Source organism: Salvelinus alpinus, chromosome 7 (genome assembly GCF_045679555.1).
Source record: "Salvelinus alpinus chromosome 7, SLU_Salpinus.1, whole genome shotgun sequence".
NCBI lineage: Eukaryota > Metazoa > Chordata > Actinopteri > Salmoniformes > Salmonidae > Salvelinus > Salvelinus alpinus.
This window is the reverse complement of record NC_092092.1, coordinates 2,955,431-3,027,519: the sequence shown is the minus strand read 5'-3', so window position 1 is coordinate 3,027,519 and position 72,089 is coordinate 2,955,431. Positions and strand designations below refer to the sequence as shown.

General features: G+C 44.8%; 2 protein-coding genes across 3 annotated transcripts; both read left to right on the top strand.

Moving 5' to 3' along the window:
• Positions 1-12,006: 12,006 nt before the first annotated feature.
• LOC139580329 (leucine-rich repeat transmembrane protein FLRT3-like) lies at positions 12,007-43,430 on the top strand. 2 transcript variants are annotated; one of them, XM_071408883.1, is made up of 3 exons: positions 12,007-12,344; positions 37,296-38,148; positions 39,877-43,430. In XM_071408883.1, exon 3 carries the CDS (start codon positions 39,905-39,907, stop codon positions 41,867-41,869), a length of 1,965 nt encoding a protein of 654 aa, XP_071264984.1. In that variant the 5' UTR covers positions 12,007-12,344; positions 37,296-38,148; positions 39,877-39,904; the 3' UTR covers positions 41,870-43,430. The 2 variants fall into 2 exon arrangements, with proteins under 2 accessions (XP_071264984.1, XP_071264985.1); XM_071408884.1 differs by lacking the exon at positions 37,296-38,148 and having other exon boundaries at positions 12,024-12,344.
• On the top strand, positions 20,306-26,279 carry LOC139580269 (ice nucleation protein-like). The gene is made up of 5 exons (XM_071408819.1): positions 20,306-20,323; positions 20,635-21,523; positions 22,058-22,963; positions 23,045-23,943; positions 25,317-26,279. The coding sequence occupies exons 1-5, from the start codon at positions 20,306-20,308 to the stop codon at positions 26,277-26,279; spliced, it is 3,675 nt and encodes a 1,224-aa protein (XP_071264920.1).
• Positions 43,431-72,089: the final 28,659 nt, after the last annotated feature.

Sequence of the window (72,089 nt, the reverse complement as noted above, 5' to 3'; positions counted from 1 at the left end):
TTGTCTCAAGGCTTAAAAATCCTTCTATATTAACCCTCCCCTTCATCTACACTGATTGAAGTGGATTTAACAAGTGACATCAATAAGGGATCATAGCTTTCACCTGGATTCACCTGGTCAGCCTGTGTCATGGACAGAGCAGGTGTTCTTAATGTTTTGTCCACTCAGTGTATAAATCTGTATTATTAAACATAAATAGAAAAAATACTGAGGTCCAGACCTGTCTGTCTGTCTGTCTGTCTGTCTGTCTGTGTGGGTTCTGTCTGTCTGTCTGTCTGTCTGTCTGTCTGTCTGTCTGTCTGTCTGCCTGTCTGCCTGTCTGCCTATCTGTGTGTGCTTTTTTGTTTTATTATCCGTGTGGGTACCAGAAGTCCTCACAAGGACAGTAAAACAAAGAAAAGTCTGACAAGAGGAAACATTTTGCCGGGTCCACACCAGGAAAAAATGGAGTTAGGTTTAGGGTTACAATTAGGGGTAGATGTAGGGTTAGGGGTTATGGGTAGATGTAGGGTTAGGTTTAGGGGTAGATGTAGGGTTAGGGGTTATGGATAGATGTAGGGTTAGGGGTTATGGGTAGATGTAGGGTTAGGGGTTATGGATAGATGTAGGGTTAGGGGTTATGGGTAGATGTAGGGTTAGGGGTTATGGGTAGATGTAGGGTTAGGGGTTATGGATAAATGTAGGGTTAGGGGTTAGGGTTAGGTATAGTTTTAGGGTTAGGAGTTTGAGGTTAAGGTTAGGCATATTTTTTTTGTTAGGTTAGGCATAGCGTTAGTTTAAGGGTTAAGGTTAGGGTTAGATTTAGGGTCAGGGGTTAGGGTAAATAGGATTTTGGAATGGAATCAATTCTTTGGTCCCCACAAGGATAGCAATACAAAACCGTGTGTGTTTGTGTGTGTGTGTGTGTGTGTGTGTGTGTGTGTGTGTGTGTGTGTGTGTGTGTGTGTGTGTGTGTGTGTGTGTGTGTGTAACGGCAGTCCTCCTCCTCTTCATCTGAAGAGGAGGAGTATTGAGGGAACCAAGGCGCAGCGGGTTGTGAATACATGATGAATTTATTTTTTAAATAAACAAAACGAACAAACACGAAAACGAACTATACTTGACAATGATACAAAATAACAAAACGAAAGTAGACAGACCTGAACAACGAACTTACATACAACGTGAAGAACGAAATGAACAGGAACAGACTACATGAAATGAACAAACCGTAAACAGTCCCGTATGGTGCAAACATCGACACAGACACAGGAGACAACCACCCACCAACAAACACTGTGAACAGCCTACCTAAATATGACTCTCAATTAGAGGAACGCCAAACACCTGCCTCCAATTGAGAGCCATACCAGGCAACCCTAAACCAACATAGAAACAGATAACATAGAATGCCCACCCAAACTCACGTCCTGACCAACTAACACACAAAACTAAACAGAAAACAGGTCAGGAACGTGACAGTGTGTGTGTGTGTGTGTGTGTGTGTGTGTGTGTGTGTGTGTGTGTGTGTGTGTGTGTGTGTGTGTGTGTGTGTGTGTGTGCATGCGCACGTCCGTTTGGTTGTGTAATTGTTCTAGCCTGGGTATTCTGCATACCTACGTTATCGAGGGAAAACTGTCATCGTGTCTGAAGTGGTTGTTTTCTTTGACTGAAGCCTCTTAAGTCCCAAGCATCTGCTGCCAGAACAGAACCCACTTAGACAGACAGAACCCACTCAGACAGACAGACAGAACCCACTCAGACAGACAGAACCCACTCAGACAGACAGACAGAACCCACTCAGACAGACAGACAGAACCCACTCAGACAGACAGAACCCACTCAGACAGACAGACAGAACCCACTCAGACAGACAGACAGACAGAACCCACTCAGACAGACAGACAGAACCCACTCAGACAGACAGAACCCACTCAGACAGACAGACAGAACCCACTCAGACAGACAGACAGAACCCACTCAGACAGACAGACAGAACCCACTCAGACAGACAGACAGACAGAACCCACTCAGACAGACAGACAGAACCCACTCAGACAGACAGACAGACAGACAGAACCCACTCAGACAGACAGACAGACAGACAGACAGACAGAACCCACTCAGACAGACAGACAGACAGAACCCAATCAGACAGACAGACAGACAGACAGACAGACAGACAGACAGACAGACAGACAAAACCCACTCAGACAGACAGACAGAACCCACTCAGACAGACAGACAGAACCCACTCAGACAGACAGAACCCACTCAGACAGACAGACAGAACCCACTCAGACAGACAGACAGACAGAACCCACTCAGACAGACAGACAGACAGAACCCACTCAGAAAGACAGAACCCACTCAGACAGACAGACAGAACCCACTCAGACAGACAGACAGAGCCCACTCAGACAGACAGACAGACAGACAGACAGAACCCACTCAGACAGACAGACAGAACCCACTCAGACAGACAGACAGAACCCACTCAGACAGACAGACAGACAGAACCCACTCAGACAGACAGACAGAACCCACTCAGACAGACAGAACCCACTCAGACAGACAGACAGACAGAACCCACTCAGACAGACAGACAGAACCCACTCAGATAGACAGACAGACAGACAGACAGACAGACAGAACCCACTCAGACAGACAGACAGAAAGAACCCACTCAGACAGACAGACAGACAGACAGACAGAACCCACTCAGACAGACAGACAGAACACACTCAGACAGACAGACAGAACACACTCAGACAGACAGACAGACAAAACCCACTCAGACAGACAGACATAACCCACTCAGACAGACAGAACCCACTCAGACAGACAGACAGACAGAACCCACTCAGACAGACAGATAGAACCCACTCAGACAGACAGACAGACATAACCCACTCAGACAGACAGACAGACAGACAGAACCCACTCAGACAGACAGACAGAACCCACTCAGACAGACAGAACCCACTCAGACAGACAGAACCCACTCAGAGAGACAGACAGAACCCACTCAGACAGACAGACACAACCCACTCAGACAGACAGACAGAACCCACACAGACAGACAGACAGAGCCCACTCAGACAGACAGACAGACAGACAGACAGACAGAACCCACTCAGACAGACAGACAGAACCCACTCAGACAGACAGACAGACAGAACCCACTCAGACAGACAGACAGACAGAACCCACTCAGACAGACAGACAGACAGAACCCACTCAGACAGACAGACAGACAGACAGACAGACAGACAGACAGACAGACAGACAGACAGACAGACAGACAGACAGAACCCACTCAGACAGACAGACAGACACGACAGACAGCACAGACAGCACACGACAGCAACCCACTCAGACAGACAGACAGAACCCACTCAGACAGGCAGACAGAACCCACTCAGACAGACAGAACCCACTCAGACAGACAGACAGAACCCACTCAGACAGACAGACAGAACCCACTCAGACAGACAGACAGACAGAACCCACTCAGACAGACAGAACCCACTCAGACAGACAGACAGAACCCACTCAGACAGACAGACAGAGCCCACTCAGACAGACAGACAGACAGACAGACAGACAGACAGACAGACAGACAGACAGACAGACAGAACCCACTCAGACAGACAGACAGAACCCACTCAGACAGACAGACAGACAGAACCCACTCAGACAGACAGACAGAACCCATTCCGACAGACAGACAGAACCCACTCAGACAGACAGACAAACAGACAGCCAGACAGAACCCACTCAGACAGATAGACAGACAGAACCCACTCAGACAGACAGACAGACAGACAGACAGACAGACAGACAGACAGACAGACAGACAGACAGACAGACAGAACCCACTCAGACAGACAGACAGACAGAACCCACTCAGACAGACAGACAGACAGAACCCACTCAGACAGACAGACAGACAGACAGACAGACAGACAGACAGACAGACAAAACCCACTCAGACAGACAGACAGACAGAACCCACTCAGACAGACAGACAGACAGACAGAACCCACCCAGACAGACAGACAGACAGACAGAACCCACTCAGACAGACAGACAGACAGACAGACAGACAGACAGACAGACAGACAGACAGACAGACAGACAGACAGACAGACAGACAGACAGACAGACAGACAGACAGCAGCACACTTCACGTTTTTGTTCTTCTTTTTGTGTTGTATTTCTCTCTGTCTTTTCTCAAGTCCTTCTACACTCTTTACACCTGACTAGTTTACAGGGGAGAATTTACTTCTGGTGCTGCTTGGAGTTCCACGAAGGAAGAGGATGGTCTGGTTTTGTGTGTAGTTGCTGTTTATGTTTTTAACGGTAATTATATTGGGCCAGGTGTTGCTGCTTACAGCTCCCAGGGGGAATAGGGGGGGGGTTGAATGGTTAGCGTAGGGTTAGCGTAGGGTTAGCGTAGGGTTAGCGTAGGGTTAGCGTAGGGTTAGCGTAGGGTTAGCGTAGGGTTAGCGTAGCGTTTCTCAAGGAAGGTGAGAGGAGGTCAGCCCTGGACATCCTGGTGGAATAGCTCAGTCCTCTCCTTGGGGTCAGAGCAGGGCCCCTGTGTCTGACCTGACCCCAACAACGGGCTCCCAATCCTAAATCTACCACACCCTTGACCCGCCTGCCCTGTGTGTGTGCGTGCGTGTGTGCGTGTGTGCGTGCGTGCGTGCTTGTGTGTGTTCCCATGGGCCTGTCCCATCCGTATGTCAGCGTGTGGTGATTGAGCCACTCTCAGAAGGTCCCAGAGGACCAGTGGTGCTGTTATCTCTACAGCAGGGGGAGGTGTGCTGTCCTCAGTACACACACACAGCTGTCCTGTTCTGCCATCTCTTGTTAAGGTGGAGGGTCCCCTGTCTTGCTCAAGGATGCAATGTACTATCTGTTCATCTGAACCATCTCAGTGTGTTTTAACAACAAACACATCTTTGAAGGACCCTCGTGACCCTCTTCCACCCCAATTTGAGGAGATGGGGACAGCATAGCTAAGTTTATTAAACCACTTGATTCTGTGGTGTGGTCTGGAATGAGGCAGCCCTCTCCTCTCTATATACTTCTCTCTCCAATGGTACCATCTCCTCTCTCTCTCTCTCTCTGTCTCCTCTCTCTCTCTCTCTGTGTGTCTGTCTGTCTCTCTCTCTCTCTCTCTCTCTCTCTCTCTCTCTCTGTTTCTCCTCTCTCTCTCTCTCTGTCTCCTCTCTCTCTCTCTCCGTGTCTGTCTCTCTCTCTCTCTCTCTCTCTGTTTCTCCTCTATCTCTCTCTGTGTCTGTCTCTCGCTCTCTCTGTCTGTCTCTCTGTCTCTTACCAACAAGCCATCAGACTGTAGGGTTGTGTTTCTGTCTGAAGTATAAATAAACCAGCTATCAGAAAATGTATTAGATAACTCCAGCTGTCATGACCAATAGATGTAGTAGCTTAAGGTTAGCATACCATACTGTCCTGCGCACCATGAACAGCCTTTAATTAGTACCATTTTATGTCAGATCTGTGACAATGGCAGTTGGAGTCGGCACAAACAGATTGGTGAGCAGGCTGGGTTAGGATCTCTTATGTCTATCATGTCAGAACTCTGAGAGAGAGAGAGAGAGAGAGAGGTTATTAGAATGCTATTTGGCCCTAAACAGAGAGTATACAGTGGCAGAATACCTAACCACTGTGACTGACCCAAACTTAAGGAAAGCTTTGACTATGTACAGACTCAGTGAGCATAGCCTTGCTATTGAGAAAGGCCGCCGTAGGCAGACATGGCTCTCAAGAGAAGACAGGCTATGTGCTCACTGCCCACAAAATGAGGTGGAAACTGAGCTGCACTTCCTAACCTCCTGCCCAATGTATGACCATATTAGAGAGACATATTTCCCTCAGATTACACAGATCCACAAAGAATTCGAAAACAAATCCAATTTTGATAAACTCCCATATCTACTGGGTGAAATTCCACAGTGTGCCATCACAGCAGCAAGATTTGTGACCTGTTGCCACAAGAAAAGGGCAACCAGTGAAGAACAAACACCACTGTAAATACAACCCATATTTATGTTTATTTATTTTAACTTGTGTGCTTTAACCATTTGTACATTGTTACAACACTGCATATATATAATATGACATTTGTAATGTCTTTATTGTTTTGAAACTTCTGTATGTGTAATGTTTACTGTTCATTTTTATTGTTTATTTGACTTTTGTATATTATCTACCTCACTTGCTTTGGCAATGTTAACACATGTTTCCCATGCCAATAAAGCCCCTTGAATTGAATTGAATTGAATTGAGAGAGAGAGAGAGAGAGAGAGAGAGAGAGAGAGAGAGAGAGAGAGAGAGAGAGAGAGAGAGAGAGAGAGAGAGAGAGAGAGAGAGAGAGAGAGAGAGAGAGAGAGAGAGAGAGCGAGAGAGAGAGAGAGAGAGAGAGAGAGAGAGAGAGAGAGAGAGAGAGAGAGAGAGAGAGAGAGAGAGAGAGATTTGAAATGTTTTTTTTTTACTTTTGTGAGTGTAATGTTTGATGTTATTTTATTGTTTATTTTACTTTTGTTTATTAATTTGGGATAGGGGGGCGCTGTTTTCACTTTGTAAAAAATCGTTACCAAATTAAACCGCCTCGTACTCAATTCTTCCTCGTACAATATGCATATTATTATTACTATTGGATAGAAAACACTCTCACGTTTCTAAAACCGTTTGAATTATATCTGTGAGTAAAACAGAACTCATTTTGCAGCAAACTTCCTGGCAGGAAGTGAAAAATCTGAAATCGAGGCTCTGTTCCAAGGCTTTCCTATTCATTTGCTTGAAATCTATGGATATACATGCACTTCATACGCCTTCCACTAGATGTCAAGAGGCAGTGAGAGGTGGAATGGGGTGTCTAGCTTGATCTGAGGTCGAACAAAAGCTCTTGGAATGACGTGACCACTATTTCCTTTGTTCAGCAAGGCGCGTGAAGGAACCCTGGATTGCCTTCTGAAAAGCTTTCGTTATAGACGGCTAATATCTCCGGCTTTGATTTTATTTGATAAATGTGATAATATCATCGTAAAGTATGTTTTTTCAATATAGTTTTATCAGATTATTGAAAGTTTATCGGGAGTATTGGCGGTTTCCGTTCTCTGCGTTTGGTGAAGATGGACAGCTTCGTGCCACTTGGCAAGTTTTGGTTGCTAATTCGAGAAAAGGACATTCTAAAACCAAACAACGATTGTTCTGGACAAAGGACCCCTTGTACAAGATTCTGATGGAAGCTCAGCAAAAGTAGGAACCATTTATGATGTTATTTCGTATTTCTGTGGAAAATGTTTAGTACTATTTTCCGCCCTCATTGCAGGCGCTGTCTCGCTACAACGTAAGAGCTACCTGTATGTCGTACTAAAGTTATTTTTAGAATTCTAACACGGCGATTGCGTTAAGAACTAGTGTATCTTTCATTTGCTGTACAACATGTATTTTTTAGTAAAGTTTATGATGAGTTCTTTGATTAGATTAGGTGAGTGTCAGAAATATATATCCGGATAATTTTGTGCAGTTTGGCCACGTATTCACATTGTAAAACCACGATTTGTAACGCCAAATATGCACATTTTCGAACAAAACATATCTGTATTGTGTAATATGATGTTATAGGACTGTCATCTGATTAAGTTTGTCAAGGTTAGTGAATAAATGTATATCTTTTGCTGGTTTTTTCGTTATCGCTACCTTTGCGGTGAATGAATGCGGTTGTGTGTTTGGCTATTGTGGTAAGCTAATATAATGCTATATTGTGTTTTCGCTGTACAACACTTAAAAAATCTGAAATATTGTCTGGATTCACAAGATGTTTGTCTTTCATTTGCTGTACACCATGTATTTTTCATAAATGTTTTATAATGAGTATTTGGGTATTTCACGTTGGTCTCTGTAATTGTTCTAGCTGCTTCGGTGCTATTTGTGATTGTAGCTGCAATGTAAAACTATGATTTATACCTGAAATATGCAAATTTTTCGAACAAAACATAGATTTATTGTATAACATGTTATAAGACTGTCATCTGATGAAGTTGTTTCTTGGTTATTTACTAATTCTATCTCTATTTGGGGGTTTTGTGCAAGCTACCTGTGTTGTGAAAGAAATGTCTGTGCTTTTTTGTATTTGGTGGTGAGCTAACATAAATATACGTGGTGTTTTCGCTGTAAAACATTTAAAAAATCGGACATGTTGGCTGGATTCACAAGATGTTTATCTTTCATTTGCTGTATTGGACTTGTTAATGTGTGAAAGTTAAATATTTAAAAAAAATATTTTTTGAATTTCGCGCGCTGCCTTTTCAGTGGAATGTGGGGGGGTTCCGCAAAGGTTAACTACTTCACTTGCTTTGGCAATGTTAACATATCTTTCCCATGTCAATAAAGCCCTTGAATTTGAATTGGGAGGGAGGGAGGGAGGGAGGGAGGGAGGGAGGGAGGGAGGGAGGGAGGGAGGGAGGGAGGGAGGGAGGGAGGGAGGGAGGGAGGTTGTATAAAATGTGACAAGGCCTGAATACTGCTCTGGGGCGTAGGGAGAAACGACAGTGATTTTTTTCTTTGTCCCACGTGTCTCTCTTCACTGCTCTGAATACATTATTGAAAGAATCTGGTATCGTTAGGTTCCCAGTGGATTTCGACCCGTGACAAATGAACAGGAACATGCGTAAAAGCCTGACGCCCAGAGCTGTCTTTGTTTTTAATTTACCTTCCTTTTTATTAATTTGCATGTTCATTCACTACAGTGAATCACATCCTCTCCACTTAGAGCTGGAGAGAGAGAGAGACCTTTATTCACGGACAGCAGTAGGTAGTATATGAGGGGGAGTAGATAGACAGTGTCCAGCAACATCCTTTAGATAGGCAATGTCCTTTAGGTGTGTGTGTGTGTGTGTTACTCTTATTAGGCTGAGAACACACCCAGTGTCCCTTACCCACAAAAGATACACACATTTTCCTCACCATTTCTGACACAGAGAAGAGACCCTCCCTCCTCATATCTCCCTCTCCTTCCCTCCTCATCTCTCTCTCTCCTTCCCTCCCTCCACATCTCTCTCTCTCCTTCCCTCCACATCTCTCTCCTTCCTTCCCTCCAAACATCTCTCTCTCTCCTTCCCTCCCTCCACATCTCTCTCTCCTTCCCTCCAAACATCTCTCTCTCTCCTTCCCTCCCTCCATATCTCTCTCTCTCTTTCCCTCCCTCCACATCTCTCTCTCTCATTCCCTCCAAACATCTCTCTCTCCTTCCCTCCCTCCACATCTCTCTCTCTCCTTCCCTCCACATCTCTCTCTCCTTCCTTCCCTCCCTCCACATCTCTCTCTCTCCTTCCCTCCCTCCACATCTCTCTCTCCTTCCCTACCTCCTCATCTCTCTCTCTTCTTCCCTCCCTCCACATCTCTCTCTCCTTCCCTCCCTCCACATCTCTCTCTCTCCTTCCCTCCCTCCACATCTCTCTCTCCTTCCCTACCTCCTCATCTCTCTCTCTCCTTCCCTCCAAACATATCTCTCTCTCCTTCCCTCCCTCCACATATCTCCCTCTCCTTCCCTCCTCATCTCTCTCTCTCCTTCCCTCCCTCCACATCTCTCCTTCCTTCCCTCCAAACATCTCTCTCTCCTTCCCTCCCTCCACATCTCTCTCTCCTTTCCTCCTCATCTCTCTCTCTCCTTCCCTCCCTCCACATCTCTCTCTCCTTCCCTCCCTCCAAACATCTCACTCTCTCCTTCCCTACCTCCTCATCTCTCTCTCTCCTTTCCTCCTCATCTCTCTCTCCTTCCCTCCCTCCACATCTCTCTCTCCTTCCCTCCATCCAAACAACTCTCTCTCTCCTTCCCTACCTCCTCATCTCTCTCTCTCCTTTCCTCCTCATCTCTCTCTCTCCTTCCCTCCCTCCTCATCTCTCTCTCTCCTTTCCTCCTCATCTCTCTCTCTCCTTTCCTCCCTCCTCATCTCTCTTTCTCCTTCCCTCCCTCCACATCTCTCTCTCTCCTTCCCTCCCTCCACATCTCTCTCTCTCCTTCCCTCCCTCCACATCTCTCTCTCTCCTTCCCTCCCTCCACATCTCTCTCTCCTTCCCTACCTCCTCATCTCTCTCTCCTTCCCTCCACATCGCTCTCTCTCCTTCCCTCCCTCCACATCTATCTCTCTCCTTCCCTCCCTCCACATCTCTCTCTCCTTCCCTACCTCCTCATCTCTCTCTCCTTCCCTCCACATCTCTCTCTCTCCTTCCCTCCCTCCACATCTCTCTCTCCTTCCCTCCCTCCAAACATCTCTCTCTCTCCTTCCCTCCCTTCACATCTCTCTCTCCTTTCCCTCCCTCTGCCAAGGCAATGAACATAGTTCTCCTTTCTCTCCCTCTGCCAAGGCAATGTACATAGTCCTCCTTTCCTTTCCCGAGCAGCATCATACCCAGTGAGCTTTGCAGCTGTTCATTTTCACATATACATTTACATTTTGGTCATTTAAGGGGATGATCTTACTGCATTCAACTAAGGTAGATAAACAAAATATTTCACTGTCATAGCAAGTAAGAAGTTTCTGTAACCGTTACTGGGAATGTTATTGCTGTTTGACTGGCTACTTGCAAATGTATTTTTTGCATTTACTTTTTTTTTTTATACATATATTTTAATTACATACAATAATTTGCAAAAGTATTTTACATTTTATTTTGATACATTGGTCTTCAGGGTATTTTGTAATTTATGCACATCCCTGATGTCATATCCCTTTCTTCCACTCCCCCTAGTGGCCAAACTCAGAGAGAGAGAGAGAGAGAGAGAGAGAGAGAGAGAGAGAGAGAGAGAGAGAGAGAGAGAGAGAGAGAGAGAGAGAGAGAGAGAGAGAGAGAGAGAGAGAGGGAGAGAGAGAGAGAGAGAGAGAGAGAGAGAGAGAGAGAGAGAGAGAGAGAGAGAGAGAGAGAGAGAGAGAGAGAGAGAGAGTTATCATCATCATCTTGACTCACCAACCAAGAATTCACAAAATGGAACAAACACCATATTGAGACTCAGGATTCTACAAAAACATCCACCGTGTACAATGTAAAACACCAAATAATGCATGCAGAGCAGAATTAGGACGATACCTGTTAATATCAAAATCCAAAGAGTCATTACATTCTACAACATGAACACAAACAGACCCCACAGAGCCCCAGGACAGCAACACAATTAGACCCAACCAAATCATGAGAAAACAAAAAGATTATTACTTGACACATTGGAAAGAATTAACAAAATAACAGAGCAAACTAGTGTGCTATTTGGCCCTAAACAGAGAGTACACAGTGGCAGAATACCTGACCACTGTGACTGACCCACAATTAAGGAAAGCTTTGATTATGTACAGACTCAGTGAGCATAGCCTTGCTATTGAGAAAGGCCGCCATAGGCAGACCTGGCTCTCAAGAGAAGACAGGCTATGTGCACACTGCCCACAAAATGAGGTGGGAACTGAGCTGCAATTCCTAACCTCCTGCCAAATGTATGACCATATTAGAGACAAATATTTCCCCCAGATTACACAGGTTATTTATTTTCCCTTTTGTACTTTAACTATTTGCACATAATATGACATTTGAAATGTCTATAATCTTTCGGTACTTTTGTGAGTGTAAAAAGTACTGTTAAGTTGTTTTGCTCATTATACTTTCGTTTTTTATCTACTTCACTTGCTTTGGAAAATGTTAACATATGTTTCCCATGCCAATAAAGCCCTTGAATTGAGAGAGCGAGAGAGAAAGGGGGGACAGGGAGCAAGCAGGAGAGAGCGAGAGAGAAAGGGGGGACAGGGAGCAAGCAGGAGAGAAAGAGAGAGAGAAAGGGGGGACAGGGAGCAAGCAGGAGAGAGAGAGAGAGAAAGGGGGGACAGGGAGCAAGCAGGAGAGAGAAAGAGAGAGAGAAAGGGGGGATAGGGAGCAAGCAGGAGAGAGAGAGAGAGAGAGTGAAAGAGAGCGAGCGAGGCCCCTCCCCAAGAGGAAATCCATCCAGCTCTTTGGATGCAGGGCTAGAGGATGATGTAAATTCACACTTGTAGTGCGCTCTGCCCAAGCGATCTGTCCTGCCTGTAATACCGTTCCTGAGTTCCTTACCACAGCCAGAAGACTGGAGTGTGTATTCACGACCAGTAAACGCACATCAGACCAGTACTGTCGCTACAGCTTCAGTCTACAGAACGGATACCATTCGGTTGGGGTTCAAGACTGGGCTTTTTGGATCTGAAGATATTCTCTATTGGAATATATTCCGACTTCTCAGTCTGCTTTTCTAGCGAGGATATTTATTTGTTTGTTTTTTTCTTTCCTTTTTTGTGTGTGTGTTGATTCAAGAGGTAAGTGTATTTTATTTCATGCAGAGGTTATATTTCCTATCGCTTTGCTATTTTCCCGTATCCTCCCCCCCTCCCCCCCCCCTTTTTCCTAAGGAAGCAAATAGAAAAGTGAGCAGATTTGAAGGAATCTATTTCTGGTTATTTGAAATGAGGGCATCTTTCTACATTTCCATCATCAAGTTATTCTGCAGCTCCGTGTTGATTCCTTCGTCAATAGATTATAGGTTTTCTATCACAATCAAATGTTTATTTAGCTTTTTTTTTCAGTTGAAGGTGGGAGAGTAAGATAGCATTTACACCAAATCACAGCAACAAAAAATGAAATAATAATATATTTATAAATAATATAATTCAACCACACAGAGTTCATAACAGCAACATGAAGTTGGTTCTGAAAAGAGTTGAGAATTGTTCGTAATATTTTATTTTACAGCGATAGATTACAACAACAAAAATATGACTATTCCTCACTATTCTTCATTTTAATCATACACAACCTGACCCCGACTCACTTTCCAATAGCCTACACAAAGGCTACTTTTCTAGACGTGTGAATACGTGTAGCTTCGCCGACGGGGAGACGACACGTTCGGAGAGAAAGTACCAGTTCCATTTTACCTCTGGTGGGCAATGCAGCATTGTTCTCCGCCTGTCTCTCTCTCCGCATTGCAAGTACCAAACACGGAGACGGACTACCCCAATGACGCTCCGCTAGCTCGTTCATACGGCTCACCGACTAGAAACCCTCTAACTCCTCAGCGGAGGCGAGCAACAGGGATCTTACCCTCCCTTATTCACTACGATATATTTAACATTCCTCATCTCATGGATAGCCTACTGAGGGATACCGAGGGCGCAGAGAGAATATAATTAATCGTGGAGATAGAACTACGTAAAAGACAAATCGCGGTCTAAGCAACTAAGCCTCTTGGTCGGCAGGCACCTTCGGAGGAGCTGGAAGACACCCCAGTGAGTGTCGGACATTCCTACGCTGATCCGGGAGAGAGGGAGAGTGGAGGTTTGACACCGAGGGCAGATTAAACCGGTGGGAAAACTCGGAGGAAATTGCATCTCTCCCTGCCGGTGGGTGTTTGTCTCCCCTCTGCTCTCCTCCTACAGCCACAACAAGCTCAGCTCCCTTGTTCACTTCAGACCTTTATGAGAGGTGGTGTGGGGGGGGGGGGGGGGGGGGGGGGTTGCCTGTGCATAATGTGTGTTTTCACCACAAAGGAGGTTAGGGGGTACAACGCCTAGTTTTGAATTACATTTGGTTGAGTTGTCTATTAATGTAACGTGAAATCAACCAAAAAAATGTCACCCTCTCATTGGATTTAGGTTCAAAGTTGGGTGAAAAAAAAATACGAAATGCCCCTTAAAGTGAATTACTTTTTGCAAATCCAATCCGTTTTCGACGTCGATTCAACGTCATCATATTTTGTTTGTTTGTTGATGGTTGAAATAACGTGGGAACAGCATTGATTCAACCCCCCGAAGCAAGCTACGTTTTGATGTGTGGCGTGTTCCTCTCCGCATGTCATTCATTGCCACATACCCGGAGCGCGCTCATATCGCATTTCGCAGTGGATCTCTCTCTAGCCTACCAGCCCACTCAAACAACGCACAACGATTTTCACGCCGACCCTAAGCAATTACCTTAGTTATGTTCGTATAATAATCTATAAAATAGTGATAAACTAGTGGCAATGTCATAATTCTTTCATGACCCAATCAATCACCCATCTCTTAAGATAATGATCTATAGTCTCCGGTATCAATACGCGTCTAGCGGGGGAGATGATAACACTAGCATTATCTGATAGAGCCGATGACATTTTTTATTTTACTAGGCAAGTCAGTTGAGAACAAAGTCTTATTTACAATAACGGCCTACCTGGGAACAGTGGGTTAAACTGCCTGGTTCAGGGGGCAGAACGACAGATTTATACCTTGTCAGCTTGGGGATTTGAACTTGCCACTTTCGCGGTTACTAATCCAACACTCTAACCACTAGGCTACCTGCTCTAACCACTAGGCTACCTGACTCTAACCACTAGGCTACCTGACTCTAACCACTAGGCTACCTGTCTCTAACCACTAGGCTACCTGTCTCTAACCACTAGGCTACCTGCTCTAACCACTAGGCTACCTGACTCTAACCACTAGGCTACCTGCTCTAACCACTAGGCTACCTGCTCTAACCACTAGGCTACCTGACTCTAACCACTAGGCTACCTGTCTCTAACCACTAGGCTACCTGTCTCTAACCACTAGGCTACCTGCTCTAACCACTAGGCTACCTGTCTCTAACCACTAGGCTACCTGTCTCTAACCACTAGGCTACCTGTCTCTAACCACTAGGCTACCTGTCTCTAACCACAAGGCTACCTGTCTCTAACCACTAGGCTACCTGACTCTAACCACTAGGCTACCTGTCTCTAACCACTAGGCTACCTGCTCTAACCACTAGGCTACCTGACTCTAACCACTAGGCTACCTGTCTCTAACCACTAGGCTACCTGCTCTAACCACTAGGCTACCTGTCTCTAACCACTAGGCTACCTGTCTCTAACCACTAGGCTACCTGCTCTAACCACTAGGCTAACTGTCTCTAACCACTAGGCTACCTGTCTCTAACCACTAGGCTACCTGTCTCTAACCACTAGGCTACCTGCTCTAACCACTAGGCTACCTGTCTCTAACCACTTGGCTACCTGTCTCTAACCACTAGGCTACCTGTCTCTAACCACTAGGCTACCTGTCTCTAACCACTAGGCTACCTGTCTCTAACCACTAGGCTACCTGCTCTAACCACTAGGCTACCTGTCTCTAACCACTTGGCTACCTGTCTCTAACCACTAGGCTAACCTGCTCTAACCACTAGGCTACCTGCTCTAACCACTATGCTACCTGTCTCTAACCACTAGGCCACATGTCTCTAACCACTAGGCTACCTGTCTCTAACCACTAGGCTACCTGCTCTAACCACTAGGCCACCTGTCTCTAACCACTAGGCTACCTGTCTCTAACCACTAGGCTACCTGTCTCTAACCACTAGTCTACCTGTCTCTAACCACTAGGCTACCTGTCTCTAACCACTAGGCTACCTGTCTCTAACCGCTAGGCTACCTGTCTCTAACCACTAGGCTACCTGACTCTAACCACTAGGCTACCTGTCTCTAACCACTAGGCTACCTGCTCTAACCACTAGGCTACCTGTCTCTAACCACTAGGCTACCTGTCTCTAACCACTTGGCTACCTGCTCTAACCACTAGGCTAACTGTCTCTAACCACTAGGCTACCTGTCTCTAACCACTAGGCTACCTGTCTCTAACCACTAGGCTACCTGCTCTAACCACTAGGCTACCTGCCTCTAACCACTTGGCTACCTGTCTCTAACCACTAGGCTACCTGTCTCTAACCACTAGGCTACCTGTCTCTAACCACTAGGCTACCTGTCTCTAACCACTAGGCTACCTGCTCTAACCACTAGGCTACCTGTCTCTAACCACTTGGCTACCTGTCTCTAACCACTAGGCTACCTGCTCTAACCACTAGGCTACCTGCTCTAACCACTAGGCTACCTGTCTCTAACCACTAGGCCACCTGTCTCTAACCACTAGGCTACCTGTCTCTAACCACTAGGCTACCTGCTCTAACCATTAGGCTACCTGCTCTAACCACTAGGCTACCTGTCTCTAACCACTAGGCCACCTGTCTCTAACCACTAGGCTACCTGTCTCTAACCACTAGGCTACCTGCTCTAACCACTAGGCTACCTGTCTCTAACCACTAGGCTACCTGCTCTAACCATTAGGCTACCTGCTCTAACCACTAGGCTACCTGTCTCTAACCACTAGGCTACCTGTCTCTAACCACTAGGCTACCTGCTCTAACCACTAGGCTACCCGTCTCTAACCACTAGGCTACCTGTCTCTAACCACTAGGCTACCTGTCTCTAACCACTAGGCTACCCGTCTCTAACCACTAGGCTGCCTGTCTCTAACCACTAGGCTACCTGTCTCTAACCACTAGGCTACCTGTCTCTAACCACTAGGCTACCTGTCTCTAACCACTAGGCTACCTGTCTCTAACCACTAGGCTACCCGTCTCTAACCACTAGGTTACCTGTCTCTAACCACTAGGCTACCTGTCTCTAACCACTAGGCTACCTGTCTCTAACCACTAGGCTACCCTGCCACCCCGTATGTTTACATTTCTACATTAAAGCAGATTCCCACACTAATGGTAAACCGATCAACATAATGTATGTAGCGTGACTATTAGCTAGATGATGTGCAGTCCGTGTGAATACAAAATCCACCGTTAATTATCATTTTCTCTTTTTCCTCCAGATGATGAAAGTAAGGATATAGGTTATATATCTAACATGGGGAAATAATCTACTATTACCACAAGGTAACTGATCCGAGCGTTATTCCTAACCTACTAAATATTTACGTTCCTTACGTAACCGATGTGAAATGGCTAGCTAGTTAGCGGTGGTGCGCGCTAATAGCGTTTCAATCGGTGCCAAATCACATCGGTTACACTTACAGATGATCCGAATTTTGTATTGGCTATTTATCTTCTATGATCAAATGTTTAACATGGGATGGTATATCACATGGCTACTTGAAATGAATGTTACGTTTCCTCTCCTTTTGATCAAAGTTGTTAAGGGACAAATGTGTGTATTGAAGGTCCCCATGGGGGATATTTGCTAACAGCTATCTATGGCAGAAATCCACATGATTGTGTCGTAGGAGTATAGACCTATGGGAGTGATGAAATAAACTCAGCCGTTGATCTTGGTGATTGGTGTTAAAAAGGTCCAATCCACTATTTTGGGGCAGATTTACATGAGAAACAATAGGGCATCATTTCAACAACGTCTAGGCTTATGGTTTCAATATACACCCTGATTACACATATACAAGGACGTTCTTGATAGGTAACCTTTACTGTAATACCCAACTGATTAAAACCAAATGGTAAGCTGGAAAAAACAAAGGAGATTGGCTTGATTTCAATAGTCTACACCAGAGCATTCTGTTTAACAACACATTTCTCCGGGCTACACTAATGAAAGCATATCTTTGGAAGGTACATTTAATAACTTGATTTCAAAATAAGAATAGCAACTAGCTATTGACATTGAGCTATTGTACCGTTGTGAGATAGACAGTGGAATAAATCGCCTGGTTTGTTTACATCAGTCGGTCAGTCAGACCGGGTAGGGGGACAGAGCTACACAAAACGGGTGCTATCAAGAACCTCATGGTTCTTCGGTTGTCCCCATAGGAGAACCCTTTGAAGAACCCTTTTTGCTTCCAGATAAAACCCTTTTGGTTCCAGGTAGAACCCTTTTGGTTCCAGGTAGAACGCGTTTGGTTCCAGGTAGAACGCTTTTGGTTCCAGGTAGAACCATTTTGGTTCCAGGTAGAACCCTTTTTGCTTCCAGGTAAAACCCATTTGGTTCCAGGTAGAACCCTTTTGCTTCCAGATAAAACCCTTTTGGTTCCAGGTAGAACCCTTTTGGTTCCAGGTAGAACCCTTTTTGGTTCCATGTAAAACAAAAACGTTTTTTACAGAGAACCACCAAAAAGGAGTCTCCTATTGGGGCCCCCAAGTGGCGCCGCAGTTTAAGGCACTGCATCTTAGTGCTCGAGGTGTCAATACAGACACCCTGGTTCAAATCCAGGCTGTATCACAACCAGATGTGATTGGGAGTCCCATAGGTCAGTGCACAATTGGAACAGCGTCATCTGGGGTAGGCCGTCATTGTAAATAAGAATTTGTTCTGAACTGAATTGCCTAGTTAAATAAAAAACTGGGGACAGCTGAAGAACCCTTTTTTGGGGGGGGGTTCTAAGAGGGCAGCCTATTGTTCTGCTGTGTGGACCTCCCCTGGGCAAAGTCACTGGTCAATTGGTTTTCACAGAGAAGGACCTCCACAACTGGAGTCTAGTAGGTTAACCAGGTCACGATGCAGACGTGTCATCTAGACAAAGGACTGAGAATAATATCAATAACACACTTTGTTTTCTTTTTAAAAACTTTGACGTTTGACCGGTCTGAGGCAGTAATAGTACAGAAAGACACCAATAGAGTACTATTTCTAAATCCAATTAGTTATTCTCTACATTTAGGCCTAATTCAATTTCATCCATCATCAATGAAACAATAGAGGCTTTTCTAAATCACCAATTCCAATCCCACCAGAAAGAAATCACTAATTATAGTGAGCGACATATAGAGAAGGAGACGACTGAAGGGAATTATAGTGAGCGACAAAGAGAGAAGGAGACAACTGAAGGGAATTATAGTGAGCGACAAAGAGAGAAGGAGACAACTGAAGGGAATTATAGTGGGTGACATAGAGAGGGAGACTGAAGGGAATTATAGTGAGCGACAAAGAGAGAAGGAGACGACTGAAGGGAATTATAGTGAGCGACAAAGAGAGAAGGAGACGACTGAAGGGAATTATAGTGAGCGACAAAGAGAAGGAGACTGAAGGGAATTATAGTGAGCGACAAAGAGAAGGAGACTGAAGGGAATTATAGTGAGCGACAAAGAAAGGGAGACTGAAGGGAATTATAGTGAGCGACATAGAGAGGGAGACTGAAGGGAATTATAGTGAGCGACAAAGAGAAGAGACGACTGAAGGGAAGAAGAGGATAAGGATAAAAGAAAGGAAATGAGCTTTTCCTCTTGTTTGCTTGAGTCCAACGTAGAAACTAGGTTAAAAGGCCTCCGGTGTAATAAGCTAAACTCACCACCCTGGCCGTCCATGCCAAGCCTGCTGTCCTTCAGAACAGTAGTCGCTCCAATACCTTGGCAGGTGATACAGCCTAGACAGCCAAGCACCAGTCCATTGATAGTGTGGGTTGGTGTGTGTCTGCCACACGCCACACACACACACGGCTAGTTCGTCTCATCTTGCAGTGCCTACCACCCCCATGTGGTAGAAAGCATGCAGCTGCTACGGCAACAGAGCCATTTCTCCTTCCTTTCATAGCATTACAATGACGACCCCCCCCCCCCGTCTACCACAGGCCTCTCTCTCTCCCGCTCCCTCCCTCTATCTCACTCTCTCATTACAATGGCGAGCCCCCCCCCCCCCAGACCTCTCTCTCTCCCGCCCTCTATCTCACTCTCTCGTCTATAGACCACCGGTCAGCCCCTATTCTCTCTCTCTCTCTCTCTCTCTCTCTCTCTCTCTCTCTCTCTCTCTCTCTCTCTCTCTCTCTCTCTCTCTCTCTCTCTCTCTCTCTCTCTCTCTCTCTCTCTCTCTCTCTCTCTCTCTCGCTTGTGCCGGCAACAGTCATCTGTTCGTCCTAGCCAACAGTAGAGAGGCTACACACCAAAACTAAACTATGATATATTCTCTCTCTGAAATGCAACCTGCCAGTGTCCCTGTCCCTCCCTGTGAATTCAGATGCATTCATGAATGTTCTTTCGTGTCTTGGTTAGACCCAGTATGTCTCAGTAGACCTGGGTTACACCCAGTATGTCTCAGGAGACCTGGGTTAGACCCAGTATGTCTCACTAGACCTGGGTAAGAACCAGTATGTCTCAGTAGACCTGGGTTAGATACGGTATGTCTCAGTAGACCTGGGTAAGACCCAGTATGTCTCAGGAGACCTGGGTTAGACCCAGTATGTCTCAGTAGACCTGGGTTAGACCCAGTATGTCTCAGGAGACCCGGGTTAGACCCAGTATGTCCCAGTAGACCTGGGTAAGAACCAGTATGTCTCAGTAGACCTGGGTTAGACCCAGTATGTCTCAGGAGACCTGGGTTAGACCCAGTATGTCTCAGTAGACCTGGGTTAGACCCAGTATGTCTCAGTAGACCTGGGTTAGACCCAGTATGTCTCAGGAGACCCGGGTTAGACCCAGTATGTCCCAGTAGACCTGGGTAAGAACCAGTATGTCTCAGTAGACCTGGGTTAGACCCAGTATGTCTCAGGGGACCTGGGTAAGACCCAGTATGTCTCAGGAGACCTGGGTTAGACCCAGTATGTCTCAGGAGACCTGGGTTAGACCCAGTATATCTCAGTAGACCTGGGTTAGACCCAGTATGTCTCAGTAGACCTGGGCTAGACCCAGTATATCTCAGTAGACCTGGGTTAGACCCAGTATGTCTCAGTAGACCTGGGTAAGACCCAGTATGTCTCAGTAGACCTGGGTTAGACCCAGTATATCTCAGGAGGCCTGGGTTAGACCCAGTATGTCTCAGTAGACCTGGGTTAGACACAGTATATCTCAGGAGACCTGGGTTAGACCCAGTATGTCTCAGTAGACCTGGGTAAGACCCAGTATGTCTCAGTAGACCTGGGTAAGACCCAGTATGTCTCAGTAGGCCTGGGTAAGACCCAGTATGTCTCAGTAGGCCTGGGTAAGACCCAGTATGTCTCAGTAGGCCTGGGTAAGACCCAGTATGTGTCATTAGGCCTAGGTAAGACCCAGGGGGTCCCAGTAGACCTGGGTAAGACCCAGCATGTCTCAGTAGGCCTGGGTAAGACCCAGTATGTGTCATTAGGCCTAGGTAAGACCCAGGGAGTCCCAGTAGACCTGGGTAAGACCCAAGGGGTCCCAGTAGACCTGGGTAAGACCCAAGGGGTCCCAGTAGACCCGGGTAAGACCCAAGGGATCCCAGTAGACCTGGGTAAGACCCAAGGGGTCCCAGTAGACCTGGGTAAGACCCAAGGGGTCCCAGTAGACCTGGGTAAGACCCAGTATGTCTCAGTAGGCCTGGGTAAGACCCAGTATGTCTCAGTAGACCTGGGTAAGACCCAGTATGTCTCAGTAGGCCTGGGTAAGACCCAGTATGTCTCAGTAGGCCTGGGTAAGACCCAGTATGTCTCAGTAGGCCTGGGTAAGACCCAGTATGTGTCATTAGGCCTAGGTAAGACCCAGGGGGTCCCAGTAGACCTGGGTAAGACCCAGCATGTCTCAGTAGGCCTGGGTAAGACCCAGTATGTGTCATTAGGCCTAGGTAAGACCCAGGGAGTCCCAGTAGACCTGGGTAAGACCCAAGGGGTCTCAGTAGACCTGGGTAAGACCCAAGGGGTCCCAGTAGACCCGGGTAAGACCCAAGGGATCCCAGTAGACCTGGGTAAGACCCAAGGGGTCCCAGTAGACCTGGGTAAGACCCAAGGGGTCACAGTAGACCTGGGTAAGAACCAGTATGTCTCAGTAGACCTGGGTTAGACCCAGTATGTCTCAGGAGACCTGGGTAAGACCCAGTATGTCTCAGTAGACCTGGGTTAGACCCAGTATGTCTCAGTAGACCTGGGTAAGACCCAGTATGTCTCAGGAGACCTGGGTTAGACCCAGTATGTCTCAGGAGACCTGGGTTAGACCCAGTATGTCTCAGGAGACCTGGGTTAGACCCAGTATATCTCAGTAGACCTGGGTTAGACCCAGTATGTCTCAGTAGACCTGGGCTAGACCCAGTATATCTCAGTAGACCTGGGTTAGACCCAGTATGTCTCAGTAGACCTGGGTAAGACCCAGTATGTCTCAGTAGACCTGGGTTAGACCCAGTATATCTCAGGAGGCCTGGGTTAGACCCAGTATGTCTCAGTAGACCTGGGTTAGACACAGTATATCTCAGGAGACCTGGGTTAGACCCAGTATGTCTCAGTAGACCTGGGTAAGACCCAGTATGTCTCAGTAGACCTGTGTAAGACCCAGTATGTCTCAGTAGGCCTGGGTAAGACCCAGTATGTCTCAGTAGGCCTGGGTAAGACCCAGTATGTCTCAGAAGACCTGGGTAAGACCCATTATGTGTCATTAGGCCTAGGTAAGACCCAGGGGGTCCCAGTAGACCTGGGTAAGACCCAGCATGTCTCAGTAGGCCTGGGTAAGACCCAGTATGTGTCATTAGGCCTAGGTAAGACCCAGGGAGTCCCAGTAGACCTGGGTAAGACCCAAGGGGTCCCAGTAGACCTGGGTAAGACCCAAGGGGTCCCAGTAGACCCGGGTAAGACCCAAGGGATCCCAGTAGACCTGGGTAAGACCCAAGGGGTCCCAGTAGACCTGGGTAAGACCCAAGGGGTCCCAGTAGACCTGGGTAAGACCCAGTATGTCTCAGTAGGCCTGGGTAAGACCCAGTATGTCTCAGTAGACCTGGGTAAGACCCAGTATGTCTCAGTAGACCTGGGTAAGACCCAGTATGTCTCAGTAAGCCTGGGTAAGACCCAGTATGTCTCAGTAGGCCTGGGTAAGACCCAGTATGTCTCAGTAGGCCTGGGTAAGACCCAGTATGTGTCATTAGGCCTAGGTAAGACCCAGGGGGTCCCAGTAGACCTGGGTAAGACCCAGCATGTCTCAGTAGGCCTGGGTAAGACCCAGTATGTGTCATTAGGCCTAGGTAAGACCCAGGGAGTCCCAGTAGACCTGGGTAAGACCCAAGGGGTCTCAGTAGACCTGGGTAAGACCCAAGGGGTCCCAGTAGACCCGGGTAAGACCCAAGGGATCCCAGTAGACCTGGGTAAGACCCAAGGGGTCCCAGTAGACCTGGGTAAGACCCAAGGGGTCACAGTAGACCTGGGTAAGACCCAGTATGTCTCAGTAAGCCTGGGTAAGACCCAGTATGTCTCAGTAGACCTGGGTAAGACCCAGTATGTCTCAGTAGGCCTGGGTTAGACCCAGTATGTCTCAGTAGACCTGGGTAAGACCCCGTATGTCTCAGTAGACCTGGGTAAGACCCAGTATGTCTCAGTAGGCCTGGGTAAGACCCAGTATGTCTCAGTAGGCCTGGGTAAGACCCAGTATGTCTCAGTAGGCCTGGGTAAGACCCAGTATGTGTCATTAGGCCTAGGTAAGACCCAGGGGGTCCCAGTAGACCTGGGTAAGACCCAGCATGTCTCAGTAGGCCTGGGTAAGACCCAGTATGTGTCATTAGGCCTAGGTAAGACCCAGGGAGTCCCAGTAGACCTGGGTAAGACCCAGGGAGTCCCAGTAGACCTGGGTAAGACCCAAGGGGTCCCAGTAGACCCGGGTAAGACCCAAGGGGTCCCAGTAGACCTGGGTAAGACCCAAGGGATCCCAGTAGACCCGGGTAAGACCCAAGGGGTCCCAGTAGACCTGGGTAAGACCCAAGGGGTCCCAGTAGACCTGGGTAAGACCCAAGGGGTCCCAGTAGACCCGGGTAAGACCCAAGGGGTCCCAGTAGACCTGGGTAAGACCCAAGGGGTCCCAGTAGACCTGGGTAAGACCCAAGGGGTTCCAGTAGACCTGGGTAAGACCCAAGGGGTCCCAGTAGACCTGGGTAAGACCCAATGGGTCCCAGTAGACCTGGGTAAGACCCAAGGGGTCCCAGTAGACCTGGGTAAGACCCAAGGGGTCCCATTAGACCTGGGTAAGACCCAAGGGGTCCCAGTAGACCTGGGTAAGACCCAAGGGGTCCCAGTAGACCCGGGTAAGACCCAAGGGGTCCCAGTAGACCCGGGTAAGACCCAAGGGGTCCCAGTAGACCCGGGTAAGACCCAAGGGGTCCCAGTAGACCTGGGTAAGACCCAAGGGGTCCCGGTAGACCTGGGTAAGACCCAAGGGGTCCCAGTAGACCTGGGTAAGACCCAAGGGGTCCCAGTAGACTCAGTAGAACCTATGCAAACCTTCTTACTCTCTCTCTCTCTCTCTCTCTCTCTCTCTCTCTCTCTCTCTCTCTCTCTCTCTCTCTCTCTCTCTCTCTCTCTCTCTCTCTCTCTCTCTCTCTCTCTCTCTCTCTCTCTCTCTCTCTTTCTCTCTCAACAACTTAGAATAGTGACAAATCTAGACAGTTGGTGAAGGTGCCCGGGGGTAAAGTAACAATCTATTATTTATCCTAAAGAATAAAAAATCTGTTCTTCTGAAATCAAAGCCAGAAGAAGAAAGGAAACAAAATCAAAAACAGTCTACATTCTTAAAGAAATGATACTGGGAATTCTAATTCTAAATTATATTATAGTTGTTGTTTTTTTGGCCTAAAATAGATAGATATCTTTCTAAATATATAATAGATAGATATCTTCCTAGATGTAAAATAGATAGATATCTTCCTAGATGTATAATAGATAGATATCTTCCTAGATGTTAAATAGATAGATATCTTCCTAGATGTTAAATAGATAGATATATTCCTAGATGTAAAATAGATAGATATCTTCCTAGATGTAAAATAGATAGATATCTTCCTAGATGTAGAATAGATAGATATCTTCCTAGATGTAAAATAGATAGATATCTTCCTAGATGTAGAATAGATAGATATCTTCCTAGATGTTAAATAGATAGATATCTTCCTAGATGTAAAATAGATAGATATCTTCCTAGATGTAGAATAGATAGATATCTTCCAAGATGTAAAATAGATAGATATCTTCCTAGATGTAAAATAGATAGATATCTTCCTAGATGTAAAATAGATAGATATCTTCCTAGATGTAAAATAGATAGATATCTTCCTAGATGTAAAATATATAGATATCTTCCTAGATGTAAAATAGATGGATATCTTCCTAGATGTAAAATAGATAGATATCTTCCTAGATGTAAAATAGATGGATATCTTCCTAGATGTAAAATAGATGGATATCTTCCTAGATGTAAAATAGATAGATATCTTCCTAGATGTAAAATAGATAGCTATCTTCCTGGATGTAAAATGGAAGACTCAGCATCAGTTGTAAGCTGACTAGTTGAAGACCACCATGAAGTATTACCATAGTATGCTATGTATGTAGTTGCTGTGAAATTGTTTCTGATATTTTTTTCTTTAAGGCACTTTTGTGCGTCTCAAATGGCACTAGATTCCCTATATAGTGCACCACTTTTGAACAGCACCCATAGGGCTGCAGTGCACTAAATAGGGAATATGATACTATTTGGGATGCAGGCCTTGTTAATCCAAGAGTTAAAGTACTCTTAGGCATGTTGATCACTCTAGCTGTGGCTATAAGCTATCCGTGTCCTGTGGCTATAAGCTATCGCTGTCCTGTGGCTATAAGCTATCCCTGTCCTGTGGCTATAAGCTATCTGTGTCCTGTGGCTATAACCTATCGCTGTCCTGTGGCTATAAGCTATCCCTGTCCTGTGGCTATAAGCTATCGCTGTCCTGTGGCTATAAGCTATCGCTGTCCTGTGGCTATAAGCTATCACTGTCCTGTGGCTATAAGCTATCACTGTCCTGTGGCTATAAGCTATCACTGTCCTGTGGCTATAAGCTATCCCTGTCCTGTGGCTATAAGCTATCACTGTCCTGTGGCTATAAGCTATCCCTGTCCTGTGGCTATAAGCTATCCCTGTCCTGTGGCTATAAGCTATCCCTGTCCTGTGGCTATAAGCTATCCCTGTCCTGTGGCTATAAGCTATCCCTGTCCTGTGGCTATAAGCTATCGCTGTCCTGTGGCTATAAGCTATCGCTGTCCTGTGGCTATAAGCTATCGCTGTCCTGTGCCTATAAGCTATCGCTGTCCTGTGGCTATAAGCTATTGCTGTCCTGTGGCTATAAGCTATCGCTGTCCTGTGGCTATAAGCTATCGCTGTCCTGTGGCTATAAGCTATCCCTGTCCTGTGGCTATAAGCTATCGCTGTCCTGTGGCTATAAGCTATCCTTGTCCTGTGGCTATAAGCTATCACTGTCCTGTGGCTATAAGCTATCGCTGTCCTGTGGCTATAAGCTATCCTTGTCCAGTGGCTATAAGCTATCACTGTCCTGTGGCTATAAGCTATCCCTGTCCTGTGGCTATAAGCTATCACTGTCCTGTGGCTATAAGCTATCCCTGTCCTGTGGCTATAAGCTATCCCTGTCCTGTGGCTATAAGCTATCACTGTCCTGTGGCTATAAGCTATCCTTGTCCTGTGACTATAAGCTATCCCTGTCCTGTGGCTATAAGCTATCCTTGTCCTGTGGCTATAAGCAATTCTTGTCCTGTGGCCTGTGTTAGTCCCTCACACTCTCTGTCCCTCCTCCTATAGGTAACTAGCTGGAGGTAACAGTGTGTGTGTGTGTGTGTGTGTGTGTGTGTGTGTGTGTGTGTGTGTGTGTGTGTGTGTGTGTGTGTGTGTGTGTGTGTGTGTGTGTGTGTGTGTGTGTGTGTGTGTGTGTGATTGTGTGTGTGTGTGTCAACACACAATCATACCAGGATGCTCAATTTAACACTGCTAGTCCAGACTTATTGGAGCAGAAGTCGGTTTCGTCGGGTTTCGAAAAATCTCTTGCCGTCTGCAGGAGGAGCTTCTTAGTATGACAGGGAGAGAAATTCAACACCCCAAAAAACACTATTAAAACAATTGACTAAAACATTTAAACTCCTAATCCAAACCTGTGGACATATCCCACATGTTTGCCTTGTAATGAACAATAGAGTTCGGCCACTCGTTGAGAAACCGGGTGAACATGTTGAAAAGCAGCCAACCAGACGAGAGATTCAAGCTGTCTGCACCGTGAAGGATAGGTCCCCTACTGGGGGACACTAACGGTCAGAGGTGGGACCAAGTCACTATTACTCAAGTCACAATGTTCGAGTCTCAAGTCGAGTCCCAAGTAGATTTGGTCAAGACTCCGGTCTAGTCTAAGTCGTGGATTCTAACAGCAAGTCAAGTTGAGTCACAAGTTTTCAAGTCAAGTCAAGTCAAGTAAAAAACTAAATCTATACATGTTCAACTACAAATCTTTGTCTATTTCTTGATGCTACCAGACAACCCTTTTCATTATTTGGTCTACAACAAATTTTGATTATCCTACGTGACTGTAAAATAGGGACCATGTAGCAGTGGCAAGGACATGAAACCAGCAGAAGACAAGGCAGGTTGCCGTGCTCAGAGTGTAGGTTTATTTACAGGCCTTGGTGATCCAATGGTGAAAGCACCACATCATATACAGGTAGGTCGACCAAATATACAAGGTCATTAGCCCAAGAGAAGTAGCCTCTGTATCAGACTTAACCTGTCGTATATCTGAACGGACACAGGTAGAGGGCCAGACTGTACAGACTCCCCTTGAGAAACCAAATGTAATCTGTCTAACAGGAGCTCAAACAGGTTGGCCTATATCATATAATAACTTGGCCACCCAGGACCATACAATTACCCAAGTAGCAATTACAACCAATAAACTGGTTGTGCAATGTAAAAGGTGATGTCCACATCCATTGTTACATTGGTACGTTCGTATCAATCAGACGTAATGATTTTTCATGATATTTCAACACCATTCACACATGGAACATTAGGCTACCCTGCCACCCCTCCACTCTAACCACTAGATTACCCTGCCGCCCCTCCGCTCTAACCACTAGGCTACCCTGCCGCCCCTCCACTCTAACCACTAGATTACCCTGCCGCCCCAATTATGTCAATCCTCTCATCCTATAATTTAAAGTTTGAACTGCACCCGATCCTATAGCTGTACAGCAAATCAGAAATCTGTTCCCTAGCTCACCACCTGACCTGTTTTGGATTGACAGTTTGCTGGTCCAATCAGAGTGCCGAGTATGCGTTTCACTAGCCAAGTGAAATGTGACTCCAGTTTACAACTCTGCTAACTATAAAGGATATCCCCTACTCGGGAACACTAAGCGTGAAGGATATTCCCTACTAGGGAACACTAAGCGTGAAGGATATCCCCTACTCGGGAACACTAAGCGTGAAGGATAGCCCCTACTAGGGAACACTAAGCGTGAAGGATATCCCCTCTTAACCGCTAGGTTCTTAACCGCTAGGCTCTTAACCACCAGGTTCTTAACCGCTAGGCTTCTATCCACTAGGTTCTTAACCACCAGGTTCTTAACCGCTAGGCTTCTATCCACTAGGTTCTTAACCGCTAGGTTCTTAACCGCTAGACTCTTAACCGCTAGACTCTTAACCGCCAGGTTCTTAACCGCTGGGTTCTTAACCGCTAGACTCTTAACCGCTAGGCTTCTATCCATTAGGTTCTTAACCGCTAGGCTTCTATCCATTAGGTTCTTAACCGCTAGGCTCTTAACCACCAGGTTCTTAACCGCTAGGCTTCTATCCACTAGGTTCTTAACCGCTAGGTTCTTAACCGCTAGACTCTTAACCGCTAGACTCTTAACCGCCAGGTTCTTAACCGCTAGGTTCTTAACCGCTAGACTCTTAACCGCCAGGTTCTTAACCGCTAGGTTCTTAACCGCTAGACTCTTAACCGCTAGGTTCTTATCCGCTAGGTTCTTAACCGCTAGGCTCTTAACTACCAGGCTCTTAACAGCTAGGCTCTTAACCGCTAGTTTCTTAACCGCTAGGCTTCTATCCATTAGGTTCTTAACCACTAGGTCCTTAACCGCTAGGTTCTTAACCGCTAGACTCTTAACCGCTAAGTTCTTATCCGCTAGGCTCTTAACCGCTAGTCTCTTAACCGCTAGGCTCTTAACCGCTAGGCTCTTAACCGCTAGGCTCTTAACCGCTAGGCTCTTAACCACTAGGCTCTTAACCGCTAGGTTCTTAACCGCTAGGCTTTTAACCGCTAGGCTCTTAACCACCAGGCTCTTAACCGCTAGGCTCTTAACCACCAGGTTCTTAACCGCTAGGCTTCTATCCACTAGGTTCTTAACCGCTAGGTTCTTAACCGCTAGACTCTTAACCGCTAGACTCTTAACCGCCAGGTTCTTAACCGCTAGGTTCTTAACCGCCAGGTTCTTAACCGCTAGGTTCTTAACCACTAGGTCCTTAACCACTAGGTTCTTAACCGCTAGGCTCTTAACCACTAGGTTCTTAACCGCTAGTCTCTTAACCGCTAGGCTCTTAACCGCTAGGCTCTTAACCGCTAGGCTCTTAACCGCTAGGCTCTTAACCACTAGGCTCTTAACCGCCAGGTTCTTAACCGCTAGGCTTCTATCCATTAGGTTCTTAACCGCTAGGCTCTTAACCACTAGGTTCTTAACCGCTAGGCTCTTAACCGCTAGGTTCTTATCCGCTAGGCTCTTAACCGCTAGTCTCTTAACCGCTAGGCTTCTATCCATTAGGTTCTTAACCACTAGGTCCTTAACCACTAGGTTCTTATCCGCTAGGCTCTTAACCGCTAGTCTCTTAACCGCTAGGCTTCTATACATTAGGTTCTTAACCACTAGGTCCTTAACCACTAGGCTCTTAACCACTAGGTCCTTAACCACTAGGTTCTTAACCGCTAGGCTCTTAACCGCTAGGCTCTTATCCGCTAGGCTCTTAACCGCTTGACTCTTATCCGCTAGGCTACCTATTTTTGATCTCTTTTCTTTTCAGGTTTTTTGTCAAATGTTTTTCTGTCCCTAAACTTATCAGAGATCACATCTGCTGTTTAGTGTCTCCCTCCAGACTCATCTAGAACTAATGAATTATCTGTCATAGCTTAGGGCCTAATCTCTTACTGTTTTTAGATGCAGCAGAACAGAATGAAATAGAGAGTGGTGAGTGTGAGGTCATCAGACAGCAGCGTCTCAGGACTGGAGCTGTAATCGAGTTACAAGCATCTCAATTCCCTAATCTTCTCCTTGTCAGGAGCTACAACTGTTAAATAGCCCACTCTCTTGTTCCCCACTTACCTCTTCCGTGTTCTACTGAAGCACACTAGCATGGAAACTAGACTAACACACACACACACACACGCACGCACGCACGCACGCACGCACGCACGCACGCACGCACGCACGCACGCACGCACGCACGCACGCACACACACACACACACACACACACACACACACACACACACACACACACACACACACACACACACACTCTATAGCAGAGCAGAGACAGAGTTACACGTAAAGACACAATGCCATTGTGTTGTCAGGGGAAACATAACATTAAGCTTGGCAGGGGAATATCTATTTTTACCTCCAGGGGTTTAATAGAAGATGCATTCATAGTAGTATGTGTGTAGTAGTGTATGTATGTGTGTGTGTGTGGGAATGTGTTTGTGTGTGTGTGTGTGTGTGTGTGTGTGTGGGAATGGTGTGTGTGTGTGTGTGTGTGCATATATGTGTGGGGGGAGGGGGGGGTTGTGTGTGTGTGTGTGGTAATGTGTTTGTGTGTGTGTGTGGGAATGTGTTTGTGTGTGCGTGTGTGTGTGGGACTGTGTTTGTGTGTGTGTGTGGGACTGTGTTTGTGTGTGTGTGTGGGAATGTGTGTGTGTGGGACTGTGTTTGTGTATGTGTGTGTGGGCGTGCTACTCCAGTTGTTGTATTCATGAGCATTTCAAATTAGCTCTCTGATCACCGTGAAGAGAGGAGGGCCTTTTAGTTCAGGAGCCGCCTTGGGGTCATAGCTCAGTGGCGTGTTGCTAGCTCAGTTGCGTGGTCAAATATTCTGTCTAGGAAGGACCCCTTCTCTTTTATGAGAACAGCGCAGAGAGAGCAGAGAGAACAGAGAGAATAGAGAGAATAGAGAGAGCAGAGAGAGCAGAGAGAATAGAGAGAATAGAGAGAGCAGAGAGAGCAGAGAGAGCAGAGAGAATAGAGAGAATAGAGAGAGCAGAGAGAGCAGAGAGAGTAGAGAGAATAGAGAGAGTAGAGAGAGCAGAGAGAGTAGAGAGAGCAGAGAGAGCAGAGAGAGCAGAGAGAATAGAGAGAATAGAGAGAGCAGAGAGAGCAGAGAGAGTAGAGAGAATAGAGAGAGTAGAGAGAATAGAGAGAGTAGAGAGAGCAGAGAGAGTAGAGAGAGCAGAGAGAGTAGAGAGAGTAGAGAGAACGGAGAGCGGAGAGAGAGCAGAGAGAGAGCAGGAAGGAACAGGAGAGAAAGGGAGGGAACGGGAGGAACAGTAGGGAACAGGAAGGAACAGGAGAGAACAGAGGAGAACAGGAAGGAACAGAAATAACAGGAAGGAACAGGAGGGAACAGGAAGGAAGAGGAGGGAACAGGAAGGAACAGGAGGGAACAGGAAGGAACAGGAGGGAACAGGAGGGAACAGGAAGGAACAGGAAGGAACAGGAGGGAACAGGAAGGAACAGGAGGGAACAGGAAGGAACAGGAGGGAACAGGAAGGAACAGGAGGGAACAGGAAGGAACAGGAAGGAACAGGAGGGAACAGGAAGGAACAGGAGGGAACAGGAAGGAACAGGAGGGAACAGGAAGGAACAGGAAGGAACAGGAAGGAACAGGAGGGAACAGGAAGGAACAGGAAGGAACAGGAGGGAACAGGAAGGAACAGGAGGGAACAGAAAGGAACAGGAGGGGAACTAGTGAACTGAGCAAGGCAGGAGAGAACAGGAGAAAACAGAGGAGAACAGGAGGGGACAGGAAGGAACAGGAGAGAACAGGAGAGAACAGCAGAGAACAGGAGAGAACATGAAGTAACATGAGAGAACAGGAGAGAACAGAGGAGAACAGAGGAGAACAGGAAGGAACTGGAGAGAACAGAAAGGAACAGGAGGGAACAGAAAGGAACAGGAAGGGAACTAGTGAACTGAGCAAGGCAGGAGAGAACAGGAGAGAACAGGAAGGAACTGGAGAGAACATGAGGGAACAGAGGAGAACATGAAGTAGCATGAGAGAACAGGAAGGAACAGGAGAGAACATGAGAGAACAGGAGGGAACAGGAAGGGAACTAGTGAACTGAGCAAGGCAGGAGAGAACAGGAGAGAACAGAATGGAACAGGAGGGGTCCCACCCACTTGCTTTGTATCAGGGGTCTAGATCACTGTCACTTTTCAAATGCAAAGACATTCTTTTCTACCATCACCATAGAAAAGAGGGGCGGAAGGGGGTGGATAGATTGCTGAGGTGGACGGATGTGGTTGGGTGGGGGGGGGTGGATATTAGGTTTTGGGGGGAGGAAAGGGCAACACACATAGTCCTGGTTGCACAAAACTGTTGGAAGGAAGAAAAAAGGTTGTCATAAAAATCCACAGTGAATACAGCGGTTCATCTGGGTGGTTATTTTGGGTTTTACCAACGATGCCCACTATCAGAGAGAAGCAGGTTAATCTGGGTCTTACCAACGATGCCCACTATCAGAGAGAAGCAGGTTAATCTGGGTCTTACCAACGATGCCCACTATCAGAGAGAAGCAGGTTAATCTGGGTTTTACCAACGATGCCCACTATCAGAGAGAAGTAGGTTAATCTGGGTTTTACCAACAATGCCCACTATCAGAGAGAAGCAGGCTAATTTGGGCAAGCTAAATACATCCCACTGATATACAGAGACACTTAATAAAGCATCAGGGTCTCTGTCTCAGCATCAACTCCCATAATGCATCAGGGTCTCTGTCTCAGCACCAACTCCCATAAAGCATCATGGTCTCTGTCTCAACTCCCATAAAGCATCAGGGTCTCTGTCTCAACTCCCATAAAGCATCAGGGTCTCTGTCTCAGTATCAACTCCCATAAGGCATCAGGGTCTCTGTCTCAGTATCAACTCCCATAAGGCATCAGGGTCTCTGTCTCAGTATCAACTCCCATAAGGCATCAGGGTCTCTGTCTCAGTATCAACTCCCATAAAGCATCAGGGTCTCTGTCTCAGTATCAACTCCCATAAGGCATCAGGGTCTCTGTCTCAGTATCAACTCCCATAAAGCATCAGGGTCTCTGTCTCAGCATCAACTCCCATAAAGCATCAGGGTCTCTGTCTCAACTCCCATAAAGCATCAGGGTCTCTGTCTCAGTATCAACTCCCATAAGGCATCAGGGTCTCTGTCTCAGTATCAACTCCCATAAGGCATCAGGGTCTCTGTCTCAGTATCAACTCCCATAATGCATCAGGGTCTCTGTCTCATTATCAACTCCCATAAAGTATCAGGGTTTCTGTCTCAGCATCAACTCCCATAAAGCATCAGGGTCTCTGTCTCAACTCCCATAAGGCATCAGGGTCTCTGTCTCAGTATCAACTCCCATAAGGCATCAGGGTCTCTGTCTCAGTATCAACTCCCATAAAGCATCAGGGTCTCTGTCTCAGTATCAACTCCCATAAAGCATCAGGGTCTCTGTCTCAGTATCAACTCCCATAAAGCATCAGGGTCTCTGTCTCAGCATCAACTCCCATAAAGCATCAGGGTCTCTGTCTCAACTCCCATAAAGCATCAGGGTCTCTGTCTCAGTATCAACTCCCATAAGGCATCAGGGTCTCTGTCTCAGTATCAAATCCCATAAGGCATCAGGGTCTCTGTCTCAGTATCAACTCCCATAAGGCATCAGGGTCTCTGTCTCAGTATCAACTCCCATAAAGCATCAGGGTCTCTGTCTCAACTGCCATAAAGCATCAGGGTCTCTGTCTCAACTCCCATAAAGCATCAGGGTTTCTGTCTCAGCATCAACTCCCATAAAGCATCAGGGTCTCTGTCTCAGCATCAACTCCCATAAAGCATCAGGGTATCTGTCTCAGTATCAACTCCCATAAAGCATCAGGGTCTCTGTCTCAGCATCAACTCCCATAAAGCATCAGGGTCTCTGTCTCAACTCCCATAAAGCATCAGGGTCTCTGTCTCAGTATCAACTCCCATAAGGCATCAGGGTCTCTGTCTCAGTATCAAATCCCATAAGGCATCAGGGTCTCTGTCTCAGTATCAACTCCCATAAGGCATCAGGGTCTCTGTCTCAGTATCAACTCCCATAAAGCATCAGGGTCTCTGTCTCAACTGCCATAAAGCATCAGGGTCTCTGTCTCAACTCCCATAAAGCATCAGGGTCTCTGTCTCAGCATCAACTCCCATAAAGCATCAGGGTCTCTGTCTCAGCATCAACTCCCATAAAGCATCAGGGTCTCTGTCTCAACTCCCATAAAGCATCAGGGTCTCTGTCTCAGTATCAACTCCCATAAGGCATCAGGGTCTCTGTCTCAGTATCAACTCCCATAAGGCATCAGGGTCTCTGTGTCAGCATCAACTCCCATAAAGCATCAGGGTCTCTGTCTCAGCATCAACTCCCATAAAGCATCAGGGTCTCTGTCTCAACTCCCATAAGGCATCAGGGTCTCTGTCTCAGTATCAACTCCCATAAGGCATCAGGGTCTCTGTCTCAGTATCAACTCCCATAAAGCATCAGGGTCTCTGTCTCAGTATCAACTCCCATAAAGCATCAGGGTCTCTGTCTCAACTCCCATAAAGCATCAGGGTCTCTGTCTCAGCATCAACTCCCATGAGGCATCAGGGTCTCAGTCTCAACTCCCATAAAGCATCAGGGTCTCTGTCTCCGTATCAACTCCCATAAAGCATCAGGGTCTCTGTCTCAGCATCAACTCCCATGAGGCATCAGGGTCTCAGTCTCAACTCCCATAAAGCATCAGGGTCTCTGTCTCCGTATCAACTCCCATAAAGCATCAGGGTCTCTGTCTCCGTATCAACTCCCATAAAGCATCAGGGTCTCTGTCTCAGTATCAACTCCCATAAAGCATCAGGGTCTCTGTCTCAGTCTCAAATCCCATTATATTAAAACACGTGCAGAGCAGTAGACCCGGAGCGTTAGACCCGGAGAAGTAGACCCGGAGTGTTGGACCCGGAGCGTTAGACCCGGAGCGTTAGACCCGGAGCGGTAGACCCGGAGCGGTAGACCCGGTGCGGTAGACCCGGAGCATTAGACCCGGAGCGTTGGACCCGGAGCGGTAGACCCGGTGCGGTAGACCCGGAGCGGTAGACTCGGATCGGTAGACCCGGAGCGTTAGACCCGGAGCGGTAGACCCGGAGCGTGTGTGATGTTGCTAATCTGTGCTCACAGATATCAGATTCCTTTAAATGTAGCCGAAACAGAGATTACAAATAGAATAAATAGCATCTTCACAACATTTTCCCTTGTTAGAGATTTCTGAATCAGCCTTTCATTGACTCTGAATTTCCCTATTGCGTTTTCCTCCATAAATACATATACAGTGGGGAGAACAAGTATTTGATACACTGCCGATTTTGCAGGTTTTCCTACTTACAAAGCATGTTGTTTTGGTGAGAAGGAAACAGTTGTTTCCTTCTCACCAAGCTGCTTGCCTATTGTCCTGTAGCCCATCCCAGCCTTGTGCAGGTCTACAATTTTATCCCTGATGTCCTTACACAGCTCTCTGGTCTTGGCCATTGTGGAGAGGTTGGAATCTGTTTGATTGTGTGTGGACAGGTGTCTTTTATACAGGTAACGAGTCTGTAATTATTATCATAGGTACACTTCAACTATGAGAGACGGAATCTAAAACAAAAATCCAGAAAATCACATTGTATGATTTTTAAGTAATTAATTTGCATTTTATTGCATGACATAAGTATTTGATACATCAGAAAAGCAGAACTTAATATTTGGTACAGAAACCTTTGTTTGCAATTACAGAGATCATACGTTTCCTGTAGTTCTTGACTAGGTTTGCACACACTGCAGCAGGGATTTTGGCCCACTCCTCCCTACAGATCTTCTCCAGATCCTTCAGGTTTCGGGGCTGTCGCTGGGCAATACGGACTTTCAGCTCCCTCCAAAGATTTTCTATTGGGTTTAGGTCTGGAGACTGGCTAGGCCACTCCAGGACCTTGAGATGCTTCTTACGGAGCCACTCCTTAGTTGCCATGGCTGTGTGCTTCGTGTCGTTGTCATGCTGGAAGACCCAGCCACGACCCATCTTCAATGCTCTTACTGAGGGAAGGAGGTTGTTGGCCAAGATCTCGCGATACATGGCCCCATCCATCCTCCCCTCAATACGGTGCAGTCGTCCTGTCCCCTTTGCAGAAAAGCATCCCCAAAGAATGATGTTTCCACCTCCATGCTTCACGGTTGGGATGGTGTTCTTGGGGTTGTACTCATACTTCTTCTTCCTCCAAACACGGCGAGTGGAGTTAGACCAAAAAGCTCTATTTTTGTCTCATCAGACCACATGACCTTCTCCCATTCCTCCTCTGGATCATCCAGATGGTCATTGGCAAACTTCAGACAGGCCTGGACATGCACTGGCTTAAGCAGGGGGACCTTGCGTGCGCTGCAGGATTTTAATCCATGACGGCGTAGTGTGTTACGAATGGTTTTCTTTGAGACTGTGGTCCCAGCTCTCTTCAGGTCATTGACCAGGTCCTGCCGTGTAGTTCTGGGCTGATCCCTCACCTTCCTCATGATCATTGATGCCCCACGAGGTGAAATCTTGCATGGAGCCCCAGACCGAGGGTGATTGACCGTCATCTTGAACTTCTTCCATTTTCTAATAATTGCGCCAACAGTTGTTTCCTTCTCACCAAGCTGCTTGCCTATTGTCCTGTAGCCCATCCCAGCCTTGTGCAGGTCTACAATTTTATCCCTGATGTCCTTACACAGCTCTCTGGTCTTGGCCATTGTGGAGAGGTTGGAATCTGTTTGATTGTGTGTGGACAGGTGTCTTTTATACAGGTAACGAGTTCAAACAGGTGCAGTTAATACAGGTAATGAGTGGAGAACAGGAGGGCTTCTTAAAGAAAAACTAACAGGTCTGTGAGAGCCGGAATTCTTACTGGTTGGTAGGTGATCAAATACTTATGTCATGCAATAAAATGCAAATTAATTATTTAAAAATCATACAATATGATTTTCTGGATTTTTGTTTTAGATTCCGTCTCTCACAGTTGAAGTGTACCTATGATAAAAATTACAGACCTCTACATGCTTTGTAAGTAGGAAAACCTGCAAAATCGGCAGTGTATCAAATACTTGTTCTCCCCACTGTATCTTTTTTTTGAAGATGCATTGTTTGATGAGAGAGGAAGAAGGGAGGGAAAATCAACAGACAGAGGTAGACTGAATGGCACCATGCTGCGTGTCTCTTTGCATAACATTTGCATCAGCCAGCAAGCCATATGACATCCATTAACCTCCAAGGAGATGTCCCAAATGGCACCTTATTCCCTACATAGAGCCCTATGGGACCTGGTGAAAAGTAGTGCACTATGTAGGGAATAGGGTGCCATTTGGGACACACTCCGAAAGTGATTTCCCTTCACTCCTCATACTTACAGACACTCTCTGAATGAGTCAGATGTTACAGTGACTGCTAATTGGATTTTAAATAACGCCGATTTCTGTCTCTTTGTGGGTACAGGAATTAAAGGAGGCCACAACGTGATCCGGCGAGCAGGGGTCTGACCGTAAGGGAACTGCTGCAACCGACAATCCGTCCATTGTCCCGTCGTCCGTCGGTCTCGTGAGGAGTAGCTGAGGGGGACGTACCACTCTGTTACCAAAGTACCTTGGATTAATGTATGGCGCAGGCTCACGGAGGGAGAACGTGATTCTGGGTTTCCTGTAGGGCTGGAGTACATAAGTGATACAGGCCTGGAGTGAGCCTGTACTATCAGGATTGGTGTTGGCATGGCTCAGTCCACCTTTTGGACCTTCTCTTCATCATGACTGGTCTGCTTGACCACAGACCCTGAGGAGAGCCTGTAACTGCCGGAGGTAGTGAGCCCCTTTATTCTCGAGAGGATCTTTCCTAAGAGAACGGGGCCTCTATGTATCACAAAGAGATCTAAGTTAGACGATACAAAGACTCTACAACTACTACTACTACTACTACAAAAAAAAAGAACAAAAAAAAGAAAACTCAGGCTTGCTTTTGAGAGGAAAAGCATGCAGCTTTGTCTGAGTTTGAGTGGAGATGCGTTTTCTACCAGCTTATCTTCCATGGCAAAGCCTTTGATGGCTTGAGCAGCTGACAAAACAAGAGGAAGGTCAGCTCAGAAAAAAACAAGGATCAGTTTCTAATCAAACACACTGATCCGGGATCACAATATAACCAAGGGTATAACCAAACACCTTCTCTCTCTTACTACGCTAATAAACTGAACCTTTCTGAAAAGGACTTAATAGGAGAAGATTTCAACGTAAATCTCGATTGGATCTGCTGATTTGGGAAAGGATCCTTCGGTGGCTGGATATCGATTCTTTTAAATCAGGTACGGCAGCCGCAGTATGATTGGATGCTGGCTTCTTTACGCATCGCTGACCAAAGCCAGGTTTCTAATAATATGTGTAATTGTGTGTGTGTGCGTGCGTGCGTGCATGAGTGTTTTCTAATGAGACGTGAGGAGAGGTCAGGACATTAATACTTAATTGAAGTCAAATCAGAAGCTAGCTACTGGTCCAATGAAAAGAGAAATCACACTTCACTGGTCATAGTAAAAACTAAAGGAGGACAATGGACAAGCAGTTTGCATCTTGCTGTATTAATAGTTGTTTGTTTGTTTCTGTACATGGAGGTATCGTACGTGACATCTTTTACTCTGGCTACCAGTCACAGCTCTGGCTACCAGTCACAGCTCTGGCTACCAGTCACAGCACTGGCTACCAGTCACAGCTCTGGCTACCAGTCACATCTCTGGCTACCAGTCACAGCTCTGGCTACCAGTCACAGCTCTGGCTACCAGTCACAGCTCTGGCTACCAGTCACAGCACTGGCTACCAGTCATATCTCTGGCTACCAGTCACAGCTCTGGCTACCAGTCACAGCCCTGGATACCAGTCACAGTTCTGGCTACCAGTCACATCTCTGGCTACCAGTCACATCTCTGGCTACCAGTCACATCTCTGGCTACCAGTCACAGCTCTGGCTACCAGTCACAGCTCTGGCTACCAGTCACAGCTCTGGCTACCAGTCACAGCCAAGCACAGAACAGATCAGCCATGTAGGTTGGTGAATGGATGACTGACTGAGTGCAGCTCAGTTCGGTTCACCCTGTTCCACATATGGTAATGAGTCTGCACATTAGAGAGAGAGAGAGAGAGAGAGAGAGAGAGAGAGAGAGAGAGAGAGAGAGAGAGAGAGAGAGAGAGAGAGAGAGAGAGAGAGAGAGAGAGAGAGAGAGAGAGAGCAAGAGAGAGAGAGAGAGAGAGAGACAGAGACAGAAAGAGGGAGACAGAGAGGGAGGGAGACAGAGAAAGATAGAGAGAGGGAGGGAGACAGAGAGAGAAAGATAGAGAGAGATGGAAGAGAGGAGACAGAGAGAGAGAAGTAAGAGAGACAGCAAGAGAGAGAAATAGAGAGAAGATAAAGAAAGAGAGAGAGAGAGAGAGAGAGAGAGAGAGAGAGAGAGAGAGAGAGAGAGAGAGAGAGAGAGAGGATTTCACAACAGTTCATCACAAGGCCTGGCTTTGTTCACATACACACACAGTCTAGCAGTGATGAAAGGCAGCCTTCAGAAAGATACAGAAACATGTAAAACAACTAAGGCCAAGCTATTACGTTTCACAAGCTAAAGCCAAAAAGCCCAAGCACAGGGATTCAATTCAGTAGCCGAACCCACATGTTGAAGGATTTTCTCCAAACAGGAAATGAGGGAAAGGGAAATACATTGTAAATGTATGAAGTCTCTGAAGTCTGAGGGAAATGTACTATATATGTTCCCTGAAAACATCCCTTTGCACTCAAGGCAGTTTAAGTCTTGCTAGATGCTTAAATGTATTTTCTATGATAGGCAAATTGTAAAAGTAACAATTTATATCAATTTAAGTCAGCATAAGGCCTACATGCCATATCTAATATTGCAGATTAGTGCAGAACAGGCTTGAGGCAGGACAATTCAAACAAACAGCATTTAATAGAAACCAAGGGGTTTGGCTTCCTTGTAAAAGCCTTCCGTGTAAAAGCCTCGTGCATTAACATTACCCTTCTGTCTCCTTCCTAGGGACGAGACACCACAACCTTTTAACAAGATGGCCGCCCAATGCAAGAACTTCCTGCTCTTCTTGACCAGGGTAGGACTACTTCTGGGTCTGGCTAACCCTCTGGTGACCTCAGCCTCCTGCCCCTCGGCCTGCCGGTGTGATGGGACCTTCATCTACTGTAATGACCGAGGCCTCACCTCTATCCCTACCGGCATTCCGCTGGATGCCACTATTCTCTTCCTCCAAAACAACAGGATCAAGAGCGCCGGCATCCCCGCCGATCTGAAGAGGCTAAGCAACGTTGAGAAGATCTATCTGTACTGCAATAATCTGGACGAGTTCCCCCAAAACCTGCCGATAGGGGTGAAAGAGCTGCATCTACAGGAGAATAATATCCGCATGATTACGCATGCATCGCTGGGTCAGATCCCGGTGATTGAGGAGCTACACCTGGATGATAACTCCGTCTCTGCGGTTAGCATCGAGGAAGGAGCGTTCAGGGACAGCAATCACCTGAGACTACTCTTTCTCTCCAGGAACCATCTGAGCACCATCCCGTCCGGCCTTCCGCAGACCATCGAGGAGCTGCGCTTCGACGACAACCGCATCTCGTCAATATCAGAGGCATCCCTGCAGGACCTGATCAACCTAAAGAGACTCGTCCTGGACGGGAACCTGCTCAACAACCGCGGCATCGGCGAAATGGCCTTCATCAACCTGATTAATCTCACCGAGCTCTCCCTGGTGAGAAACACCTTAACGTCGCCACCGGCTAACTTACCAGGAACCAGTTTGGAGAAACTGCAGCTCCAAGACAACCACATAAACCGGGTACCGGCCGGTGCTTTCGCTTTCCTCAGGCAGCTGTATCGGTTGGATCTATCGGGCAACAACCTGAGCAGTCTGCCTCACGGAGTGTTCGAAGACCTGGACAACCTCACGCAGCTCCTGCTCCGTAACAACCCGTGGCAGTGTACTTGCCGGATGAAGTGGGTGAGAGACTGGTTAAGGTCGCTGCCGACAAAAGTCAACGTCCGAGGGTTTATGTGCCAGGGACCGGACAAGGTCAAGGGCATGGCTATTAAGGATTTGTCCATGGACTTGTTTGACTGTGGAGGATCTGACTTGGGCAGGGGACAGGGAGACCCTACCGAGACCAGCACCGTCTCTAACACCTTACTGCCCTCACAACCCCAATGGCCCTCCTTTGTGACCAAAAGACCAGTGGTGAGAATGCCCGACAGGAATAAGAACTACCGCAGTACTACGACGCCGTCAGGAAGAAAGATCATCAGGATCAGCGTGAAGTCGAGCAGTGCAGAGACAGTGCACATCTCCTGGAGGGTTTCTGTACCCTTGACTGCCATGAGACTCAGCTGGTTAAAACTGGGCCACAACCCTTCGTTCGGTTCCATCACGGAGACCATCGTACAGGGCGAGAAGAAGGAGTACCTCCTAACAGCTCTAGAACCGGAATCCTCGTACAGGATATGCATGGTTCCCATGGAGACCAGTAACATTTACTTGACGGACGAGACACCAGTTTGCATAGAGACAGAGACCAGTTCTCTGAAGGCTTACAAACCCACCACCACATTGAACCGCGAGCAGGAAAAGGAGCCTTACAACAATTCCAGTCTGCCTTTAGCCGCGATCATCGGAGGGGCCGTGGCTCTGTTGGCAATAATAATGCTGGCGTTTGTGTGCTGGTACGTGCACAGGAACAGTTCACTGTTTTCCAGGAATTGCACCTACAACAAGGGCCGTCGGAGGAAGGACGATTACGCCGAGGCGGGGACGAAAAAGGATACTTCGATCTTGGAGATACGAGAGGCCTCTTTCCAGATGATCCCCATACACCCCGTGCCCGAGTCCAAAGAGGAGTTTGTGATACATACCATTTTCCCTCCGAACGGATTGAGTCTGTACAAGAGCCCGCAAAGCGAGACCACTATTAGCAACAGAAGCTACAGAGACAGCGGAATACCCGATTCAGACCACTCCCATTCATGATATTGATAACGCGGGACATTTCGTTATAAATGAGTGCGTTCGTTGATGACATGAAACTAAAGTGGCTAAAAGACTTTGTTATAAAACACTGGATCTACAAGACTGAGTGGGGAAGCAATGTTCTTCTGTACATTTTGCCCATATAATTTATATTTAAGGACATTTTATGACAAAGAGGAGAAGAAATGTGGTTCACATTGCAGATAGTAGGGCCATCACTGAGCCGCAGGTCAGTGTATGTTGTAACTAAATCTGCATTTCTATATTTTAGGGGTTGGTAGTAATTTGTACTGTATTTCTTTTTTGGCTTACGGTTACAACCAACTATATAAAAAAAAAAAAACTCTGTTCTACTGAGATATAAAGACTTGTCAACTGTGAAAGTGGGTTTTCATTGCTGTGTTGAACAATCAGACTTTAGAGAACCTTGTAGAATAAAGCACAGGTCATTCTTTACACTCGTTTTGTGGCTGTTCGGTAAAAACCAAAAAGGCAAAAAAAAATAAAAAATGACATGATCAAAACTAGGGCCCAGCTGATTACCTGAGACAGCAGGCACTCGTTCTCTGAGGAAGCAGAGAGCAGTCAGTCTCCTACATGTATCTGACTATCTCTGGAAACATGACTAGATATGGAGCTGCTTTACTTCTCTGCTGTTCATTTAGTTCCTGTAAAAAAAAAAAAACACAGAAACACCGAGAGAGCCGATCGAACAGACGCCCAGGCGGGCACAGCTCGTGTGTGTGTGTGTGTGTGTGTGTGTGTGTGTGTGTGTGTGTGTGTGTGTGTGTGTGTGTGTGTGTGTGTGTGTGTGTGTGTGTGTGTGTGTGTGTGTGTGTGTGTGTGTGTGTGTGTGTGTGTGTGAGTGTGTGCGTGCGTGCGTGCGGTGCGTGCGTGCGGTGCGTGCGTGCGTGTATGTGTGTCAGGCAGGCCACAGCACAGGGCAGATGAAGCACACAGACCTTTAGGACAATTACCCAGGATGGGATTAACCCATGCAGGGTGGCCAGGCTGACAATAGAGATGACATAACGATCACCAACTATATCTATTTGTTGCCAACAAAAAGGCTAGACGACAATGGATGACATTCTCCAGTACCTTGTACCATACGTCATTCAAACGTTGCCCTCAAACATAGCTTAGATATAAACCGGTCCGGGAAAATAAGGTTCTATAAAGACACAACACATTGGCTTTCTTTTGAATACAAACTGAGCATCACCGATTTCCTTGTTTATGATTCGTCCCCCCCCCCCCCAAATTGACTACTTCTATGTTGCCACATTTTCTAAGTTTAATTGTTCTTTATAAAGTAGAATTTGTTCTTTACAAAGTGAATTGTTCTTTACAAAGTTGCTCAGGGATTCTTGAAACAATTGTCCTGTCTTTCGAGCATCCCTGAACTGAAAACCAAAGTGCATTGAATGCCCTTTGGCCAGTCGTGTATGTGCCTTGATCCAAATGCTTATTGTATTTAGCTTTCTAAGAAATCACTGACTTTTTTGTCATTCACACTTGAATATGAGAAAATATTGCTGAATAAAAGTGGATAAAAATATTCAAGACTGGTCTCTCTTACCTGAAACACTAACAAGACATTTCAAAATTACAATTTGGGCCCCATTCTCAATTTGAATAACAAAAATGTGTGGAGGCACAGCTTAGTTGAGGTAATTGAAGTAATATGTACATGTAGGTAGGGGTAAAGTGACTATGCATAGATAATAAACAGAGAGTAGCAGCAGCAAATAGTCCGGGTAGCCATTTGATTAGCTGTTCAGGAGTCTTATGGTTTGGGGGTAGAAGCTGTTAAGAAGCATTTTGGACCTAGACTTGGCGCTCGGGTACCACATGCCATGCTGTGCGAACAGTCTATGACTAGGGTGGCTGGAGTCTTTGGCAATTTTTAGGGCCTTCCTCTGACACCGCCTGGTGTAGAGGTCCTGGATGGCAGGAAGCTTGGCCCCAGTGATGTACTGGGCCGTATGCGCTACCCTCTGTAGTGCCTTGCGGTCGGAGGCCGAGCAGTTGCCATACTGGTGATGCAACCAGTCAGGATGCTCTTGACGGTGCAGCTGTAGAACCTTTTGAGGATCTGAGGACCCATGCCAAATCTTTTCAGTCTCCTGAGGAGGAATAGGCGTTGTCGTACCCTCTTCACGACTGTCTTGGTGTGTTTGGACCATGGTAGTTTGTTGGTGATGTGGACGCCAAGGAACTTGAAGCTCTCAACCTGCTCCACTACAGCCCTGTCAATGAGAATGGGGGCGAGCTCGGCCCTCCTTTTCCAGTAGTCCATGATCATCTCCTTGATGTCTTGATCACGTTGATGGAGAGCTTGTTATCCTGGCACCACACTGTCAGGTCTCTGAACTCCTTATAGGGTCTCATCGTTTGCGATGATGACACTCTTGTGTCATCTGCAAACTTAATAATGGTGTTGGAGTCGTGCTTGGCCAGCCATGCAGTCATGGGTGAACAGGGAGTACAGGAGGGGACTGAGCACGCACCCCTGAGGGGCCCTTGTGTTGAGGATCAGCATGGCAGATGTGTTGTTACCTACCTCACCACCTGGGGGCGGCCCGTCAGAAAGTCCAGGATCCAGTTGCAGAGGGAGGTGTTTAGTCCCAGGGTCTTTAGCTTAGTGATGAGCTTTGAGGGCACTATGGTGTTGAACGCTGAGCTGTAGTCAGTGAATAGCATTCTCACACAGGTGTTCCTTTTCTCCAGGTGGGAAAAGGCAGTGTGGATTGCAATAGATATTGAGTCATTTGTGGATCTTTTGGGGAGGTATGCAAATTGTACTGGGTCTAGGGTTTCTGGGATGATGGTGTTGATGCGAGCCATGACCAGCCTTTCAAAGCACGTCATGGCTACATATGTGAATGCTACGTGTCGGTAGTCATTTAGGCAGGTTACTTTGGTGTTCTTGGGACCAGGGACTATGGTGGTCTGTTTGAAACATGCTGGTACTGAAGACTCAGACGGGGAGAGTTTGAACATGTCAGTGAAGACACTTGCCAGTTGGTCAGCGCATGCTCGCAGTACATGTCCTGGTAATCCGTCTGGCCCTGCGGCCTTGGGAATGTTGACCTGTTTCAAGGTCTTACTCACATCGCTACGGAGAGCATGATCACACAGTCGTCCGGAACAGCTGGTGCTCATCTGCTTGAGGCTGGGTTTGGTCGTATGTGTGGAGGAGCCACAGTGTGTGATTTATATCCAGTGATGTGGTGAGATCTGGGCTCTCTCTGGGGGTTAATCAGCCTCCCAGGCTCACAGTGTGTGAGTGTGTGTGTGTGTGTGTGTGTGTGTGTGTGTGTGTGTGTGTGTGTGTGTGTGTGTGTGTGTGTGTGTGTGTGTGTGTGTGTGTGTGTGTGTGTGTGTGTGTGTGTGTGTGTGTGTGTGTGTGTGTGTGTGTGTGTGTGTGTGTGTGTGTGTGTGTGTGTCTGTCTGTCTGTCTGACTGACTGCCTACAGTGTGTGTTTGTGTGTGTGTGTGTTTAATCTAATGAAGTGCCACCGTACAGAGGGAGTGTAACTTCAGTCACTACACACCACAGGGCTGAGCCACCGTACAGAGGGAGTGTAACTTCAGTCACTACACACCACAGGGCTGAGCCACCGTACAGAGGGAGTGTAACTTCAGTCACTACACACCACAGGGCTGAGCCACCGTACAGAGGGAGTGTAACTTCAGTCACTACACACCACAGGGCTGAGCCACCGTACGGAGGGAGTGTAACTTCAGTCACTACACACCACAGGGCTGAGCCACCGTACAGAGGGAGTGTAACTTCAGTCACTACACACCACAGGGCTGAGCCACCGTACAGAGGGAGTGTAACTTCAGTCACTACACACCACAGGGCTGAGCCACCGTACAGAGGGAGTGTAACTTCAGTCACTACACACCACAGGGCTGAGCCACCGTACAGAGGGAGTGTAACGTCAGTCACTACACACCACAGGGCTGAGCCACCGTACAGAGGGAGTGTAACTTCAGTCACTACACACCACAGGGCTGACTGGAGATGAATAGAGACATAATTCACATTAACAACAGGGCTGCTGCTCATTCAGTCAGGGGCCTCCTCACAAATACAGATATACACTCAGTTCCCAGGTTCACGAAAATGGTTCGCTCCTACAGACAGTGAGTGAGGTGGACGTGACTTGCTATATTAAGCAGGCAGACAGGCATCGAGGCATTCAGTTACTGTTCCATTGAATGTTAGAATGGGCAAAATGAGTGAGCCTAAGCCACTTTGACCGTGGTATGATCGTAGGTGCAAGGTGCGCCTGTTCCAGTATCTCAGAAACGTACGACAAGGTCTAGGGTTTACAGAGAATGGTGCGACAAACAAATTGCAAACAGTCAGCGGCTGTCCTGTGGGGGGAAAACAGCTCGTTGATGAGAGGTCGAACGGTGGTGTGCAGAACGACATCTCGGAGTACACACCTCGTCGTTCTTTGCAGCAGACGACCACACCTGGTTCTACTCCTATTATCTAAAAACAAGAAGAAGAAGCGGCTCCAGTGGACACGCCATCAACAAACACTGGACAACTGAGGAGTGGAAAAACATTGCCTGGTACGAAAAAAATCCCGGGTTCCTGTTGCGCCATGCTGATGGCAGTCAGGATTTGGCGTAAGCAGCATGGGTCCTGGTTTCAACGGTACAGGCATGTGTCGGTGGTGTAATAATGTGGGGGATGTTTGCTTGGCACACGTTAGTTCATTTGATACCAATTGAGCAATGTTTACATGCCCCGACGAATTCAAGCTGTTCTGTAGGCAAAGGAGAGTCCGACCCGGTAAACTAATAAACTGGACACTGAGTGGATATGACAATCTCATAAACTAAAATATATGTACTCATTAACTAAAATATATGTACTCATTAACTAAAATATATGTACAGACACATCTACATAGTCATCCATAGGTGTATTCATAAACCCAACCATGTAGTCTTAATACACCCTTGCAGTCTTAACACACCCATGTAGTCTTAACACACCCATGTAGTCTTAACACACCCATGTAGTCTTAACGCCCATGTAGACTTGACACACCCATGTAGTCTTAACACGCCCATGTAGTCTTAACGCCCATGTAGACTTGACACACCCATGTAGTCTTAACACACCCATGTAGTCTTAACACACCCATGTAGTCTTAACACGCCCATGTAGTCTTAACACCATGTAGTCTTAACACGCCCATGTAGTCTTAACACACCCATGAAGTCTTAACACCCATGTAGTCTTAACACACCCATGTAGTCTTAACACACCCATGTAGTCTTAACACACCCATGTAGACTTAACACACCCATGTAGTCTTAACATGCCCATGTAGTCTTAACACACCAATGTAGTCTTAACACCCATGTAGTCTTAACACCATGTAGTCTTAACACCCATGTAGTCTTAACACCCATGTAGTCTTAACACCATGTAGTCTTAACACCCATGTAGTCTTAAAACCCATGTAGTCTTAACACCCATGTATTCTTAACACACCCATGTAGACTTAACACACCCATGTAGTCTTAACACCCCTGTAGTCTTAACACCCATGTAGTCTTAACACACCCATGTAGTCTTAACACACCCATGTAGTCTTAACACACACACACCCATGTAGTCTTAACACACCCATGTAGTCTTAACACACTCTAGGCTCTCCTCTGTGTGAATGTTGTCAACAGTTGACTAAATGCTCTGCTCTGCTCTATCATTTGACTGCTAGTTTGCTTTCAATATATTATTGAATTGTTTGTGGGTGTGAGTGTCTTTGTGAGCAACTACTTTGGAGAAAGAAAAAGCTATTGTTGAATTAAAGCAAATGTGATAAGCTATTATGTACTCACAGTGCAAGTATTTAGTCTTTAAGACAGGGTGTACAGTTGTCAGTGTACTGTATGCTCTAGACCCTGAGAGGCGTTCTCTCACCCCAATTCAAGTTAGACATCAAAGAGCTTTGCTTCTTTTATTTCCTCAACTCCTCATTCGCTCTGATGAACGAAATGCCTACGAATGCTTATTAACTGCGTAGGAATGCATATGAATATCTATATCTATGAATTGCCTGTGAAACAAGCATATGAATGCCTATGAAACAAGCATATGAACGCCTATGAAACAGCAGGAGTGTGTTTCCTACCTGAGTAGCGAGAACGAGGGGGGGGGGGGGGGGTCTATATTGGTAGTCAGGATGAGAACCAATCATAACCATTCCACAGTTCTGTTAGTTCTGTTCCTAGAACACCAGTCTCCACAACATGCTACAGATGAGATCAGGTTAAAAAAGGAATTGATGATCTTGATGTGTCCTAACATTTAATGGATCTTACTGTGCCAAAGTTTTCAGTCTCAATAGACCTTCACCAGGGTATTTATACAAATGAACCCCGCTTCGTTAGACAGGAAGCCCAAACGTCCCTTTTTACCCCAGCTGCTCTCTACAGTAACAGTCAGTTATTGATGAGGCGTTTGCCGGAGGTAACTTATCCTCGTGTTTCTCCTAACCACGAGGGAGAACCAGACGGAAGGAAGATGAAGTGGATGTACATGCTAAACACGTTGTCACATTGACTAGGTCTACGATGGCAAAACCTGTCAAAAAAAAAAAACGTAAAGTCATTATCATGTGAGAGTACTGTGTAAAACTGTCTTGTGAGAGAGCTGTCTTTTGTGATCTCATTGTAGATTGAAATTATTTTTGTGGCAAAAAGATAGATTAGGTTGGAATGAAATATGAACTAGAATTGAAGGCTGCTCCTTCATCACCCTGCTAGGAACGCTGACCCTGGTGACCTCCCTTGGTGACCCTGCTCCCTACTTCACTTTTTCCTTCTCCCAGCTCCACTCTCAGAACATCACCTAATCCCTCACACCATCTCACTGATGGTCTCACAGAGGTCAAGGAAACCATTAAACAATACATGACACTTGACGCATACCTTTCTCTCTGAGTCAGAGCCAGTAGCTGGCCAGTCAGCGACAGTATGACCTCACTGTGACCAGGCCAGTAGATGACCAGTCAGAGACAATATGACCTCACTGTGACCAGGCCAGTAGCTGACCAGTCAGAGACAATATGACCTCACTGTGACCAGGCCAGTAGATGACCAGTCAGAGACAATATGACCTCACTGTGACCAGGCCAGTAGCTGGCCAGTCAGAGACAATATGACCTCACTGTGACCAGGCCAGTAGCTGGCCAGTCAGAGACAATATGACCTCACTGTGACCAGGCCAGTAGCTGGCCAGTCAGAGACAATATGACCTCACTGTGACCAGGCCAGTAGCTGGCCAGTTAGAGACAATATGACCTCACTGTGACCAGGCCAGTAGATGACCAGTCAGAGACAATATTATCTCACTGTGACCAGGCCAGTAGCTGACCAGTCAGAGACAATATGATCTCACTGTGACCAGGCCAGTAGCTGGCCAGTCAGAGACAATATGACATCACTGTGACCAGGCCAGTAGATGACCAGTCAGAGACACCCCTCACTGTGACCAGGCCAGTAGCTGACCAGTCAGAGACAATATGACCTCACTGTGACCAGGCCAGTAGCTGACCAGTCAGAGACAATATGACCTCACTGTGACCAGGCCAGTAGCTGACCAGTCAGAGACAATATGACCTCACTGTGACCAGGCCAGTAGATGACCAGTCAGAGACAATATGACCTCACTGTGACCAGGCCAGTAGCTGACCAGTCAGAGACAATATGACCTCACTGTGACCAGGCCAGTAGATGACCAGTCAGAGACAATATGACCTCACTGTGACCAGGCCAGTAGCTGACCAGTCAGAGACAATATGACCTCACTGTGACCAGGCCAGTAGATGACCAGTCAGAGACAATATGACCTCACTGTGACCAGGCCAGTAGCTGACCAGTCAGAGACAATATGACCTCACTGTGACCAGGCCAGTAGCTGACCAGTCAGAGACAATATGACCTCACTGTGACCAGAACATTAGCTGACCAGTCAGAGACACCCCTCACCATCAGGATCGTTAAAGTGATGGAAGCCACAACAAAACACATTAGAGGTCAAAGAGGTTAGGTCACACTCTGGTCAGGAAACAAGAGGTGAAAAATGACACACGTGAAAGCAGAAACACACACACACACACACACACACCGCACACACACACACACACACACACACACACACACACACACACACACACACACACACACACACACACACACACACACACACACACACACACACACACACACACACACACACACACACACACACACATATATAAACATGAGCTCTGTCAACAGTAAGGACACTTCAGGATACTTCAGGAGAAAGAAACAAACAGCCAGCCGTTCTGTTTCATTGGACATTCTATCTCATGAGGAGATAGAAAATAAGGAATGAAGAACAGAAAGGTTATATGTGATTCTAATGTCAGACGGAACCACGACAAACCCCATAGAGCCCAAGGCTTCACAAGTCACTCATATAGTACACTAGTTCATATAGTACACTAGTTCATATAGTACACTAGTTCATATAGTACACTAGTTCATATAGTACACTAGTTCATATTGTACACTAGTTCATATAGTACACTAGTTCATAAGTTCATATAGTACACTAGTTCATAAGTTCATATAGTACACTAGTTCATATAGTACACTAGTTCATATTATACACTAGTTCATATAGTACACTAGTTCATATAGTACACTAGTTCATATTGTACACTAGTTAATATAGTACACTAGTTCATATAGTACACTAGTTAATATAGTACACTAGTTCATATTACTGTATACACGAGTTCATATAGTACACTAGTTAATATAGTACACTATTTAATATAGTACACTAGTTCATATAGTACACTAGTTCATATAGTACACTAGTTCATATAGTACACTAGTTCATATAGTACACTAGTTCATATAGTACACTAGTTCATATTGTACACTAGTTCATATAGTACACTAGTTAATATAGTACACTAGTTCATATAGTACACTAGTTCATATTGTACACTAGTTCACATAGTACACTAGTTCATATAGTACACTAGTTCATATAGTACACTAGTTCATATTGTACACTAGTTAATATAGTACAATAGTTCATATAGTACACTAGTTCATATTGTATACTAGTTCATATAGTACACTAGTTCATATAGTACACTAGTTCATATAGTACACTAGTTCATATTGTACACTAGTTCATATTGTACACTAGTTCATATAGTACACTAGTTCATATAGCACACTAGTTCATATAGTAGACTTGTTCATATTGTACACTAGTTCATATTGTACACTAGTTCATATTATACACGAGTTCATATAGTACACTAGTTCATATAGTACTCTAGTTAATATAGTACACTAGTTCATATAGTACACTAGTTCAGTACACTAGTTCATATAGTACACTAGTTCATATAGTACACTAGTTAATATAGTACACTAGTTCATATAGTACACTAGTTCAGTACACTAGTTCATATAGTACACTAGTTAATATAGTACACTAGTTCATATAGTACACTATTTCATATAGTACACTAGTTAATATAGTACAATAGTTCATATAGTACACTAGTTCATATAGTACACTAGTTAATATAGTACAATAGTTCATATAGTACACTAGTTAATATAGTACACTAGTTAATATAGTACACTAGTTCATATAGTACACTAGTTCATATTGTAGACTAATTCATATTGTACACTAGTTAATATAGTACACTAGTTCATATTGTACACTAGTTCATATAGTACACTAGTTCATATAGTACACTAGTTCATATTGTACACTAGTTAATATAGTACACTAGTTCATATAGTACACTAGTTAATATAGTACACTAGGTCATATTGTACACTAGTTCATATAGTACACTAGTTCATATAGTACACTATTTCAGTACACTAGTTCATATAGTACACTAGTTCATATAGTACACTAGTTCATATAGTACACTAGTTCATATAGTACACTAGTTAATATAGTACACTAATTCATATAGTACACTAGTTAATATAGTACACTAGTTCATATAGTACACTAGTTAATATAGTACACTAGTTAATATAGTACACTAGTTCATATAGTACACTAGTTAATATAGTACACTAATTCATATAGTACACTAGTTAATATAGTACACTAGTTCATATAGTACACTAGTTCATATAGTACACTAGTTAATATAGTACACTAGTTCATATAGTACACTAATTCATATAGTACACTAGTTAATATAGTACACTAGTTCATATAGTACACTAGTTAATACAGTACACTAGTTCATATAGTACACTAGTTAATATAGTACACTAGTTCATATAGTACACTAGTTAATATAGTACACTAGTTAATATATAGTACACTAATTCATATAGTACACTAGTTCATATAGTACACTTGTTCATATAGTACACTTGTTCATATAGTACACTAGTTCATATAGTACACTAGTTCATATAGTACATTAGTTCATATAGTACACTAGTTCATATAGTACACTAGTTAATATAGTACACTAGTTCATATAGTACACTAGTTAATATAGTACACTAGTTAATATAGTACACTAATTCATATAGTACACTAGTTCATATAGTACACTTGTTCATATAGTACACTAGTTCATATAGTACACTAGTTCATATAGTACACTAGTTCATATAGTACACTAGTTCATATTGTACACTAATTCATATAGTACACTAGTTCATATAGTACACTAGTTCATATAGTACACTAGTTCATATAGTACACTAGTTCATATAGTACACTAGTTCATATTGTACACTAGTTCATATTGTACACTAGTTCATATAGTACACTAGTTCATATTGTACACTAGTTCATATAGTACACTAGTTCATATAGTACACTAGTTCATATTGTAGACTAATTCATATTGTACACTAGTTAATATAGTACACTAGTTCATATAGTACACTAGTTCATATAGTACACTAGTTCATATTGTAAACTAGTTCATATAGTACACTAGTTCATATTGTACACTAGTTCATATAGTACACTAGTTCATATAGTACACTAGTTCATATTGTACACGAGTTCATATTGTACACTAGTTCATATAGTACACTAGTTCATATAGTACACTAGTTCATATTGTACACTAGTTCAAATTGTACACTAGTTAATATAGTACACTAGTTCATATAGTACACTAGTTCATATTGTACACTAGTTCATATAGTACACTAGTTCATATTGTACACTAGTTCATATTGTACACTAGTTCATATAGTACACTAGTTCATATTATACACTAGTTCAAATAGTACACTAGTTCATATTGTACACTAGTGCATATAGTACACTAGTTCATATAGTACACTAGTTCATATAGTACACTAGTTTATATTGTACACTAGTTCATATAGTACACTAGTTCATATTGTACACTAGTTCATATTGTACACTAGTTCATATAGTACACTAGTTCATATAGTACACTAGTTCATATTGTACACTAGTTAATATAGTACACTAGTTCATATAGTACACTAGTTCATATAGTACACTAGTTCATATTGTACACGAGTTCATATAGTACACTAGTTCATATTGTGCACTAGTTCATATAGTACACTAGTTCATATAGTACACTAGTTCATATAGTACACTAGTTCATACTGTAAACTAGTTCATATAGTACACTAGTTCATATTGTACACTAGTTCATATAGTACACTAGTTCATATAGTACACTAGTTCATATTGTACACGAGTTCATATTGTACACTAGTTCATATAGTACACTAGTTCATATAGTACACTAGTTCATATTGTACACTAGTTCATATTGTACACTAGTTCATATTGTACACTAGTTCATATAGTACACTTGTTCATATAATACACTTGTTCATATAGTACACTAGTTCATATTGTACACTAGTTCATATTGTACACTAGTTCATATAGTACACTAGTTCATATTATACACTAGTTCAAATAGTACACTAGTTCATATTGTACACTAGTGCATATAGTACACTAGTTCATATAGTACACTAGTTCATATGGTACACTAGTTTATATTGTACACTAGTTCATATAGTACACTAGTTCATATTGTACACTAGTTCATATTGTACACTAGTTCATATAGTACACTAGTTCATATTGTACACTAGTTCATATTGTACACTAGTTAATATAGTACACTAGTTCATATAGTACACTAGTTCATATAGTACACTAGTTCATATTGTACACTAGTTCATATAGTACACTAGTTCATATTGTGCACTAGTTCATATTGTACACTAGTTCATATAGTACACTATTTCATATTATACACTAGTTCAAATAGTACACTAGTTCATATTGTACACTAGTTAATATAGTACACTAGTTCATATAGTACACTAGTTCATATAGTACACTAGTTCATATTGTACACTAGTTCATATTGTACACTAGTTCATATAGTACACTAATTCATATAGTACACTAGTTCATATAGTACACTAGTTCATATTGTACACTAGTTCATATAGTACACTAGTTCATTTTATACACTAGTTCAAATAGTACACTAGTTCATATTGTACACTAGTTAATATAGTACACTAGTTCATAAGGTACACTAGTTCATATAGTACACTAGTTCATATTGTACACTTGTTCATATTGTACACTAGTTAATATAGTACACTAGTTCATATAGTACACTAGTTCACATATTACACTAGTTCATATTGTACACTAGTTCATATAGTACACTAGTTCATATTGTACACTAGTTCATATTGTACACTAGTTCATATAGTACACTAGTTCATATTATACACTAGTTCAAATAGTACACTAGTTCATATTGTACACTAGTGCATATAGTACACTAGTTCATATAGTACACTAGTTCATATAGTACACTAGTTCATATAGTACACTAGTTCATATTGTACACTAGTTCATATAGTACACAAGTTCATATTGTACACTAGTTCATATAGTACGCTAGTTCAAATAGTACAGAAGTTCATATAGTACACTAGTTCCTAGAGTACACTAGTTCATATAGTACACTAGTTCATATTGTACACTAGTTCATATAGTACACTAGTTCATATTGTACACTAGTTCATATAGTACACTAGTTCATATTGTACACTAGTTCATATAGTACACTAGTTCATATAGTACTCATATAGTACAGTAGTTCATATAGTACTCATGTAGTACAGTAGCTCATATTGTACTCATATAGTACATTAGCTCAGATAGTACTCATATAGTACAGTAGTTCAGATTGTACTCATATATTACAGAAGCTCATACAGCACAGTGGGTCATATAGTACACTAGTTCATATAGTACACTAGTTCATATTGTACACTAGTTCATATTGTACACTAGTTCATATAGTACACTAATTCATATAGTACACTAGTTCATATAGTACACTAGTTCATATTGTACACTAGTTCATATAGTACACTAGTTCATTTTATACACTAGTTCAAATAGTACACTAGTTCATATTGTACACTAGTTAATATAGTACACTAGTTCATAAGGTACACTAGTTCATATAGTACACTAGTTCATATTGTACACTTGTTCATATTGTACACTAGTTAATATAGTACACTAGTTCATATAGTACACTAGTTCATATATTACACTAGTTCATATTGTACACTAGTTCATATAGTACACTAGTTCATATTGTACACTAGTTCATATTGTACACTAGTTCATATAGTACACTAGTTCATATTATACACTAGTTCAAATAGTACACTAGTTCATATTGTACACTAGTGCATATAGTACACTAGTTCATATAGTACACTAGTTCATATAGTACACTAGTTCATATAGTACACTAGTTCATATTGTACACTAGTTCATATAGTACACTAGTTCATATTGTACACTAGTTCATATAGTACGCTAGTTCAAATAGTACAGAAGTTCATATAGTACACTAGTTCATATAGTACACTAGTTCATATAGTACACTAGTTCATATTGTACACTAGTTCATATAGTACACTAGTTCATATTGTACACTAGTTCATATAGTACACTAGTTCATATTGTACACTAGTTCATATAGTACACTAGTTCATATAGTACTCATATAGTACAGTAGTTCATATAGTACTCATGTAGTACAGTAGCTCATATTGTACTCATATAGTACATTAGCTCAGATAGTACTCATATAGTACAGTAGTTCAGATTGTACTCATATATTACAGAAGCTCATACAGCACAGTGGGTCATATAGTACACTAGTTCATATAGTACACTAGTTCATATAGTATAGTAGTTCATATAGTACTCATATAGTACAGTAGCTCCGATAGCACTCATATAGTACAGTAGTTCAGATAATACTCATATATTACCGAAGCTCATACAGCACAGTAGGTCATATAGTACACTTGTTCATATAGTACACAAGTTCATATAGTATAGTATTGTGCATATAGTAGAGTAGAGTATAGTAGAGCCCAACGCTCTAAACAGTAGTTCATATAGTTCTCATGTGGTACATTAGTTCATATAGAACAAAAGTTCATACAGTACTCATATATTACAGTACTCATATATTACAGTACTCATATATTACAGAACTCATATATTACAGTAGTTAATATAGTACAGTAGTTTATATAGTACAGTAGTTCTGATAGTACTCATATAGAACAGTAGTTCATATAGTACTCATGTAGTACACTAGTTCATATAGTACAGTAGTTGATATAGTACTCATATAGTACAGTAGGTCATAAAGGACAGTAGTTGATATAGTACTCATATAGTACAGTAGGTCATATAGGACAGTAGATCATATAGTACTCAAATAGGACAGTAGTTCATATAGTACTCATATCGTACACTAGTTCATATAGTACAGTAGTTCATATAGTACTCATATAGTACAGTAGTTCATATAGTATAGTAGGTCATATAGGACAGTAGTTCATATAGTACTCATATAGTACACTAGTTCATATAGTACTCATATAGGACAGTAGTTCATGAACTACTCATATAGTACAGTAGTTCATATAGTACAGTAGTTCATATAGTACACTAGTTCATATAGTACAGTAGCTCATATAGTACAGTAGCTCATATAGTACATTAGTTCATACAGTACTCATATAGTACTCATATAGGACAGTAGGTCTATTTGGCCTATTTATTCTCAAAGTTAAATAAAAGGTTGAATGTCCTTTCTCCTCTCCAAACAGAGTGTATGAATACTCCTCTCCAAACAGAGTGTATGAATACTCCTCTCCAAACAGAGTGTTTGAATACTCCTCTCCAAACAGAGTGTATGAATACTCCTCTCCAAACAGAGTGTATGAATACTCCTCTCCAAACAGAGTGTATGAATACTCCTCTCCAAACAGAGTGTATGAATACTCCTCTCCAAACAGAGTGTTTGAATACTCCTCTCCAAACAGAGTGTATGAATACTCCTCTCCAAACAGAGTGTATGAATACTCCTCTCCAAACAGAGTGTATGAATACTCCTCTCCAAACAGAGTGTATGAATACTCCTCTCCAAACAGAGTGTTTGAATACTCCTCTCCAAACAGAGTGTATGAATACTACTCTCCAAACAGAGTGTTTGAATACTCCTCTCCAAACAGAGTGTATGAATACTCCTCTCCAAACAGAGTGTATGAATACTCCTCTCCTAACAGAGTGTTTGAATACTCCTCTCCTAACAGAGTGTATGAATACTCCTCTCCAAACAGAGTGTATGAATACTCCTCTCCTAACAGAGTGTATGAATACTCCTCTCCTAACAGAGTGTATGAATACTCCTCTCCAAACAGAGTGTATGAATACTCCTCTCCAAACAGAATGTATGAATACTCCTCTCCAAACAGAGTGTATGAATACTCCTCTCCAAACAGAGTGTATGAGTATTCCTCTCCTAACAGAGTCTATGAATACTCCTCTCCAAACAGAGTGTTTGAATACTCCTCTCCAAACAGAGTGTATGAATACTCCTCTCCAAACAGAGTGTTTGAATACTCCTCTCCAAACAGAGTGTATGAATACTCCTCTCCTAACAGAGTGTATGAATACTCCTCTCCAAACAGAGTGTTTGAATACTCCTCTCCTAACAGAGTGTATGAATACTCCTCTCCAAACAGAGTGTATGAATACTCCTCTCCAAACAGAGTGTATGAATACTCCTCTCCAAACAGAGTGTATGAATACTTATCTCCAAACAGAGTGTATGAATACTCCTCTCCAAACAGAGTGTATGAATACTCCTCTCCAAACAGAGTGTATGAAAACTTTTCTCCAAACAGAGTCTATGAATACCCCTCTCCAAACAGAGTGTATGAATACTCCTCTCCAAAAAGAGTGTATGAATACTCCTCTCCAAACAGAGTGTATGAATACTCCTCTCCTAACAGAGTGTATGAATACCCCTCTCCAAACAGAGTGTATGAATACTCCTCTCCAAACAGAGTGTATGAATACTCCTCTCCAAACAGAGTGTATAAATACTCCTCTCCAAACAGAGTGTATGAATACTCCTCTCCAAACAGAGTGTATGAATACTCCTCTCCAAACAGAGTGTATGAATACTCCTCTCCAAACAGAGTGTTTGAATACTCCTCTCCAAACAGAGTGTATGAATACTCCTCTCCAAACAGAGTGTATGAATACTCCTCTCCAAACAGAGTGTATGAATACTCCTCTCCAAACAGAGTGTATGAATACTCCTCTCCAAACAGAGTGTATGAATACTCCTCTCCAAACAGAGTGTATGAATACTCGTCTCCTAACAGAGTGTATGAATATTCCTCTCCTAACAGAGTGTATGAATACTCCTCTCCAAACAGAGTGTATGAATACTCCTCTCCAAACAGAGTCTATGAATACTCCTCTCCAAACAGAGTGTATGAATACTCCTCTCCAAACAGAGTGTATGAATACTCCTCTCCAAACAGAGTGAATTAATACTCCTCTCCAAACAGAGTGTATGAGTATTCCTCTCCTAACAGAGTCTATGAATACTCCTCTCCAAACAGAGTCTATGAATACTCCTCTCCAAACAGAGTCTATGAATACTCCTCTCCAAACAGAGTCTATGAATACTCCTCTCCAAACAGAGTGTATGAATACTCCTCTCCAAACAGAGTCTATGAATACTCCTCTCCAAACAGAGTGTATGAATACTCCTCTCCAAACAGAGTGTATGAGTATTCCTCTCCTAACAGAGTCTATGAATACTCGTCTCCAAACAGAGTCTATGAATACTCCTCTCCAAACAGAGTGTATGAATACTCCTCTCCTAACAGAGTGTATGAATACTCCTCTCCAAACAGAGTGTATGAATACTCTTCTCCTAACAGAGTGTATGAATACTCCTCTCGAAAACAGAATGTATGAGTATTCCTCTCCTAATATTCAACTGGATGTATTTATTTGTTCCCGGGACAACAATTACAAGTTGATTGGTCACATACACATGCTTGTGTTACTAGCTTCGACAGACAGACAGACAGACAGACAGACAGACAGACAGACAGACAGACAGACAGACAGACAGACAGACAGACAGACAGACAGACAGACAGACAGACAGACAGACAGACAGACAGACAGACAGACAGACAGACAGACAATGGACAATGTGCGTGTGTGTGTCCTCCAAGACATCAGCTTTCCCCCTAAACCTGTCGGCATCTCTCCATGTGCTACTATACAACTCATTCTGAACGGTTGAGATGGGCCAATCACCATAGTGAGGAAGCTACAGCAGGAGATAAAATGACAGGATGTTTTGAGTTTAGAGACCGACACCATCTTAACAAGAGAACCCACAGCATCACTCAATGTGTCCTCGTTGGACAGCCACGACCTCAAATAGCATCCCTGTTAACACACTCATCTTTTCACAGCCTTGCTTTCCCCTGATTTTCCTCCGGTGAACTTTGCTGTTCTCCGATCCAAACAGCCTCTGTTGAAAATGTACAATTCAGAGAGTACAAAAGAGGAGAGTGAAATATGATGCCCATTAGCCAGAGTGATAGATCATTCACAATGATTGATATGAATGGCTATACGATGTCGTGTTGTCCTTAGGGCTGTTGCAGTAACCGTATTTCCGCCACACCGACAGTCATGAGTCACGACTGCAGTCAAATTCCACGTGAGTTACGGGAATCTCGTCTTATGCACTCTGGTAGTACTTTGTCTATGTACTTTGGTAGTACCCAACTCGATCATCAGTTCCTAATGGCCTGGTACTCAGGGCTCTATTGTCCCTCCATCAGGTCCTAATGGCCTGGTACTCAGGGCTCTATTGTCCCTCCATCAGGTCCTAATGGCCTGGTACTCAGGGCTCTATTGTCCCTCCATCAGGTCCTAATGGCCTGGTACTCAGAGCTCTATTGTCCCTCCATCAGGTCCTAATGGCCTGGTACTCAGGGCTCTATTGTCCCTCCATCAGGTCCTAATGGCCTGGTACTCAGGGCTCTATTGTCCCTCCATCAGGTCATAATGGCCTGGTACTCAGGGCTCTATTGTCTCTCCATCAGGTCCTAATGGCCTGGTACTCAGGGCTCTATTGTCCCTCCATCAGGTCCCAATGGCCTGGTACTCAGGACTCTATTGTCCCTCCATCAGGTCCTAATGGCCTGGTACTCAGGGCTCTATTGTCCCTCCATCAGGTCCTAATGGCCTGGTACTCAGGGCTCTATTGTCCCTCCATCAGGTCCTAATGGCCTGGTACTCAGAGCTCTATTGTCCCTCCATCAGGTCCTAATGGCCTGGTACTCAGGGCTCTATTGTCCCTCCATCAGGTCCTAATGGCCTGGTACTCAGGGCTCTATTGTCCCTCCATCAGGTCATAATGGCCTGGTACTCAGGGCTCTATTGTCTCTCCATCAGGTCCTAATGGCCTGGTACTCAGGGCTCTATTGTCCCTCCATCAGGTCCTAATGGCCTGGTACTCAGGACTCTATTGTCCCTCCATCAGGTCCTAATGGCCTGGTACTCAGGGCTCTATTGTCCCTCCATCAGGTCCTAATGGCCTGGTACTCAGGGCTCTATTGTCCCTCCATCAGGTCCTAATGACCTGGTACTCAGGGCTCTATTGTCCCTCCATCAGGTCCTAATGGCCTGGTACTCAGGACTCTATTGTCCCTCCATCAGGTCCTAATGGCCTGGTACTCAGGGCTCTATTGTCCCTCCATCAGGTCCTAATGGCCTGGTACTCAGGGCTCTATTGTCCCTTTAACCACTCTGACATCAATGTAAATGATTTCGAAAAAAAATCCCATCAAACACTAATCATCAAAACAGTATCATGCTATTAAAACTCACCGTTGGGCAAATATTATTGACCTCACTGTGATGATGAATTTAAAGAAAGAAGTTCAACAACGGGTTGAAACTGAGTTTGTAAAACATGGTCGTGGTGGTTGTTGTTTCAAAGCCAAACACAACCAAATGGACAGCGCGTTCTAAAGGTGATGAGTCATTCAAAACATTGCATGTAGAACATCTATACCCATATCAGAGTTTATGCATACGCCTCGACATTTTTTAATAATGATTGTGCCATTATAAAATACTTAGCCTTATAGCCTACCAGATATTACGCATGGCAAAAAAAAAACATTGAAAAAAAATTATATATATATTTTTTAAAGATGTCTTTGGTACATAATCGGTCTTGCCTAAACAAATTCTACTGATCGCCTTTGAGTGTGGACTGCATTATTCCACATACCGGATGGACTGGTTCTCTGATGCTACGCTCCTAACGTTCTGTCCATCAGTCTGGGAGAGAACGTATAGGTCTATACCGGATGGACTGGTTCTCTGATGCTACGATCCAAACGTCCTGTCCATCAGTCTGGGAGAGAACGTATAGGTCTATACCGGATGGACTGGTTCTCTGATGCTACGATCCAAACGTCCTGTCCATCAGTCTGGGAGAGAACGTATAGGTCTATGCTGGATGGACTGGTTGCCTGATGCTACGATCCAAACGTTATGTCCATCAGTCTGGGAGAGAACGTATAGGTCTATGGTGGATGAACATGGTTGGGGAGCTGCAGGAACATGGTTGGGTAGCTGCAGGGAACATGGTTGGAGAGCTGCATGAACATGGTTGGGGAGCTACAGGAACATGGTTGGGTTAGCCCCAGGGAACATGGTTGGGTTAGCTGCAGGGAACATGGTTGGAGAGCTGCATGAACATGGTTGGGGAGCTGCAGGAACATGGTTGGGTTAGCTGCATGAACAAGGTTGGGTTAGCTGCAGGAACATGGTTGGGGTAGCTGCAGGAACATGGTTGGGTTAGATGCAGGGAACATGGTTGGGTTAGCTGCAGGGAACATGGTTGGGGAGCTGCAGGAACATGGTTGGGGGAGCTGCAGGGAACATGGTTGGGGAGCTGCAGGAACATGGTTGGGTTAGCTGCAGGAACATGGTTGGGTTAGCTGCAGGGAACATGGTTGGGTAGCTACAGGAACATGGTTGGGTTAGCTGCAGGGAACATGGTTGGGTTAGCTGCAGGGAACATGGTTGGGTTAGCTGCAGGGAACATGGTTGGGGAGCTGCAGGAACATTGTTGGGTAGCTGCAAGAACATGGTTGGGGAGCTGCAGGGAACATGGTTGGGTTAGCCCCAGGGAACATGGTTGGGTTAGCTGCAGGAACATGGTTGGGTTAGATGCAGGGAACATGGTTGGGTTAGCTGCAGGGAACATGGTTGGAGAGCTGCATGAACATGGTTGGGGAGCTACAGGAACATGGTTGGGTTAGCCCCAAGGAACATGGTTGGGTTAGCTGCAGGGAACATGGTTGGAGAGCTGCATGAACATGGTTGGGGAGCTGCAGGAACATGGTTGGGTTAGCTGCATGAACAAGGTTGGGTTAGCTGCAGGAACATGGTTGGGGTAGCTGCAGGAACATGGTTGGGTTAGATGCAGGGAACATGGTTGGGTTAGCTGCAGGGAACATGGTTGGGGAGCTGCAGGAACATGGTTGGGGGAGCTGCAGGGAACATGGTTGGGGAGCTGCAGGAACATGGTTGGGTTAGATGCAGGGAACATGGTTGGGTTAGCTGCAGGGAACATGGTTGGAGAGCTGCATGAACATGGTTGGGGAGCTGCAGGAACATGGTTGGGTTAGCCCCAAGGAACATGGTTGGGTTAGCTGCAGGAACATGGTTGGGTTAGCTGCAGGACCATGGTTGGAGAGCTGCATGAACATGGTTGGGGAGCTGCAGGAACATGGTTGGGTTAGCTGCAGGGAACATGGTTGGAGAGCTGCAGGGAACATGGTTGGGGAGCTGCAGGAACATGGTTGGGGAGCTGCAGGAACATGGTTGGGTAGCTGCAGGAACATGGTTGGGTTAGCTGCAGGGAACATGGTTGGGGAGCTGCAGGGAACATGGTTGGGTTAGCTGCAGGGAACATGGTTGGGGAGCTGCAGGAACATGGTTGGGGAGCTGCAGGAACATGGTTGGGTAGCTGCAGGAACATGGTTGGGTTAGCTGCAGGGAACATGGTTGGGGAGCTGCAGGGAACATGGTTGGGTTAGCTGCAGGGAACATGGTTGGAGAGCTGCATGAACATGGTTGGAGAGCTGCAGGGACATGGTTGGGGAGCTGCAGGAACATGGTTGGGTTAGCTGCAGGGAACATGGTTGGGTTAGCTGCAGGGAACATGGTTGTGTTAGCTGCAGGAACATGGTTGGGTAGCTGCAGGAACATGGTTGGGGAGCTGCAGGAACATGGTTGGGTAGCTGCAGGAACATGGTTGGGTTAGCTGCAGGGAACATGGTTGGGGAGCTGCAGGAACATGGTTGGGTTAGCTGCAGGGAACATGGTTGGGTTAGCTGCAGGAACATGGTTGGGTTAGCTGCAGGGAACATGGTTGGGTTAGCTGCAGGAACATGGTTGGGGAGCTGCAGGGACATGGTTGGGTTAGCTGCAGGGAACATGGTTGGGTTAGCTGCAGGAACTTGGTTGGGTTAGCTGCAGGAACATGGTTGGGTTAGCTGCAGGAACATGGTTGGGTTAGCTGCAGGGAACATGGTTGGGTTAGCTGCAGGAACTTGGTTGGGTTAGCTGCAGGGACATGGTTGGGTTAGCTGCAGGAACATGGTTGGGTTAGCTGCAGGGAACATGGTTGGGTTAGCTGCAGGAACATGGTTGGGGAGCTGCAGGAACATGGTTGGGTAGCTGCAGGAACATGGTTGGGTTAGCTGCAGGGAACATGGTTGGGGAGCTGCAGGGAACATGGTTGGGTTAGCTGCAGGGAACATGGTTGGAGAGCTGCATGAACATGGTTGGGGAGCTGCAGGAACATGGTTGGGTTAGCTGCAGGGAACATGGTTGGGTTAGCTGCAGGGAACATGGTTGGGGGAGCTGCAGGAAACATGGTTGGGTTAGCTGCAGGGAACATGATTGGGTTAGCTGCAGGGAACATGGTTGGGTTAGCTGCAGGAACATGGTTGGGTTAGCTGCAGGGAACATGGTTGGGGAGCTGCAGGGAACATGGTTGGGGAGCTGCAGGAACATGGTTGGGTTAGCTGCAGGAACATGGTTGGGTTAGCTGCAGGAACATGGTTGGGTTAGCTGCAGGGAACATGGTTGGGTTAGCTGCAGTAATATGGTTGGGTTAGATGCAGGGAACATGGTTGGGGAGTTGCAGTAACATGGTTGGGTTAGCTGCAGGGAACATGGTTGGGTTAGCTGCAGGGAACATGGTTGGGTTAGCTTCAGGGAACATGGTTGGGTTAGCTGCAGGGAACATGGTTGGGTTAGCTGCAGGGAACATGGTTGGGTTAGCTGCAGGGAACATGGTTGGGTTAGCTGCAGGGAACATGGTTGGGGAGCTGCAGGGACATGGTTGGGTTAGCTGCAGGGAACATGGTTGGGTAGCTGCAGGGAACATGGTTGGGTTAGCTGCAGGAACATGGTTGGAGAGCTGCAGGAACATGGTTGGAGAGCCCATGGCATTCAGAGTTTGGGCTGAATATCACCTGTCGTGCAGCGAGGCTGCATGCTCCTCCAACAGTGGTCGATGTGTGAGTCGATGTGTGAGTTTTAATAAATGTTTTTATAATCTCAGACATTTCTACATGCGATCCTGTGTGAAAGCAGAGCTTTGATGGTCGCAACTAAAAAGAGGATCCCGGCTCCTAATATATTTATTTCTCAGCTGCTCCTCTATAAAATCAGAGTAGGCTACCCAGCGTCATTTAACCTGTGGGAAAACAGCCTCCATTCACTATTCCAGTGTATACGGATGTATTTTTTCCCCCCTGCCACTATTCCTGCCCATTTCATAATGGCCCATTTCATTTTTTTGACGTATTAGTAAAGACAAGATTAAATTGAGAATAGTCTGATGGGTGAAAATATGATGACTTGATGAGAGATCAAGGAACAGAGAGAAAGCTTTTTTGTTGTTGTCTTTTTCAATTAGTCGACAGTAGCTGTCACGCCCTGACCATAGAGAGCCCTCGGGGTTCTCTATGGTGTTTTAGGTCAGGGCATGACTGGGGGGGGGGTTTCTAGGTATTGTGTTTCTATGTAGGTGTGTGTGTAGGGTTCTCAATTAGAGGCAGCTGATAATCGTTACCTCTAATTGGGGATCATACTTAGTTTGTTCCTTTTTCCCACTAATTGGGATATTGTTTTGTTGTGTATGTGCGCATATGTGCGCTACGTATTTCACATCGTTATATCTTTGTTGTTTTGAGAAGTTTCACTATTATTAAAAATGTGGAACTCTACTCATTTATACGACGATCGTGACAGTCGCATCATGCAGCCCATATATGTTTTGATTTCTAAGACATTCTAAGGTTTGCATAATTCACAAATAGAGTTGCCAAATACCTCTAAATCTAGTGTATAGCACCTGTTTCAAAGAATGACTTTTAAGCGGAACAAAGCCACTTCATATAGGCACATGCGCCAGAATGTGAAAAAAAGTTCAATTATATTCTTCTTACTATAAAATCGTATAATATAAATGAATGGCACGGAAATTTTAGGCAATATCTTGCCTGCTAAATGAACTAGCCTACAGCCTTAGGCAGGGAACGTAGCCAGATAAAATACATCTCATATTCTGTTCATCTGGAATACATTTTCTACGCATCATAATGTTTACTTCGACCTGACAAAAAAAAAATATATTGATTTATTGTGACGATGTCTATTAAATAATTTTTTTAAATTATTATTTTTTAAATGCAGATGTTCCAAAGGTCTGCATCAGTGGCTTGCGTGAAGGTCTGGTGATGCTAAATATGTTTATGTTAATTACCCGGGAAATTTCCGTTGAGACCGGCAATCATTTGCATGACAATAAACCGGCTGTCGTGACTGCCAAAAGCCCTAGTTGTCCTCTCTGCTCCATGAGTGATATGTATGACAATGGCTGTCCAAGTTTCACTTTGGTTATATTTTTATGTCACATGCACAAGTACAGTGAAATGCCTTTTTTGTTGTTGTTGCAAACTCTAAACCCAACAATGCAGTAATCAATAACAATGTAACAACAACATACGAGAAATAAAAATGTGTAATAAGAAGAACACAAGAAAGTAAGAAGCTTTAAACAGGGTCAGTTCCAGTACCATATTAACAATGTACAGGGATACTGGAGTGATGGAGGTGTATATGTATAGGGGTAAGGTGACTATATACTGGGTCAGAACCATATTAACAATGTACAGGGATACTAGAGTGATAGAGGTAGATATGTATAGGGGTAATCATACTATATACAGGGTCAGTTCCATATTAACAATGTACAGGGGTACTGGAGTGATGGAGGTAGATATGTATAGGGGTAAGGTGACTATATACAGGGTCAGTACCATATTAACAATGTACAGGGATACTGGAGTGATAGAGGTAGATATGTATAGGGGTAATCATACTATATACAGGGTCAGTTCCATATTAACAATGTACAGGGATACTGGAGTGATGGAGGTAGATATGTATAGGGGTAATCATACTATATACAGGGTCAGTACCATATTAACAATGTACAGGGGTACTGGAGTGATGGAGGTGGATATGTATAGGGGTCAGGTGACTATATACAGGGTCAGTACCATATTAACAATGTACAGGGATACTGGAGTGATGGAGGTAGATATGTATAGGGGTAAGGTGACTATATACAGGGTCAGTACCATATTAACAATGTACAGGGATACTGGAGTGATGGAGGTGGATATGTATAGGGTTCAGGTGACTATATACAGGGTCAGTACCATATTAACAATGTACAGGGATACTGGAGTGATGGAGGTAGATATGTATAGGGGTAAGGTGACTATATACAGGGTCAGTACCATATTAACAATGTACAGGGATACTGGAGTGATGGAGGTAGATATGTATAGGGGTAAGGTGACTATATACAGGGTCAGTACCATATTAACAATGTACAGGGATACTGGAGTGATGGAGGTAGATATGTATAGGGGTAAGGTGACTATATACAGGGTCAGTACCATATTAACAATGTGCAGGGATACTGGAGTGATAGAGGTAGATATGTATAGGGGTAAGGTGACTATATACAAGGTCAGTTCCAGTACCATATTAACAATGTACAGGGATACTGGAGTGATGGAGGTAGATATGTATAGGGGTCAGGTGACTATATACAGGGTCAGTACCATATTTACAATGTACAGGGATACTGGAGTAATGGAGGTAGATATGTATAGGGACCGGTGACAGGGATACTGGAGTGATGGAGGTGTATATGTATAGGGGTCAGGTGACTAGGCTTCAGGATATAAGATGAACAGAGCAGCAGCATCTTATATGATGATTGTATGTGAGTGGGTGGATATGTGTGTTTAGAGTCAGTATAAATGTATGGGTATATGTGACTCGTTTCAGGAAACTAGACGTATGTCGCGTGTTACGACTTCACAGGAGATCCATTTTAACGTAAACTTTTTAAAAAACTAAATCTAAATGCTTTTTTTTTCTTCAGAAATGCCTTCTGGAACATGTGAACTTTCATGTGCCTTAATAACAAACTTGTATGTCATCTGTAAATACGAATAAAATTGTTAAATTACGAGCCTACTTGGTTAAGACACGAAAAAACAGAGCAACCTTCCCGCTAGCCATGATTGGCTGAGATAATGAGTGGGCTGGACATGCAGAGAGATGAGTTTGGATTGGTCTGCCATGTAGCATGATTCTGTCTATAACATGAGCTGGTCAGTATGTGTAGGTAATCCCTTCTAACGCAGCTTTTTATAAAGACATCACATAGTAGAGCTGTATAAGTGTTGCTCTCCACTTCCTGGAGGACCGAGTTTTGAAATCAGTGGAATTAGAGTATGATAGCTAAGGAGATGGAGAAAATGCTGACGTTTGATTGCAAATATGTAGACGGAGTCGAAAAAGAGAACACACAGAAGGCTGTTGTATAAAACAATTGTCACCGGATTACATCTTCAAACTAAGGGCAACCATGGCATCCGTTAGCTGGATGGCTAGCTAGCTAACGTTACATGTATAGTATATTCCAAATCAAATCAAATCAAATTTTATTTGTCACATACACATGGTTAGCAGATGTTAATGCGAGTGTAGCGAAATGCTTGTGCTTCTAGTTCCGACAATGCAGTAATAACCAACAAGTAATCTAACCTAACAATTCCACAACTACTACCTTATACACACAAGTGTAAAGGGATAAAGAATATGTACATAAAGATATATGAATGAGTGATGGTACAGAACGGCATAGGCAAGATGCAGTAGATGGTATAGTGTACAGTCTATACATATGAGATGAGTAATGTAGGGTATGTAAACATTATATTAAGTGGCATTGTTTAAAGTGGCTAGTGATACATTTTTACATAATTTCCATCAATTCCCATTATTAAAGTGGCTGGAGTTGAGTCATTATGTTGGCAGCGGCCACTAAATGTTAGTGGTGGCTGTTTAACAGTCTGATGGCCTTGAGATAGAAGCTGTTTTTCAGTCTCTCGGTCCCTGCTTTGATGCACCTGTACTGACCTCGCCTTCTGGATGATAGCCGGGTGAACAGGCAGTGGCTCGGGTGGTTGTTGTCCTTGATGATCTTTATGGCCTTCCTGTGACATCGGGTGGTGTAGGTGTCCTGGAGGGCAGGTAGTTTGCCCCCGGTGATGCGTTCTGCAGACCTCACTACCCTCTGGAGAGCCTTACGGTTGTGGGCGGAGCAGTTGCCGTACCAGGCGGTGATACAGTCCGACAGGATGCTCTCGATTGTGCATCTGTAGAAGTTTGTGAGTGGTTTTGGTGACAAGCCAAATCTCAGAGCCATTTGCATTGCTAGTTATAGCCTAATGTTAGCTAGACAACATTGACCCTGGTTGGTTAGCTACCTGCAGATTCATCCAGGGTGGTAATTTTATGAGTTGGGTTTATGGTTCGTTGTCTAACTAGCTTGCTACATGTCTAAACAAAAGACTCCACTACGGAAGTAACTATTTCAACAGAATGTTTATGATATCTACTCCAATTTCAGAGCACTCTCGTTTGAGTGTGCCAGAGCACAGAATAACTGATGAATTTACAAACCCGCAACACCCTTTGAATATGGCCGGTGTCAGTAAACATTGGCAGAAAAGAGTAATTCAATGGTTGCCAGCAGCACAGTTGCAGTCACCAACGTTCTGGATAACATGAAAACAGCCTGACCAGCTCTGCTAGGCTGAGTAAAATGGTCAGTGAGCTGTTCTCTCATTTGTGTCTGGAAGTAGCTATCACGCTAGCCAACGTTAGCCAGTTAGTTTGGGTGTTTGACTGCTGTTGTCAGGTCAGAACGCTGGGATCAACCCTACTCCTCGGCCAGAGCGTCCAGTGTGCTCTCTGAACGCTCCGACAGCAAAACGCTCTTAATTTACGAACAGACAATCTGACAACGCTCTGAGTTTACAAACGCCCAGATCACACTCTGGCACTCCAGACTAAATTTACAAGCACACCCATTGTATAAACCAGCCTTTAGTCTTGAAACCCTTGGTTGTTAAGTTCATAGCCTCACATGTGAATCCTTAAAGAGATGGGTGGAGCTAAAGCTTAAGATGGTGTGAACGATGCTGAATGGGTTTAGACAAAGAAGAGTTCTCCAGTAGGCATCAAAACATTCAAGGGTCATTTTCTCAAAAGTGAGGTTACAAGTTTATTAACATTCAAAGCAGAATTATTTCCCCATTGTTCCTCAACTGTAGTGTATGATATACAGTACCATTTTCTGGCTCTTTTTTTTTTGGCTACTTTTATCTCATGTAAAAAACACCATTTATAATTTTGCTACATAAGACTGAATCGAGCCGGTCGGTCACATATTATGTGTGTGTGAGCAAATTATGTGTTTCTGTGTGTGTTGGAGTGTCAGTGTGTGTGTGCAGGGCCCTGTGAGTGTGCATAAAAAAGCAAAAATCAACAACAGTGGGTGTTTCTCAATGTGCATACTACCATGCTCCATACTCTCGTGCTCCAAGTTCATTCTCCGAGGACGTTCTCTTGAGTACGTTCTTGTGAGGACGAGAGTGTGGTGAGGACGAGAGTGTGGCGAACACATAAAACATTACATTTGAGAAGAACCGCACACTCCTGTGCTACTGCACTCCTGTGACCAATACAGACAAAACAAGATAACTACATGAAGCAAAAGTAAGCTTGTAACTTTATAATTATCAACTGTGAATCGTATAGCTAGCCAGCTAGTACATGTAAAAAACGACTTAAAACTAATGTTGTTATTAAAGTTAGAGGGCCAACGTTAGCTACTGGCCTCAGAATGGCCCTGAGTTCTGGCCTCAGAATGGCCCTGATTTCTGGCCTCAGAATGGCCCTGATTTCTGGCCTCAGAATGGCCCTGAGTTCTGGCCTCAGAATGGCCCTGAGTTCTGGCCTCAGAATGGCCCTGAGTTCTGGCCTCAGAATGGCCCTGAGTTCTGGCCTCAGAATGGCCCTGAGTTCTGGCCTCAGAATGGCCCTGAGTTCTGGCCTCAGAATGGCCCACCCCACTCCTCCATCTAGAAAGGTTAAATACAAAATAAATAAAAACTTTGATTAAGACTCATACTGCGACAGTTCTGTGCTCCAATTTGCATGCTCAGGTGCAAGGCACTTTGCATACTTAGAAATAGAGGGTTCAAAGGTTGCATTTCTGGGTGAAGGATACAATAATATGTCATAATAATATCTATATCTAATTCACTGTATGGCCACCATTAATTCATGTCAAACCATTAAGTGGTTGAAATGATCTGGTAAGAAAGCCTTCCATCGCCCACACCGTGCCCTTTACGCGGTCAACACGGAGCGCACACGCACACGCACACGCACACGCACACACACACACACACACACACACACACACACACACACACACACACACACACACACACACACACACACACACACACACACACACACACACACACACACACACACACACACACACACACACACACACACACACACACACACACACACACACACACACACTAACCCATTCAGAACTGAATCGATCCTCAGACACCATTTATCCAGGAAGTCTGATGGTTGACAAGGAATAATGATGTCATTCCTCAAGGTCCTGAGAGTACACGTCCATTAACACACACTGTTACCTTCCCCCAATTAAGAAACCAAAAAATCATTACTCGACAGAAAAAAGGAACTAACAAATAAACCACCAACCAAAACAACACAGATGTGGTTTTAACATGGGTCCTTAAAGGTCTACTGAGTACTGGCCAAGCAACTCCAGCTGGGTCTTAAAAGATCCCCACCATGGAAACCATGGACCTGCAGCTAGGTCACCCGTGATACAAGTCAGTATTCGACGTCCATCCATGTCTGAGGACGTCGGGAGACAACGTGGAAACCGGCCACTAGGGGGGACACAGTGATCGCTGGGAGAGACGACGTGGAACCCGGCCACTAGGGGGGACACAGTGATCGCTGGGAGAGACGACGTGGAACCCGGCCACTAGGGGGGACACAGTGATCGCTGGGAGAGACGACGTGGAAACCGGCCACTAGGGGGGACACAGTGATCGCTGGGAGAGACGACGTGGAAACCGGCCACTAGCGGGGACACAGTGATCGCTGGGAGAGACGACGTGGAACCCGGCCACT

Coding starts and splice junctions, on each gene's coding strand:
- LOC139580269 (XM_071408819.1), top strand. Junction 22,964..23,044: donor GTATGTCTCAGTAGACCTGG/GTAAGACCCAGT, acceptor CGTATGTCTCAG/TAGACCTGGGTAAGACCCAG. Junction 23,944..25,316: donor GTAAGACCCAAGGGGTCCCA/GTAGACTCAGTA, acceptor TGTGGCTATAAG/CTATCGCTGTCCTGTGGCTA.
- LOC139580329 (XM_071408883.1), top strand. CDS start 39,905: ATGGCCGCCCAATGCAAGAACTTCCTGCTCTTCTTGACCAGGGTAGGA.